Source organism: Eucyclogobius newberryi, unplaced genomic scaffold, assembly GCF_026437365.1.
Source record: "Eucyclogobius newberryi isolate DKJ021-1_F unplaced genomic scaffold, fEucNew1.0.hap1 SCAF_3, whole genome shotgun sequence".
NCBI lineage: Eukaryota > Metazoa > Chordata > Actinopteri > Gobiiformes > Gobiidae > Eucyclogobius > Eucyclogobius newberryi.
Window position 1 is genome coordinate 14,599,146 of NW_027315945.1, and position 62,967 is coordinate 14,662,112.

Genomic DNA, 62,967 nt, shown 5'->3' on the forward strand with positions numbered 1-62,967 from the left:
GTTTGGCTTATTGCTAACATCTAATAGTGTTGAAATAATCACTCAAAGAGCTATATTCAACTTCATATCCTTCATATCATTAAAACAGCATTTTCTAGATTAATACTGTGTTCAAAATGATACCATTACCTTAAATAATGCACAGTCGATGTACAAGTCAGTGTCAAAGTAAAAAGCTTTAAAAAGCTATTTGGTATAAAGTACAACTGGATTCTTGTTTGAATGTAAAGTCACAAATATGTGTTGATGTAATCAGACTAAACATATAATACATTAACAAAAAAACACAATTTGAGGTACAATTACAAATATTTTTGAATCTTGTCTACAATGCCTAGAATTAAATGTAGAGTCAACATAGAAATCAAGCCTTTCGTTCATAAACTGAAAAAATTCTACTGGCCCAGCACAACAAACTGTGGGAAATACACACTGCCACACTGTCCTTATAATGGTAGATTTAAAATTTTACAGTTTTAAAGCAATCAATCAGAAAACCACATAACACAAAGTGCTTCACAGTTCATTAAAAACAATCCCACACGCCCATATCCCACCCAACCTCCCCACAAGGTGAAATGTGAATACACTGCATGTGCAAAATGATTTGTCCTAATTTGAGATTCTTACCTTTATTTACCTTTGCCTGTGCCCTTGTGCACTTGTTTTTTTGTTTTTCTCTTGGCAAGAATTGAATTGCATTATATGGGCATATCTGCATTGAAAATGGACAGTTAGACCTCACTGAAATGATACAACACTACTTTGACACACTCACCCAAAGGAACCTGCAGGTGCACAGAATCCCCTTGAATGTCCATGTACAAAGAGGCCACAGGACATAGACCATTGTGGACAAAGCACAATAACCTTACATTATTGTGTAGAGGAGAACTGAAAACAGATATGAACTGCATGTATGTAAACCAGTAAACAATAAATATGTGTAGATTTAGTACATACATTTGAACACTACGACACTGACCTTTGTAATTAGACTGACTGGTATGAAAATGATGTCATCCTCAAACGCAACTGTCCATATTTGCTCAATGGGCTTCAGTCCCTTGTGAATGTCCACCACCAGCCGACCTGTTGCCACGCACCAGAGGCAGTGCGCGCATAGTGCTGCTGACGACTGCTGGCTAGCTAAATCTGGCTAGTCTAATCTTCTTAGTTCAACATGTTAAACAGTGCACTTGCATCCAGTCTGCTTAATTTGGTTTGTTGAGCCCCACTAGAAGTAAAGAAGGGATTATCAACAACATTTCCTCTAATTGTTTTGTCATTAACAAGAACTTTTATCAAGGACAGCTCACTTGTAGGTGATAGGGCTGGGCAACAAGACAAATAATAAATACACAAATAATAACAATAATAATAATGATAATTTATCTTCTTAAAATTTCAACTATCAATATGAATTTCTTGAATGTACAGCAGTTGTGAGTTTGATCTCTGAGAACTTGCTGAATGTCCTTCCCTCTCTCATCCTCACTTCACGCTACACTGTCCTGTGAATGACCTGCCCATTTTAATGACAAGCATAATATCTTATATATTTAAGTGTAGTTCTCCATAAAGATTACATTAAAATTTTTTTAGAAACACTTGTCTTATTTTTTTGACTATAAAGAAAGACCTTGAAATGTTCTCTTATCCCATTCGTAAGTCTAAGTCAGAGGATTGAAACTATGAATGTGAATTTGTTTTTCTTTTCAAGACTCTCCCAATCTCCCCAACAGGCAAGTATGGCAAGGTAAAAAAAAAAAAACCTTTTAATTCAAAACTCTACGACTATCATAAGAAAAAGGAGGAGGGTTTACCTTGTCTGAAATTACTTCAGCTCAAAAGTACTGGTGTGATCCAGAGTATGAGGCTCAATGGGAAAATATTCTGTGTAATGGGAGGTTCCTGTACAGGTCTTACTGGCAGAAGTCAAACAGTCATATGGAGGAAGTTTAGAATCCTTGGGTAAAATCTGTGCTTACGACATGGAAAGAGCTAATCAAAACATACAAACTAAACAAAGATGTGAACTGGTTGGCCTATGATCAAAGTTTTACAGCAGCACTAATCTGAGATTTAAGGTCTGGATAACAAAAAGTATAAACTTTTTTCACCAGATTGCAAAAGAAAAAGCTTTGATTGTCTTATTCTGCAAGAATGCTGCTCCTTGTGTTTGTGTCTCTCCTTTGCCTCCCCCTCCCCTTGTCTGTCTGTGTGTTCCTCCTACATGGGCGGAGCATTTGCAGTCCTCACAACTGGCTGCAATCCTCATCAAGTCCCAAGTATAAGAAGAGCAGCTCCACTGGAACTCCATGCCTGTTTGTTGAACTACAGTCATTATCCAGTCTGCCTGCCTGCCTGCCTACATTGTTCAAATAAACTATTAAAAAAACTATACTTCTGCTCTTTGGTCCAATTTAGAACCAACCATGACAGTGTGGTGGCTGGATCAATGCCCGTTTGGGGCGTAGGGTGTAGACAAAGGATTCACGCTGACAAAGCTCTGCAAACTTTTCAAGGTAGTTTATTTACAGAGAAAGCAGTGTCAAATACAGGGCAGCAGAAAACAGCGCCCTGGGTCCGCTTTGATCAGGAAGACGAACCTCGTCTCTGGGCGTATCTCGCCTTTATATACTGAAAACGCACAAAGACCGATAAACAATATCTGACAGGTATGACCCTATCCATGTACCAACGGATTAGCCAATGAGAGAGCAAGATGTAAAGGTATCCTTATTTGGGTAGCACCAGGGGAGAAGTTACAGAAATGAGATCATGCGCTTACACAGATGTACACAAGGCATCTCAAGGCCTCGCAGCCAATGGAGACATCTCCCATTCGGTAGTTAATCAGATGTGGGCCCCTTACATTCCGTGGAATAGACATTTTGGTAGAAACACACATATTCCTAAAAGCCAGTCTCAGAATGAGGCCTAACTTTGCATGGACCTAGTTTTAATACACTTCATATTCCTCCCTTCTGAGTGATTAAGCTCAGATCAATTAATTAATTAGACACGATCAGCGACAAGCGAGAGCAAAAACCTGCTTGTCGATGCTTACTTTTGTTTAGCAGGAAAAATTCTCTCACGGCACCAACCGTCAGTTGTTCTGACCGATCTTGGCTACCACCCCTTCTGGCTGTCCTTGATCGTGTTATCTAACGACCTAAACAGCCTCACTTCTTTGATTATCATTAAATTTAAGAGAAAATTTGTCTTCGATCTTAAGTTATTATCCAATTTAAGCAATCCTTAATCGCTACTGTGTGAGGATATTCGTGTCGCCGCACAACCTAAACATCAGCACTGGATTATCAACAACACCTCAACACATCAACACATGAGTATAATTTATTATCAACCCTTTACTTATTTAACCAAATAATTTATTCAAACCTTTTAACATTCTATTATAACTCTTTTCACCACTCCTCTCAGCGATGATTATGTTGTCTTCAAAGGTGTTGGTATGGTGTGACGTTTGGCTCCAGCGTTCTCCTCTGATATTCTCAATGTCCACTCCAGTTATTGTTATTGTCCATGTCCATTGTCCTTTTAACAGCATTTCAGCATCGTCCTGGGAACAAAAATAACTGAACAGTATCTTGTAGCTTGCGATCTTTTCATGTAAAAACATCCTCTAAAAAGTATTTTTTTATTTTTTATGTGAACAGAATATAGATATATATATATATATATATATATAAGTGTGATAATATAATGGTTAACCAAATTTAATAAGTAAAACAATCCATGGAATGTATACAACAAAAACAATAGAAAAATATAGCCGCAAGCGGCAATGATCGGCCCTCGCCACGCCGCCGCCACACCGCCGCCACGCGCAAGAGGAGGGGGCGCTAACGCGCCCCAATTGTCCTTTTATTACGCCTACTGCTGAATCCGTGACGCTGTCACATCTTCTCCCCTTTGTTTTACCATCAAAAAGCTATTTTATTTTGAATTCTTGGCAAAATGTGCGGCTTTGCCGCACAGACACCGTGACTCTTTGAATGAAAATGTGGATGACTTTTGATGGTCCTGAAGATGAGTCTCACCAAATTTCAGGTTAATAGGGCTGACGCCCTGGGAGGAGTTTGTGAAAGTCTAAAGTGTAAACATGTTCTGGCGATTTCCCCATTGGAATAACATGAACGGTTTCGGTCATCGTTACGGCAACGCCATAACAATTATGACATGGGTCTCATTGACTTTTTTTATGGGGATGCTAAAATTGAGTTGTGTGTCAAATTTCATATAATTTCGCAAAACTAAACATTTAACCTCCATATAAAATCTGTAGGGGGCGCTGTGGCGCCAAATTAATTTATTTCACTTCAAGTAGGTTTAGGGCAAAGAGTTTAACAACTGATTCTAATTTGACGCAATTCAGACTTTATCTGCGCAAACGGCAGAAATTTTAAATATGGGAGATTTCTGAAATTCTAGCTACAGTTTGCGGCTTTGCCGCTCAGAGACCGTGACAGGTATCAATGTAATTTGGATAACTTTTGATGTCCCACTCCTCAGTAGCATTTTCACCAAATTTCAGTTTTTTAGGGCCAACGCCCTGGGAGGAGTTCGTAAAAGTACGACGTTTGGAAAAACTCCGAAGTCATGTTTAGCCATTTTTGAAGCAATATGGCCGACATTTGGTTGGGCGGACGGCGTTGCCGTAATAATATTTTTTACTTCTCTTGTCACCATCTACCTCTGCGCCAAATTTCATGATTCTACGATCAGATTTTTTTTGGGTCATTTCCCATCTCTCAATGCATTTTTGGTACATTTGGGGGCGCTGACGCACCAATTTTTTTTATTTTAGAAAAGGGAAATAGCCAGAATGTAGAGAGGCACGATTTTTAGAGGTGTGAACATTTTTGTGACTTTTCGTCAATGTTCACTGGGTGAAAAATAGGCGGGTTGGTCCCGAGAAGAAAAAGAAGAAGAAGAAAGAAAGAATAATATTCCGATGCGAAAACAATGTTTCCCATTTTTCAAATATCATAAACTATACATTTTCGGAAAGCGCTCGCACTTTCCTACCTCATGGTGTGGGTCCCTGGTCACTGACGGGTACTTTCGTTAATTTTGAGTGGGCTCCGCCCACTTTGTGTTTTTGGCCCTCTATACAGTAATAATGTTCAATTTTTGCATTACATGCTTATATGCACGGAACATGCAAGAGATGGGGAACGTATTTGTGAGCTACTTAGCGCAAATGAGTGCTTTATATGGGGATGACGACCGCTTCGCGGTCGTCATCTCAATGTAAAGTGCTCGTTTAGTGCGCACTTTTGCACGGGCTTCGCCCGTTTACAACGGTAATGTTCCATTTTCCTACTACTAATTAGTATGCACGGGGCGTGCATGAGTGAAGGAGTGCGTTAGTGAGTGTTTGGAAGTGGGCGAGCGCTTCGCGCTCGATTTCGTGCGCACTACGTGCGCACTTTCGCAGCCGTGCTTCGCACGGCCTTACGAGATTAATAGGCCTCTCGCCAGCTTGTGGCGCTCGGGCCTAATAAATGTAAAAATGTATGTAATGTAACGTAATGTACTGTAATGTACTCCTCCCTTAAACCAGAACACTCCTTCTATGTGAGTGATAGGCTAACCATCATTCATGATCATGTGCATGCATCTCCTTTAAGGAACCATCACCATGAATGATAACTCCCGTTGAGTTAATCTAATTTACTATTAACTAATTCTAAACCCCATTTCCATTTTAGCTGTTGATGTAATAGTCAATGTTCTTGCTGTTTTAACAGACAACTTCTTTGCTGTTGTCCTAGTTAATGTTGATGTCAACGTTGACTTTCACTCACAGAGTCATCTTGTACTTAATCATTAATGTAATCATTAATGCAAATATTTCTAAACAGCACCAATCTATAATTTTGTCTTCCCCTATAACTTTCTTATGCAAAACGCCGTTCCTAATTTCTTCTAATCTAAATATTTCTCCCATTATTATAAAGAATATATCTTCTCTGATTATTTCCTCTTCCGCATTTTCCCTTAATTCAAGATTTCCCCTTTTTAGTCACTACTAAATTTAGCTTCCTATTTGGTTTTGAACCCAGTTATCAAATCAACTTCGTCAGTGGAAGTTGCTTAAACCCTTAGTTTAGAGATTTATTTCTGTTCCAATTGTCACCACTGTTTTCCCCCATTTCAGACCGATTTGTCTGCAATGTCTGTAGAAAATTTCTCATCAAATGTTCCCTCATATCTTAACATCTGTTTGCATCTTGTTCTCTAATAGCTTTAAACTATGGTTCTTACCACTAGTGCAAACGCTGTGTTGACATATGTGCACCCGTCACCACTCATGTGGTTTCATTTGAAATTGTAACTCACTTGAATGTTGTCAGTGTCAGTGGAAGCTCTTCTCCCAGTTTAAACCTCTATTTTGCTAGATTATTTTCCAAAAGTCCATTTCTAATTTGTTTCCTACATTAATCTAGTCTTTAATCTAGTTTAATCCCCTTAAATCCTATTGAACCCCAATTTGATCTAATTTTATTAAATTTCCAGACTTATTCAGTTTTTTATTATTCACAAATTCTGTCTTTCACCAGAAAGATTCTGTTTGACAGGCTCCACCTCCTTATGATTGTCTACACAAAACTTCACTACACACAAACTTGGCAACAGATTATGCATCTCTTCTGTTCAAGTTTTGAAAGTAGTTCAAAGTAAATATTGTCTCTGGTTGGTGTCTAATTGTCTCTTAACCTCCTCCTTGCACCATGCGCTAAGCCATGTGCTTCAAGAATAATTAGAACCAACAGTCTAACATCAAATCTTTAAAATCTTTAAAATCCAAATCATAATCATCTTTAATTTAATATTTTCTTTCAAATTCACCTAATATGTGACTTAAAGAACTTCTCCTCACTGCATTTTCACCGGTCACAAGGTTTGCAGCTTCTTCGGCTGTTCTGTTTACTTTGTGAGACTTTTAACTCTTAATTTATGTAGTACATTTAGCTATTGCTATTTATTTATTTATTATTATTATATTTTCCAATTCTTCTTGCAGTATAGTAACTTCTTCTGAGACTTTGTCTCCCTTTTTCCCAATAGTTTCTGTAACACTTGATAGAGTCTTTATGGCACATTTCTTGATTCTGTGAATAATTATCATGTCATCCATGTCTTTGAATAATCGTCCTTTTCAGATTCTTGTTCAATTTCAGCCAAATTTTCTTCAAAAATTTCAGACTCTGTTTTAGTCCCATGGGAAGTCTTTCCTCAATTGTAATCTTCATGAATCCTTGATCTTCCTCTCGGATCTTCAGGGCATCTGTTAAACCCCAAACCCCAGGCCCCTGTAAGGGTTTACCGGGCCTCTCTGTGGCTGGGCCGTTGAATCTTCCTACGAACCCGCTTCTGAAACCTCCTCTGCATTCTCCTCTGAAGCTTCCTCTTTCTTTCCTGCACTCACGGGCGTAATGACCAAGCCGTCCGCAATTGTAACATTCTGCTGAAGATCTCTTCGGGTTTTCTTTATTGAAATTACCTCTGTTGTAGTTTTCTCTGCCTCTATCTCCCCAGGTTTGTTGCTGGTTAAAGGCTGGTTTGGTGAAGACAGTCTGTGGTCCCCATGACCCTGTCTGTGGTCCCCATGACCCTGTCTGTGGTCCCCATGACCCTGTCTGTGGTGGAAGATTCTGAACCTGGTTTGGTTGTGTTTGAGGCAATGGCTGGTTCACTTGAGGATGATTTTGTATCACCATCGCTTGTCTCTTTTCTTTCTTCTTAGTGTCAACCAAATGCACTTGATCTAGCTTTTCCATCACCTCTTGGTCTTGTAACTTTTTCCGATATAGCTCCACGTGATGAGCTATGTGGTCTGAATAAACACTAATTGTCATGCTTCCAAGGCCAACCACTTTTTCCAATTTCCTTCTTACTGGTGCCGGCAAGCCTTTCTGAATTTTAGCTCGCAGAATTGATTTCTCCATTTGATTCAACTCTGGATTGTTGCCAGTGACATTTCTCCACACTTGATAAGCTTTTGATACGTATACTCTCGGATTCTCCTCCTGTCCAAGTGGTTGAATAATGATATTATCTGGATGAACGTTTGTTGGAAACATCTCACTTAATGTTCTCCATATTGTCCCTTTTCGAGCGACGAACAGCTCTGCGTCGTACACTGCTGTCTTCGCATATTGGTTCAGTCCTGCTTTTGTCAAGACTTCTTGCATCCCTGCCATGCCAAGAATAGTTGCTAGTAGTCTCTTCATATCTCCCATTGCAGCTTGTGTCCCCACTAACATCTCCTCCAGTTTAGCTATCCAGGGGTGTGCACCATCTTGGAGTATGGGCAACTTTTCCATCAAATCCGACATATCGACATTTTGCCATGGTTTGTATTCCAAACGTTGTCCTTTTATTATTATTGGGCACATCTTCTGGTTTATTCCCTTTGTCACCGTTCTGTCACGCAGTTCATAATGCGAAAGCTCTGAGAATGAAAATCGATGTTTACTAGATGCTTTCGGTCTGTTCTCCGCATTTCTCCAGGATGTTGAATCAGAATCATCACTCTGATCTTGAGTCTCTTCATTTGAATCCGATCCATCTTCTGACTCTTCATCGCTGTCCTCTGTTTCAGTGTCATTGTTCTCCTTTTGTGTTTTGCATGTCACCTTTAATGACTTCTTTCCTTTCTTCTCCGCGGCAGCCAAAACTCTCTTCACAGCTGGATCGTATCCATTCGCTGCTCCTTCTTCTTCATCACTTTTGTCATTTTTGGTGGACAATTTTCTGAGTTTTTGTTCCACGGTTTTTGAGCTTGACTTCTTCTTCTTCTTGTTTTTGAGTTTTTGATACATTGTTACAGTTGTTGTAGCTTTACCAGTCTCTATTACTTGTTCATTTTCATCTTCAATTTTGTATCTTCCATCTTGAGTCATCACTGGGAGCTGTGGATATTCTTTTGCAATATCCTGTAATTTCTCGTAAGGTGGAGGCATCTTCACTGTTGCCTGCGTATTTGAGGATGATCTATTGATCTTTACCCTCACCTTTTCCACTTTTGGCTTATCCTTCTCCATTTCCATCTTTGTTTTCTCCTGTTTCTCTTTGTTTTCGAGCCACTTGATCCCTTCGTTTTCGAACAACTGCATCACTTCCAATTCAATTCTTCTCTTCTCTTTGCGTTTCCGTCCAATTCTTCCTCTCTTTTGGTTGGCTTTGTATGTTTCGATCAACACCTGTAGTATTTTAATTACGTCCTTCACAAGATGATTGTTTATCTGCACCAAATCCACTGTAGTAATCAGTCTTGATGTCGCCATCATGCTATATTTTCTTTCTTTAGATTTATTTTATTTTATTTTGTTAAATTAATTTACCTCAACGTAGTGTTTTCTCTAACACTTCTCAAGTTATTTAGTCCGTTTGATAAAAACTTCAAAGATCGTTTGCCAACCTCAGCAGATGTGAAAGAAATTGGTGTTCAATGTCAATCAAAAATCTGAATTATAACTAAAGAGTAAAAATAAATCCAATGTCTATCAAAAACCAAAGTTATTTTTATCTAACTAAAGAGTAACAATAAACAAATTCAAAATTATACCTTATCCAATTAACCTTAAGATATGAGAAAATCAAAGCTATATTTTTATTCAATAGAAGTTAAATTTCAGCAAAATCTCAGGATACGCAGTGGACCAACTAAAAATGTAAAATTCTTAATTGTAGTACTATGTCACTGGTTATTCAAACTAGGATATAATAGAACCAACTAAATTTTTATCCGATTAAGTAGCATAAAAACAATTCTCTTAACTCACAATGGACCACACCAATGCAACAGTTCTCGATTGTAAAGATACGCCTTATCTTATGTAATTATGTGTAACCCCCAAAATCAGTCATTGCCAAGTTTTTGTATAACAGAAGTATGTGATTATAAATGTGTAATTACACAGTCTTTTTTAATGCAAGAGTTTGTGAATAGAAACAAACTGGCCTTTTCCAAGGTCTTCTCCTCCAGTTGACTGCTTTGTTTCGTCAAACTGTTCCACTCCGTTTCCTGTCTCCTTCTGTCACTCCGATCTCGTATGTTGTCGCAATAACAGAAAAGAAAAAACAGTGATTAGTTCACGTTAATCCTTTGCCAATTCAGGTTATTTCAAACAATTATCATAACATAATTTTCATCATGAATAATTTTCTTAATCATCCAATAAAGTATCTTATTTTTGTAATACCATCATTCGTCCTTCACTTATCTATTTATTTATTTATTAATTCATTCATTTCTTTCTATTTTCTCCTTGATTAACCTCTTTTTATCTCCAACTTCCTCCCTTTTATTATTAATCTTAAAATAATAAATCGAGTACAGCCTGTGATAAACACAAACGGTCGAGATTGCCTCTTAGTCAGATGTATCTAACAATCTGCTTTTTTCTCTCTCTCTTTTCCTGCTACTTCTTCGCACCCTGCTCTGCCTCACACACACGTAGGAGGAGCCAATAGCTCCGCCCCCAATAGCGTTAACCTGCTCAGTCTTTCTTCCTGTCCTCTGTCTGGGCACTTCCGCCGTGCCTTCACTCTTTCTCTGTCTTTCTTCACACCCTGTAGGAGGAGCTAAACTCCGCCCCCGACTTCTAAAAACTATCTCAAACGCGGTCCAGTTGTCCCCCTTGAAACATCTCTTAACAGACTCCACAGAGCGAAGAAATTAATATAAAAATGACCGACAAAAACGACTCCACACTCCGGATCAGCACTCACACAAAGACAACATCCGCTGCTCAACTTAAAGTAAATTTCTTTTTACTTAAAGTTAAACTTCACGTTTCTTCAAACTTAGAAAGACTATCTGTGTCCTCTCTCAGACCGCACCCTAAAAACACAATTTTACTCTGCAAACAACTAAAAAACGCACAAAGACAAAATAACCTTCGAGTTCCAGCCTCAAAGATAACTAACCAAAAAAACAAAATCCCACATAAAAACCAACAAACAAACAACAAACTCGAGTAACGTAAAACTTATTGCATGCTTTTTAATCTCAACTTCAAACTGTAACAGCGCTAAAAACTAAATCTTCTCTCTTCAGTTTAGCAATTTGCTCCCTTCCCCTTTCTCCTTCTCTCTCTCAGACGCTCACTGACACCAAAACGCAGCAGCAGAAAGGAAAACGAAAAAGGTGGGGACTTAGCGCCTGGAGCTCTCTTTAACCTTTAAACTTCAACAGTAACGTTACTTCTCAAAACACAAAGACCCATTCTGAGGGTCAAACTGTCCCCGGGGCACTACTTTATTATCTTCTTTTTCTTTCGACTTAAAACTTCGGCGTTTCTTCGAACTTGAAGAAACTATTCCCAGGTACTTTTATTCTCTTTTCAACACAACCACCTTAGGAACCATAATACATTTATTTTTTTTCTCTCTCCTGGCCAGGTTAACATCTACTACCGTACCGACTTTACGTCACGTCTTCCTCTCTCTCTTCCCCTCTCTTCTCTCCTTCTCTCTCTGCTCGGCGCACACAGACACACAGAACTGCAGGCCGCACACACGGAGCAGAAACGAGAAATGAGCAAAGGTGGGGGCTAGATCTCACCTCTCTGCCGTTTTATTTCTGACAGGTTCTTTCCGTTATCCGTCTATATTTTCAGTTTTGGTTCAAAATACATTTTTGGACACGTATATCATCACTTAGATACTAGTCTGACTCTTCACCGAGGCCTACGGTAAATGATGCTAAATCTAGGGTCTTTGATCACTACGTCTCCTCAGTATTTAGACAAAAACAATTTATCTTTCCAAATTCAACTAACACATTTTTAGACGTGTCCCCCTTTCCCACACACGTGCCTCACCGAGCATCACCCGCACCAGTGTTTTTTACGGAAACAGGCATAGGACAACAGCACTCACACAGCATCAAACCAAAGGTCGAAAGGTAAAACTCACCTAGGCCAATGATTTTCTGCTGTTTAGAGGCTTCGATCCAGTCTGCAATCCGTCCCGATTTCGTGGCGCCATTTTGTGGTGTCTGGATCAATGCTCGTTTGGGGCGTAGGGTGTAGACAAAGGATTCACGCTGACAAAGCTCTGCAAACTTTTCAAGGTAGTTTATTTACAGAGAAAGCAGTGTCAAATACAGGGCAGCAGAAAACAGCGCCCTGGGTCCGCTTTGATCAGGAAGACGAACCTCGTCTCTGGGCGTATCTCGCCTTTATATACTGAAAACGCACAAAGACCGATAAACAATATCTGACAGGTATGACCCTATCCATGTACCAACGGATTAGCCAATGAGAGAGCAAGATGTAAAGGTATCCTTATTTGGGTAGCACCAGGGGAGAAGTTACAGAAATGAGATCATGCGCTTACACAGATGTACACAAGGCATCTCAAGGCCTCGCAGCCAATGGAGACATCTCCCATTCGGTAGTTAATCAGATGTGGGCCCCTTACATTCCGTGGAATAGACATTTTGGTAGAAACACACATATTCCTAAAAGCCAGTCTCAGAATGAGGCCTAACTTTGCATGGACCTAGTTTTAATACACTTCAACAGTACAAACTGGCCATCATGAACCCAGTGGAAGGAGAACAAAACCGACTTGTCACAGCCGTAACTAATAAGGGTGCTGTATTTGTTCAGCATGAGAAGCGTCTTTGTGGTTTAATGGCCAGTCAGCAGGCAGCTTCAAACCAAACTGCTCAACTCAATTCCATGCTGTTAACCAGCCTCCACCTTCAAGTGATCCCCCTAGAGAATCCCATGTACCAGAATCAGAACACTTAGCAGTTGATATCGGGAAGTGTAAGGGATTTCTACTCCAATGTCCACTAGTTTTTTAGTCAGAAACCCCTCCAAAATTACCTTCAGGAAGAGCTTTAGACTGGGCCTGGCAAAATAATGTTAATATTCGTAACGATTATGACACATTTGAAAGGTCTTTGGACCATCCAGTACTTGGGAAGGAAGTTTCAAAAAGGCTCCTCTCCATCCAACAAGGGACCCTCACTGTTTTTTAATATTCTGTGGAACTCAGAACTCTTGCAGCTGAAGTGGGGTGGATGACAATGCCCTTCAAAATGTTTTTGTAAATGGTCTCTCAGAACAGTTTGCTCCCAAAGACAATTCTAATTACCTTGATTTTCTGGTTTCCACCAATTCTCAACGCTGTAGAGAACGAACCAGCCATCATGTTTCCTCATCTAGTCCTCACAGTGCAACACTTCCCAACCCAATCATGAGCCCTGCCCTTGCCCCAGGTCAGGTCAGTTTAGTAGTTTGACATCTGACGAAGAACCAGTGAAACTAGGATGAGCTAAGCTAACACCAACAGAGCGACTGCACAGAATTAAAGTTGGTGGGTGCCTCTATTGTGGGAAACTTCGACACTTCCTGACCGAAATTCCAGGCTCACCAGTGAACATGGAGGCGCTGGACCACTTCCCCTCCAATCCCCAGATCAAAAATGCAACTTTCTGCCACCCTTTTAATGAAACCCCCCTGCTATTGACTGCCCTCACAGCTAATGCTTTAAGTTTAGATGGAAGACTTATCTCTAAGCTAAGACATTGTACAAAGTGATTAAAGCTATTGATGTCTGATAACCACCTAGAAAGAATTATATCCTCACTACACTTACCTTTAATCCTTGGACATTTGCCACCAAAGCAAATTCCTATTTAGTTAATTTTGTTCAATGACCATGGCAATAAACACTATTCTGATTCTTGGTTATCTTTGGCTGAGAAGACAATCCTCATTTTGATTGAGAAAATGCAAAATTGTCACCCCCACCTGAGGCTCCAATGTGACAATGCTCTGTCTCTGCTTCCCCACAGGCCATACGACTTGCTCTATATATCTACTCCTCGGTGCTCTGTTGTCCTCCAGCCGGCTGTACAACTTGTCTTCACCTGAATATGAGGCCATGGAAAAATATATCAATGATTTATTGGTGCAGTTATTATCCACCCTTCATCTTCTCGTGTTGGTGATGGCTTTTTCTTTGTGGGGAAGAAAGATCCTGCATTGACTATAGAGGCCTTAACAACATCACCATAAAGAACAACTATCCACTCCCACTCATAGCCTTCCAAGCCCTGCATGACGCCTTTTCAAAGATAGACATAAGAAACAAGACAAGGATGATTGGAAACTCCTTTCAAGAAACCTTTCGGGCATTTCAAATATCTATTTGTGCCATTCGGGCTCGCTAATGCACCTGCTGTTTTTCACGCCGTGGTCAATGATGTAATTCAAGACTTATTTATTATTTTGTATATCTATTTGGATTACATCCTGTTTTTTACCTCTTTCCAGAAAGTGGTTCATGTCTGCCAGGTCTTTCAAAGGTTATTTGAGAACAACCTCTATGTCAAGGCTGAAATTGTGGATTCCCTGTCCAATCAGAGAGCTTTTTGAGAGAGATGCTACATCATCGGCAGCAGGCAGATGGAGCCAGACCCATCCAAAATCCAGGCAGTGACAGATTGGCCAAGACCAGGAAACCGTAAGCAACTACAAAGATTCCTTGCACATTTCTACCGCTGTTTCACTCGAAACTATTGTCAAGTGGCTGCACCTTTTTTTTTACTCACCCAAGCTGAATTTTGTTTGGGGTCCAGATTCTGAACAGGCATTTTACCTCTGCTCCAGTCCTTGTACATCCAGACCCATCACTTCAGTTTATAGAGGAAGTGAATGCCTCTGACAGCGGGGTGTCAGCCATGTTGTCGAAACAATCCCCTTCAGACCAAAAGTTGCACCCTTGTGGATTTTTCTCGCGAGAGTTGTTGTCAGCAGAGCAAAATTACACCATTTAGTATCGTGAATTGTTGGCAGTTAAGTTGGCACTGGAAGAATAGCGTCACTACCATATTTTCCGGACTATAAGTCGCAACGGAGTATAAGTCGCACCAGCCAAAAAATGCAAAATAGAGAAGAAAAAAACATATATGTCACACTGGAGTATGAAATGCAGTTGCAAGTGTGAAAATAACAAATCATATCACATATAAGTCGCTCCTGAGTGTAAGTATAAGTATATAAGTATAAATATAAGTACAAGTCACACCCCGGCCAAAACTATGAACAAAGACTTATAGTTCGGAAAATACGGTATTTGGAGTGTGCCAAACTTCCTTTCATTCATTCAGCAGGCACGATGCGCATGGGCCTGGCTCTAGGAACACTAAACCCAATGCTCTTTCTCGACAGTTTTCCCCCATAGACTTGCCTGATGCTGTTGAGAGTATTTTTCCTTCAGCACGCGTCATTGCCTCAATCACCAGGGAAAGAAAGTCCAACGTTTGAGAGGTACAAGTGGCAGATCTAGATAATGGACCTCCTGATTGTATGCATGACCCTCATTATGTATGTTCACAGGTCCTGTCGTATGCTAGTCTTGCTATGTTCAAGCCTGCAGACAACGAATGAGAAAATATGTATACATTCCCATGGAGGACCGTAAAATCACTTGTTTGTCCCGTTTTGTCATAGCAGCAGGTCAAAGTGCTCACTTTGCACAGGGAGGTACTGGCTGTTGGAGGAACTGTGGTTGCCAAGTGGCCCGTCATTAACATGTGCTTTGGGATTGTCCAGGTGCTCAGTAATATTGTAGAGGGATTAACAAATTACTCCAGGCTGTTTTAATGCCATCATCCAATTCAATTTTAGAATTTATCTGGGCCTCAAAACGGGGAAGAAGGCCATTGCAAAGAAATGGCTTACAAACTGAACCAACCATCAAGGAATCGACTGTAATTACCACTGATATTATTTTAAAATTGACCTTTTTTGACAAACTTTGGACAAGATGGATTTCTTACTTTGATTTGAATGTGTTGTGATGTTATTCATTTAGATGCTCTGTGCTATTTGTGTTCTATAAGCTAAAGTAGTAAAAGTAAAAAAAAAAATTTGCTAGATTTAAATTAACAATTCACAAATAAATAAAACACTTAAGCCTATAGACACATTTTTGCTGTCACTTTTTGCTTTTTTTTAAACACCTTTCACAATAGTGTTTGCATTAGTTTTACTGAGACCACATCTACTTTTTTTTTTTTTACATTTTCTGAATCAATTGTATGGCATTTTTCTCCCTGTTGATCACACAGTGTTAGTGGCTTTGGGTTTCAGTGGACGCTGGGAATTCAGGTGAAACATGAGCCTTCAGGGAATATGGTTCAGAGCGGGTTGTGAGTGAATGCCTCATAAAGCTGCATGTGATCAGCTCCTGTGCCCGCTGTAAAAATGTCCGTCAATAGAACGTCAGCAGCTTATGTCATCCACTCAAAGAATCATGGTGGTTTATGGACTTTTCAGAAATTAGCTGCTCATTTCAAGTTTAGTCATGGTTGCGTGCAAATATATAAAGTTATTTTTTGTGTAGTTTGTTATTGTGAAACAATAGGAGCAAAACTGTAATTTCTAATTAACCTTGTAGTTTAAAATTGAAAAAAAAATAAGTGTAAACAGTGCAGTTGGGGTTTGTAACTGTACCATTATGATTATAATCCAACTAAAGAGGTTTATTTTAGGATACCTTTAAAATAGTCTTTGCCACAGAGAGATAAATGTTTTAATGTGCAAAGCTTATACCACTGAACTATGAGATGTCTGGTTCAAGTAAAACTGAGGGTCATATTTATAAAGAGCAAACAAAAATGTTATGTGAGAGGTTATGTTTTGTCTTTAATTTTGTACAGTTTACACTATTTTCTGTTTCACCAAAAACTTAAAGAGAACCAACATGTCATTATATTTAGAAATCTTGATATCTGGCCAACCAAAATTCTTCCCTTCCAGATTCACAATAAAAAACAGACAGCTTATCTCACCTGAATTGTGCAATGCCTTTCGTGTGGTGCCCGAGAATTCTACTTTTCTTTAGGCCACAAAGAGGTAATTGTAGTGTGTGGGGGCTTTATAGCTGGTGGAGAGAGGGCTCTGATTTCACATTGTGTTGAACAGAAACCAAGAGGTTCCCTATACAATCAGTGCAGTAGGAAATTAAATCTCACCTGCACACTCAGACAGAAAAAGAAAACACTTAATCCACCTAGTTATTTTTTGTTAATCTTTAATCCCAGGGAAGGGACATTTTGTGAGCCTTAGAACAAATTTAACACTGAAATGAAATGTAACATGATATACATTTGCAGCTCATATCAGATTGTATGAGAAATGTTGTTTATAATTGTTTAAATCCAAACATAATCATCACTATTATGAAACTAATACCATCATTTTCCCTGCAATTATTAAGACATCAAATTCCAAGTATCTATAGACACGCCCAGCAACCAACTCCTCCTACCTGGATGGTTCATACAGTGGAGCAGGTGAGAGTTTCCACTTATTACAAGTCTAGGGCAGTCAGCAGGAAGTGAAGGCAGGGAGGCGACACGACGCGGGCTTACCACAGAGGTAACCACACAGAAAGGGCTTATTCACTTCATCTGCAGCTGACACTGAGCGGCCAGGGAGCGTGACAGGTGAGTCCACTGGTCGACAAGACGTTTAATTTGTACTTTTTGTGACTCCAATTTGTCGATGTGCGTGGTGTTTTGTTCCGTGCAATCAGCATCAGGACCATTGTGCTATCAAGAAAGTAAGCAAACTTTTGTGATGGAATTTAAATAGTCTGCACAAAAGTAATTGCATCAGTTATTTAAAGTACTTTTTCGTTCTACTTCAAAGAGTAACATTGCTAAGTCTTACAGCATAATTGTCCAACATGTAAACAATCATCATTTGTAGCCTCTGGATCATTTTATTCTTTTGAAAGATCAATTTGGCCCAGTGTCGTGAGTTCAATTCCTCACTCCGACTATTTACTATGTGTCCTCCCTTCTCTCTCATCCCACATTTCACACTACTTTCCTGTCAATAAAGTATACTATAGGCGCAAAATCTCAACAAAAAAAAAAAAGAAGAAAAAGAAAAAGAAAGATGATGATTTAATATGCTTTTTTGGCATCTGTACTGTAGAGCAAGTATGAAAATAACATAACAATTTATTTGGTACCAGCTTGCTCCAGTGCACATTTTATGTATGTTTACTGTAAATTCAGAAATATGTTGTTTATGATCTTATTTTACTTCATGGCATTTAGGTATTTATTACATTCATTAAATTATTAATGTTTAAAATTGACCATCGTAAACCAAAGCCCATTTTAGGGATGTCAAAATGGCCACTGTTGCCACCGCTGTTTCCACGGCGTGCAGGCCACAAGAGGCTGAGCTGGGATCCAAGGGAAAGAGAAAAAAACAAGTCATGCCGTTCAGCAGATTTCCCAAGGCACCCGATCAGAGGAACAAACACGTTTTAATTGTGAGCGCTAATAAACCCTAGCACATATTACATATCTGCATGGCGTCACTGTGGGCCGGGAATGACCTTTGCCAGAATAAAATGTAGACTTTAATGTAAAACTTCTAAATAATACTATAGATAACCACTGCTTTAAAATGAGCATTGCCTTATTGGCACGTGTAAGCAAACATACAAGTGTGAAATCAGTTTCCTTAGTACTGTAAAAAGGGGGAAACCACAGATTAAAAGGACAGCTCTAGGAGAGTCGATTTAATGAGCGCAGTTGTAACACACACACACACACATACACACACACACACACACACACACACTCACACACACACATACACATACACGTAATACACGTACACAAACACGTACACGTACACGTACACATACAAGCACACAAACACATACACACACACACACACACAGACATACACAAACACATAGACACACAGACATACACATACACGTACACATACACACACACAAACACATACACACACATGCACACACACACACACATGCACACACATACACACACACACACACACACACACACATACACGCACACAAACACACACACACACACAAACAAACATACACACACACACACACACACACATACACATACACATACACACATACACACACATACACATATACACACACACACATACACACATACACATACACACACATACACATATACACACACATACACATATACACACACATACACATATACACACATACACACATACACACTGTAATTGGTGTCATGTTTTTTAATAGGGTGGACCAAAAGCTGCCGAAGGTTTCACAATGGCTTCCTCAGATTTAAAAGGTAATTATCTGTATTATGCTCTCTGAAATTGTATCTTAGTTTTCCAGTGGTGGAATGTAACAATGTGCAAAAGTAAAAGTGAGATTATAAGGTATTACTTTACCTAAATATATTTTACAGTTTACATTTTTACTTCACTACATTTGAAAGAAGGTATCTGTACTTTCTACTCCACTACATTTTGAAAAGTAAAACTTTTTGTATAATTTGTGGAGTTATATTTTAATGCATTCATGGAGACATTTTGTCTAAAGGTTTTGAGTTCAAGTCCTGACTTTGAGCGAATACAAATAAACAGAAAAGAAACATTGTGAAATAAAAAACTAAAAAAATCTAAGACTAAAATATCTAAGCAATTCATTATCAAGATCACCACATTTCACACTTTAATAGTTATTCCAAGATACCCAAAGCTCTTTACAGTGCCGTAATCATTCACTTATAATTCGGTGGTGGTAAGCTATTATTGTAGCCACAGGTGGCCTGAGGCTGACTGATGGACATGAGGCTGCCAATCTGCACTTCAGTCCTGCTTAGCTTCTGAGATCAGGCACTCCCCACGTGCTATAAGAAATACTGTAAGCAAATGATGAAAAAAATATTTATGCAAATCATCTTGGTGCAATATTCTCTGTCCATATAACAGCTGTAAATAAGAGTGTTACTATTGTTATTATTATCATTTTATAAGAGTATAAGAGTTTTTTATAAGAGTTTTATAAGAGAGGTTTTTTTTTATAAGTTATCTGTTTTTTATTATTTACTTCTGTACCTACTTTGTGTTGCAACATTAGAATTGCCCCATTGTGGGACAAAAAAAGGCTTATCTTACTACAGTAATAACCTTAATCATCAATGTGTTTCTTCTATTTTCTCATAGGGAACTGGCAACTGTTCCTTTTAGGATTACTTCTGTCCATATCACCCGCTTTGGGCGCCACATCTACAGCCATAACAACCATGTCTTCAACCACTACTGGTGTCAACTCTACCACAGCACCGCCATCTACCACAGCACCGCCATCTACCACAGCACCGCCATCTACCACAGCACCGCCATCTACCACAGCACCGCCATCTACCACAGCACCGCCATCTACCACAGCACCGCCATCTACCACAGCACCGCCATCTACCACAACAACATCTCCCACAACAACATCTCCCACAACTGTACCTGTTGGCCCTTCCACTGCCACGACAGGACCCACCAGTCAGCCCATTTCTACAGCCACTGGAGGTTTGTGTTGCCGTGATAACACATGATCAGTTGGTACCTATATAGACCAAGATTAAACACTTACAGTAAGTCTTTTTAACCTTTTGGATTATGACCGTAATGATTGCATTAAAGCCTTGTCTGAAAGTTTTAGAAAAGTTTCAGAAAGTTTCCCAAACGTTTCCCACAAAATCGTTGTAAATATTGTGTGGTATAGCTTCAGGATGAATCGCAATTGGATCATAAGGGTCATTGCGAAAACTGCAATCACTGAAGTATTATATTGATATATGCTAGTAGTATAGAACTAGCCATCTCTTTAGTTTGGAGCCCAGCATTGAATCAAAGTAATTAACTTTTTTTTTTAAAGCCAACCAATACAAGGCGAGTTATTGTTTCAGTATTCATATTTAATACTTCTAAGCCATCCAAGACAGAAATGAGTATGCAGGTTTGAAATAAAATATATAACTATATTTTGATGTGCTCTTTATTAAAAACAAAATGCTCATTTTTTACATGAACAGTTTCTACATCCAGTGCTTCGTCTGTCACGTCAAGCTCTGGGATGAACTCCACTATGTCCACTATGGACTCTACCACAATGGGAACTACCACTGGTGAGCTCTTTTGCTAATTATGACCTTAAGCTAAGTAGGAAAAAGGTAAAAAGTTCAACCAAATCTCATCGCAGGCAGTCCGGAAAATGGAACTACTGGAATGAGTAATTATTCAATGAGCAATGTAAGAACCTTTTCAATTAGTACTGTGTCGTAATTATTTGTCATGACCATATTCCTCTTTTTGATGTAGATCTTTTGCCGTTCATTCATGTGTAATTACACAGACTGCTACTCTATGTACATGAGTCAAAATGCCACCATGTGTCCTGCTGGTTATAGCTATTGTGAGGTAAAAAGAGAGTTGTAGTGTTTTAACATAACCTAAAAATATGTTTCACAAGTATGAATCCTAACTTTGCCTTTTTGCTATGTTTTAGTTGATTAGACAAATGGGCGTTTGCTACACTGTTAGCTGCAGCGCCTCCTGTTCCATGAGCTGTGGAAACGCCTCTCAAAGTAACTGCTCAGTCGACTGCTGCAATTCCACTGACTGTCTCAATGGCACTTTTGCTTCCATGATGATGATGACTACCACAACACCAGGTATATAGTATTTCTCCAGCTGCACTGTTCCTTTTATAATTAAACAGGAAGCATACAGTAGGCCCACTCTGTCTTTAGAGCCATAGTTTAAACAGACGCAGACACATTAGGGGTACAGCTAGAAGCGGTTTGGACTCAACATGTTTATTCTATGATCTATCACAAGGAGCAAAATGGTCTTTAGATGATAAAATGTGGCCTTATATTCAACTAGAAACAGTGAAAAAGAGCAAATGAAACAAGAACTGCAAGGCCTCCTCCACCGCTGCACGTGCGAAGCCAAAGTGGCTTAAAAACGTCTTTAAAATGTCTAAATCATGTTTTTATAAATGCAACAGAAAGCATCAAATGTAGTGTTCTGTTGAGATTCGTCTGTTCTGCAGAAGAAGGGCGCAGGGACATTTAGGGACTTTATTATATATATATATATATATATATATATATATATATATATATATATATACATACATACACACACATACAAAGAATAACTATTCTGATAAGACAGTTGTGCTTGTACCTGTGAGTACATTTGAAGGCATTTGACTTTACTTTTAGGCAAGGCAAGGCAAGTTTATTTGTAGAGCACATTTCATACACAAGGCAATTCAAAGTGCTTCACACAGCAGGAAAAATGCATTCAAATCACAAAGAAATTACAGAAATACAATAAAATTAACTAAATTAAAAATTATCAATCCAACTGATTTTCTAAACTAATAAAATCACAAACAAAAGAGAAAAGTGCAACGATAAAAATTAACTACAATAAAATTAACTAAATTAAAAATTATCAATCCAACTGATTTTCTAAACTAATAAAATCACAAACAAAAGAGAAGAGTGCAAAGAAAAAAATGTTTCAGTCATATGCACAGCTAAACAAAACTGTTTTTAGCTTAGATTTGAACATTGTCAGAGTAGAAGCCTGTCTCACATCTTCAGGAAGACTGTTCCAGGTTTTAGCTGCATAAAACTGAAACGCAGATTCCCCATGTTTAGTCCTGACTCTGGGCACCAGCAGGAGGCCGGTCCCTGAGGTCCTCAGAGTCCGAGATGGTTCATATGGCACTAACACATCCAAGATGTACTTTGGTGCTAGGCCATGGAGAGACTTGTACACAAGCAGAGCTGCTTTAAAGTCTATTCTCTGAGCCACAGGAGCCAGTGCAGAGACCTGAGAACAGGACTAATGTGATGGTACTTCCTGGTTCTAGTCAGGACCCGAGCAGCAGCGTTCTGGATGTACTGTAGCTGTTTTACAGCTCGTTTGGAGAGGCCAGTGAGCAGGCCGTTACAGTAGTCTAATCTACTGGAGACAAACGCATGGATAAGTCTCTCTAAATCTGGTTTTGACACTATATTTTTGATTTTGGCAATGTTTTTTAGATGGTAAAAAGCTGCTGATGTTATTGATTTGACGTGGCTATTAAAGTTCAAGTCTGAGTCCATTATTACCCCCAGATTTCTAATTTGGTTTGTAGGTTTTAGAGCGAGACTCTGGAGGTGACCGCCAACACTTTCTCTTTGTTTCTGTGGGCCAAAAACGATTATTTCAGTCTTGTCTGAGTTCAGCTGGAGAAAGTTGTTTTGCATCCACAAACTGATCTGTTGGATGCAGTGACAGAGTGAATCCACTGGTCCATATTCACCTACCGTCAGTGAAACATAGATCTGAGTGTCGTCTGCATAATTGTGATAGGACACATTTTCACTGCGTATCAACTGACCCAACGGCAGCATGTAGAGGTTGAACAGAAGGGGACCCAGGACTGACCCTTGGGGCACTCCACAGGTCAGGGTCATGTGGTCTGAGACACAGCTACCAATTTCAACAAAGTACTTCCTGTCTTCCAGATAGGACCTTAACCAGTTTAGGGCAGTGCCAGTGATGCCCACCCAGTCCTCTAGTCTCTGTAAGAGGATCCCATGATCGACGGTGTCGAAAGCAGCACTCAGATCTAACAGAATTAAGACTGAGGCTTTGCCCGTGTCAGTGTTCAGGCGGATGTCATTTGTCACCTTGACAAGAGCAGTCTCAGTGCTGTGATGAGGTCTAAAACCTGACTGAAAAACATCAAATGAGTTGTTTATTAAGAGGAAATCTGTGAGCTGTTGGTAAACAACCTTTAAGGACTTTGCCCCAAAATGGCAGATTAGAGATGGGCCGGTAATGACTCAGTACTGCGGCATCAAGACTGCTCTTCTTTAGGAGAGGCTTTATGACCACAGTTTTCAAAGACATTGGGAATGTTCCAGATTGAACCGCCATGTTAACTATGTGAGTGAATGGTGCTAACAAACTGTTCAGCACAGACTTTAGAAATCTGGTGGGTAACACATCAAGGCAGCATGTAGATGAACTCAGACTGGTGATGATCTCATGGACAGTTTTGTCAGTTACTGGTGCAAAGTGAGTTAGCTCTAAGTGTCTTGGTGGTTTTAGGGTAATTTTTTGCATTGTGGGATTTATAGCATTTTTAATGCCCTGAACTTTGTCATTAAAGAATAATGCAAACTCATTACACTTGGATGTGGAAATGAGTTCTAACGGCAGCTGAGCTGGAGGGTTTGTCAATCTGTTTACTGTGGCAAACAGGACACGCGAGTTGTTACTGCAGCTTCCAATTATTTCAGAAAAATATCTTTCCCTAGTTCTACATAAGATTAGGTTGTAAACATTTTCAGTACTCATTGAGTAGAAGTACTGTTAAGTAATGCAAATGCATGAATTGAAATTAATAGAAACGTCATTAATAAAACCCTAAATACTAACCCCAATATTACTATATGAGTTGATTTTCCACAGAGCTAAAAATGTTAAATGGTACTTTTGTTAACCGTTTCATTTTTCAACATAAAATGAAATGTTTGGAACGCTCATTCATGCTGTTCAGCTGCACGCATGCTTGAGTGGCATTGGGTTTTAAACTAAGATATTACGTGAACATTAATCCAATATTTATAATTTTATAAAAATAATAATTTATGTTTTCATCAGCTCATTCCTATACGCACTGGCCCCTGTCTCATATCACACTTGAGTTCTTTCTTTTTATTATTCTTTTAGCAATGACCACAACAAGCACAGCAAAAACATCATCGACCATTTCCACTGTCCCAACCACACAAGGAGTAAGGCATAACATAACATAATATAGTTGACCCCTAACATAATGATTCACATAACATAATGATTCACATGCCTTTTTGCAGGGGAATAAATGTAACTCTGGAAAATGTAATGGCACAGACTGCTACTCAAATTTTAATACACACCAGGTTTGCTCTTCATCACAGCCACACTGTCAGGTAAGATGTCTTTGCATTAGGCTGTTTATCTGCCCTGCTTATATTTTGTGTTTTAACTTTGTCCTCTTTGTATCAGTTGAAAAAGGAGACAGTTGGGACCAGTATGCAGTGGACAGCGGGATGCATCACCAACTGTTCAGGACAGACTTCATGTAAAGCCTCTGCTCAACCTCCATGCCACCTCGAGTGCTGCAATGCCACTGTGGCCTCCTGCTTGTGGCTCAACGGCACGCTGAACGTCCCCTCGTTCGCCACAAGAGGGCCCCAGCTGCACTCACAATTGATTACTTCAGTTCTGGTTGTTTTTGCTATTAGTTTGATGCTGTAAGTGAGGGTGTACTGGGATTGTGTTATGTCAACCCACTGGAGTCTTTATGTTACCATTTTATTTGTAAATAGATGTGGGATTTTATTGCATTTATGTTGGCTGTTTGGTTAGTTTTCTATTCCCAATATTTTCCCAATAAGTTCAAGGCCAATTTAAAGGAGGTTTGAGCATTATTTTTAGTTCAAATGAATCAGGAATTATTCATGTCAACTCACAGCACTCAGCAGTGATTCCATAAAGATAAGCTGGGCCGCATCTAGTTTGGAATGCTGCTAAAAATCTCAATGCATTTCCATCAGGCTCTTGAACAAGGTCCGCTGCAGTTTTCTTGCATACCCTGGTGCCTTAACTGAAAGAAGAAAGCACTTATATGAAATAATAATAATAATGGTCTACTTTTACTGGCTACTATTGCCTGCTATTGAAGCCATTGTGAGAATAACTCAGAAGACTTTGAATGCACTTTATAAGAAACAGGTTAAGGTGTTGTGAAGGTATATCATTTTGTAGATATTAGTCTATTGAAATGTGCAACATTTGTTCAATTATGTGTACATTTTATGTTAAATTATGACTATGTTTGGCAGTAAATCATATTAGGCTATCATTTCTAAAACAACGCGTTATAAACAGAACCACACATGTAATCTGTAATAAAAATGTAATAAACTATATTCCTGATCAAATTGCTGTCTTGTCATTTCTTATTGTCAGTGATTTTGGCAATTAAACACTATAGATACAGGAGCAAAAATGTACTCAGGCAAAAGTCAAAGTATTGTGTAGTATTGAAGTACATGTATAATTTTTTTTTAACTTTTAGAGGCAAAAGTAACAGTATCCAGCGCTTATTTTTGATAACTATTAAAATGTAAAATGTATTCTTCATAAGTATTTCTTTAGTCAATATGTTTATATACTTTTTATTTGTATATTTGTATATGCTCAAACCCTTTTGGCAAGCAGAATGTCAATCATCATGAATAGGCAAAAAATAAAGAATAACCCTTCAAAACATACAGAAAGTACTTTTTACTTTTCAGTAAAAATGCAGTAATGGGGAATCTGTGTCTCAGTTTTATGCAGCTAAATTCTGGAAAATTCTTCCTGAAGATGTTCAAATCTCAGCTAAAAACAGTTTTGTTTAGCTGCGAAAGGATTTTTCTTTGTACTCTTCTCTTTTATGTCTTAAATTATTTACACGTTACCCTTTTTAATTTTTTTATTTTATTTATTATTTATTTATTTTTGACATTTGAAATACTAAAAGATGTATCTGGTACTATTTTGAGGTAGTACCCTACACCTTTAAATTTTAGCTTCAAAAATAGCACCTTTTAAATGTATTCAAATTAAAAGGTCTTTCTTTAGAGAAATTCTCTACAATTCTAAAACTACTATTTCGATACGATTGCATTTGAACATGTAAATTGTTATGGGAAGGAGTGTCTGGAATGCCTGCCAATGTGGTCCGATACATTTGGATTTGGCTAGGTGTTTTTTATTTTTTATTTAGTTAATTTTATTGTATTTCTGTTTCTGTAATTTCTTTGTGATTTTGGTGCATTTTTCCTGCTGTGTGAAGCACTTTGAATTGCCTTGTGTATGAAATGTGCTCCACAAATAAACTTGCCTTTCCTTGCCTAGAGAACAGATACCTGCCCTCAAATGTAGTAAAGTCAAAGTAAGTAAAGACCCACATTTTGTTTACTTTAATTCTAATTTACTAGGTTACTACTACTACTACTTCCCACTACTGTCTATTCACTGTTAAATTCATTTTATTCAAGGGCTGCTGCTCCTTTGAATTCATGGTTTCCTTTCATTTCAAATAAAGCCAACAAAGGCCTAAACATCAGGATCTAGTTCAAGGCATAAAGGCCTAATCTCCTGACACTGAATCTGTTCGGTTCTAAGTTTGCCAGTGAGTCATGGTTCAAAAATCACTGCATTGTTTTATTTGGTTTGCTTGTAGAGCCGATTCGTGCGTTTATTTGGCAGATCCGATCGTGTTTGGAGACGGTCCCATCCGCGCTGTGAGTCTTGTCTAATCCTCTGACAGCTCAGGCCGTGACGTCAGGCGTGCGTGGCAGCTCGGCTCGGGACGGGACGGGACGGGCTGGGTCAGCGCCGCGGGAGAAGCTCCAGAGGAAAACGTTCAGAAACACTCGTGGATCGAGACGGGGACTGTGTGGCATTACCATGGGCATCACGCCTGGCACCGCGCTTTACGCACGTGGCGGTCACTTTGCCATGGGACAGTAGGAGACACCGCTGCCCCGCGCGGGACAAGAGCTGTCAAAGGGTCTCCTCACCATGGATCAATCTGTCGCGATTCAGGAAACTTTGCAAAGGGTCGAAAACTGCCGTGTGGTATCCTTTGTTTGATTTGTGTCGACGAGCCGCAGTTTGAAGCTTTACGCAGACAACTCTGTAAACGGTGTCAAACTTATTCGATCTTTGTGTTTTATAGTAGAAAAAGCTTCAGTTGTAGTTTTATAGTAGAAAAAACTTCAGTTCTACTATGGAACACGCCTGGACGAATGAGGGATTACACCGACGTCTTTGTGTTTTACAATTTTCCACGTATTATTTTATTTGCCCACGTGAAAATGCGTTGTATTTTCCACCGTGCACTCTTTAGCTCGGCTATAGACGTGTCTTTTGTCCAAATCCTGTAGTAACGTTTCTGAGCCGCAAGATGACGTGTTTGTGACAGCGTTTCCCCGGCCAAGTATCTGTAATATCTGTGTATTATCTGTGTATTATTTATTTATTTGGGATGTGGCAGTAGGCCTACCCTTTTTATGTAAGGGTTTTAATGTATATTTTCTGTTCACTATAGGCCTGCACAAAAGTATCTTGAATAGATAGCCTTGTTGTGTGTTATTTTATCCAGTAGGCTACGTGTTATATTTTCCATAAGTGTGAAATCTACTGTTCCTGTTAATGTCCTGACTCTTAACATGCTGTCCAATGTGATGTCCTCTGTGACCATGTGACCGAGAGCAGACTGCTGGGGCTGGTGGAATCCCAAAAGGAATACGCGTGAGTGGCCTATAATAGGGTTTTATTTGATAGCTGATGTTAATACTACATTGATAAAGATGAATCCAAGTAGTTATTGACTTTTATTCCTGTTTTTTTTGCAGTATTTTTCTGTACAGACATAGGAGAATGGCCATTACCGCCGACGACGTTGCTCTAGAGGACATCATTCCCATCTCTACTGATTTTGCAGTTGTAGAAGGCAAGTTGTTTTTTACTCAAAGTGAAGTGGAGAGAGTAATTACGTAATCCAGCCTGTTGTGTGTTTTAAAGTGTCTTCCCCTGAGGAACTTGCTGTTGTTGGTACGTTACGACAAAACTGTACCTCGGTGTCATTTTGCTGCGTAATACAGCCTCCTCTATTTGACAGGTGCTGACACAAGAATAAGAATAAGCTTTCTTGAATATGAAGTGGAGCTCCGACTTCCTTTTGGGTCCCAGACACGCCTCTTCCTCAGTGAGGTCAACAGGGCCTGGAGTGGTATGTAGCCGACTCTGCGTTTAGAAAAATAGAAATCAAAAATTGAATCATTACACCACTAATCTTAGGATGGTTCATCTTCAAAATGGTTTAATAACAATGTCAACGTCTTTCATTGCTACTGTATATAGAATATGGAAAGCACCTGGTGACAAAGAAGAACAAACTATCTGCTTTAGCATCACAAACCGGTGGAGCAAGTCAAGCAATGCCTCAAGGTTGCATAATAATCTTAATTTCCTGAATATGTCAAACCAAAAGTATAGTCACAATTGTTATGGAAACTTTATTTGCACAAAGTATGAGCTAAGATAGCCTAGTATTGATATTGCCTCAGTTTGACACGACTGAATGATCTAAAGACAACACATCGGTGACACGGTGACACAGAGAGGAGGAGTTATACCTGTGTGTGAAGGCTTGAGTGTCTTTGCTAACGTTTGCTTAAAGGAAACCAGAGAAACACTTTCAGAAATATGTCTCTTAAGACCTTTGGATTTCATCACTATTTTGTATTTATTTTATAGAATTGATACATTTTGATGTATTAGGAAGGTGCTACAATCTAAGGAGGTCTTGTTTAGGATTCTTTACGAAAATATGGATACAAACTAAAATGTTGTTCCATGATGGACAACAAAACGTCCTGGAGAACTAGGCTTTCTGAAGGATGGAACTGTCAAGTAAGCTAGCATCTGTTGTCAAAAACAAGAGTGTAAAAAAGAAACAAGGTAGGCATCTTCTGTCAATTTAATCTGATTGCATATGTTTTGCGTTGAACTGCTGTTGACCATATTGTCTTTAGAATGGACAATATTTATTAGATATCCTCAGCTATGTGTTTACAGTTTTGCGAGCATATATTACTTTACTAAACCAAAATGTGACTCCAAAATAGCAGCCTTTGAAAGATAAAGCTGACGTGTGGCATTCTCAGGAAATTCCTCTTACCCTGCAGGAATTTTGAATGGTGTATGTGCCCCTGATTGCTTTGTTTTAGGCCTTTTTATTATGTTTAAATTTGGAGGGTGTGGGCGGCCACGCTATGTTGACATTACGAGGTCTTTCCATGAGTGAGTGAGTGAGTGAGTGAGTGAGTTATTTATTGGTGCTGGAAGATGCGGTTGGTTCAGCATGGCAGCCGTATCTGTCAATTGGCCTCAGGGCAGTTGTGTAGACGTGTACCACCACTTGGGAGCGAATGGAAATGCGTCTTTGAGTGTCCTACGAAGTGTAAGCGCTGTAAATTAAATTAGGGGTTACTATTAATTTGTATTTGGTATTTCTATCTTCTTCCAACAGATGTGTGCAAAGCTTCTTCCCAGGCGCCCAAGTTTGAGTGGCTTGATAAATACCAAAAAAACACTAAAGGGACAGGAAGCGTCACTCAGGCTTTTGCTCCCATTGGCTCAAAGATTACAAGACTCAGTCTAAGGAGGAAATCTGGTGAGTTTACTGACATCATTATAGTATTGAATGTTATTATAGGCTGAGCTAGCAGGAACTCCATAGAATTAGCTTTAACATCCAACAATATAGATGGATGAATATTTACTGTGAGTACTTTTTACCTTACTTTATATTTTCTTTGCACTGAGACAATGTAGTCTGTTTTGTTTTTAACTATAAAGAATCGTTGCTTATTTGAACAGAAATATCCATGTTCTTTATTGAACTGATAAGGAACATAGTTTTTTCTTTATTTTGAAGTTTCGATTAAGTTAAAGATTGTTTTACTTTGGCAGATGACAATAACAACAATTTATCATGAGCTCTTGCTGTACGTCAGTACAACTCTCAAATGTTGATTTATAATCCAGATTTATCAGAGCCTTGGAAGCTGGCCATGAATGGCCAGTTAACGTCTTAACATAGCTAACGTTTTCTTAAAATGAACTAAGAATTTACCAAGGCCACTTTACCTGTAAGTTCCTTACATGCTGCTGTCGGTAACTACATTAATATAAGACATTTTGGTTTCCTCATATAATGCATCAAACTGCACAAATAGGTTGGCCTTTTTCACAATAATTACTATATCGACTTATCTTTCAATATATGAACTACGGTACATTTTCTTTGGACTTGTTGAGAATTTGGACTGTGTTTGTCAAATACTTCATTAACTCAATATTATCCTTTATTGTTATATTTAATAGCAATATATCAAATTTCAAAAATAATTTTCGTGATGGTCCATTAACATTTACGGTACTTGGGGAAGAGTATGAGACATGCTTTTTGGTGCCAGTGTTGTACCCTCTGCCTGATCCTGATTTTGTTTTCCCAGTGTTAGCAATTCTACAGACGACTCATTCCCCCTCTATTAAAGGCTTGCAAAATCAATTGAAAAACCACATGCAAAAACAGAACAGGTTGGGCTATATAAAGTGAATTACACAAACAACCCACATACCCTACATAAGAGCCACACAATTAGTAAGTGGTTGCTATTACAGATTCCATATTGCAGGCTGCAGTACTGTTTGCCCAGAGCCTTTGCAGTACTGTTTGCCCTGAACCTTTGCAGTACTGTTTGCCCTGAAACTTTGCAGTACTGTTTGCCCTGAGCCTTTGCAGTACTGTTTGCCCTGAACCCTTGCAGTACTGTTTGCCCTGAACCCTTGCAGTACTCTTGCAGTACTGTTTGCCCTGAGCCCTAAGTACTGTTTGCCCTGAGCCCTAAGTACTGTTTGTCCTGAGCCCTTGCAGTACTGTTTGTCCTGAGCCCTCGCAGTACTCTTGCAGTACTATTTGCCCTGAGCCCTCACAGTACTCTTGCAGTACTGTTTGCCCTGAACCCTTGCAGTACTCTTGCAGTACTGTTTTCCCTGAGCCGTAAGTACTGTTTGCCCTGAGCCCTAAGTACTGTTTGTCCTGAGCCCTTGCAGTGCTGTTTGTCCTGAGCCCTCGCAGTACTCTTGCAGTACTGTTTGCCCTGAGCCCTTGTAGTACTCTTGTAGTACTGTTTGCTCTGAGCCCTTGCAGTACTCTTGCAGTACTGTTTGCCCTGAGCCCTTGCAGTACTCTTGCAGTACTCTTGCAGTACTCTTGCAGTACTGTTTGCCCTGAGCCCTTGCAGTACTCTTGCAGTACTCTTGCAGTACTGTTTGCCCTGAGCCCTTGCAGTACTCTTGCAGTACTCTTGCAGTACTGTTTGCCCTGAGCCCTTGCAGTACTCTTGCAGTACTCTTGCAGTACTCTTGCAGTACTGTTTGCCCTGAGCCCTTGCAGTACTCTTGCAGTACTCTTGCAGTACTCTTGCAGTACGCAGTACTCTTGCAGTACTGTTTTCCCTGAGCCCTTGCAGTACTCTTGCAGTACTCTTGCACTACTCTTGCAGTACTCTTGCAGTACTCTTGCAGTACTCTTGCAGTACGCAGTACTCTTGCAGTACTGTTTTCCCTGAGCCCTTGCAGTACTCTTGCAGTACTCTTGCAGTACTCTTGCAGTACTCTTGCAGTACTCTTGCAGTACTGTTTGCCCTGAGCCCTTGCAGTACTCTTGCAGTACTCTTGCAGTACTCTTGCAGTATGCAGTACTCTTGCAGTACTGTTTTCCTTGAGCCCTTGCAGTACTCTTGCAGTACTCTTGCAGTACTGTTTTCCCTGAGCCCTTGCAGTACTCTTGCAGTACTCTTGCAGTACTCTTGCAGTACTGTTTTCCCTGAGTCCTTGCAGTACTCTTGCAGTACTCTTGCAGTACTCTTGCAGTACTCTTGCAGTACTGTTTGCCCTGAGCCCTTGCAGTACTCTTGCAGTACTCTTGCAGTACTCTTGCAGTACGCAGTACTCTTGCAGTACTGTTTTCCCTGAGCCCTTGCAGTACTCTTGCAGTACTCTTGCAGTACTGTTTTCCCTGAGCCCTTGCAGTACTCTTGCAGTACTCTTGCAGTACTCTTGCAGTACTCTTGCAGTACTGTTTGCCCTGAGCCCTTGCAGTACTCTTGCAGTACTCTTGCAGTACTCTTGCAGTACTGTTTTCCCTGAGCCCTTGCAGTACTCTTGCAGTACTCTTGCAGTACTGTTTGCCCTGAGCCCTTGCAGTACTCTTGCAGTACGCAGTACTCTTGCAGTACTGTTTTCCCTGAGCCCTTGCAGTACTCTTGCAGTACTCTTGCAGTACTGTTTTCCCTGAGCCCTTGCAGTACTCTTGCAGTACTCTTGCAGTACTGTTTGCCCTGAGCCCTTGCAGTACTCTTGCAGTACGCAGTACTCTTGCAGTACTGTTTTCCCTGAGCCTTTGCAGTACTCTTGCAGTACTCTTGCAGTACTGTTTTCCCTGAGCCCTTGCAGTACTCTTGCAGTACTCTTGCAGTACTGTTTGCCCTGAGCCCTTGCAGTACTCTTGCAGTACTGTTTTCCCTGAGCCCTTGCAGTACTCTTGCAGTACTCTTGCAGTACTCTTGCAGTACTCTTGCAGTACTGTTTGCCCTGAGCCTTACTGTGGTCCCTGACCTTATGCATTTCTGCCACAGAGGGGCACGCGCTCAGACTCCGCCCATCATTAGCATGGGCAGGTCTCATACAAAGTGGACATTGCACTTGCACATACAATGATCGGGAGCGGTGCGGGGAGATGTCTAGGGCGGTGAAAGACACTGGTACGAATTACATTCTTATATTATGAGATGATTTGCAGAAATGTATTCTTGAGCCTGTCCAAGATTTGACGCGGATTGGACATTGTACCACTTTAGCCGCGGTCGGCTAATGCTAACGAAGCTATTTGGCTCGAGAGGAGTAACCAAATAATAATAATAATAGCAATGATGATTGCCAGGAAGGAAAAGAAAGAGAGTTCAGATGTTGTTCCACGTCTCCGAGCTAATATCAACGCTCGTAATCATCTGTATGTTTGCTAGAATTGAACACTGGCTTTAGGTCGATTTATGTGGCTTATTGCTAGCAATTTCGTAGCAAGTGTACTCTAAACTGATGATTTCTAGGAAGCTCATATAAAACTAGTAACAAACCTGTTGTAGTAAATAGGATCTGTTTATTTTATGCAGAGATACACTGAAACAATTTGCAATGCTTGTAACGAGAAGCTAAATGTAATCTCTTATTCTCCTTTATCTAAGTGCTGCATGTAGCCATTGGTACTGATGAAATTCATCTAAAATGTACATGTTGTACTATATAGTTTGTTTTAGTTATTTTTAGTTTATGTTTTGAAGTACCATGTTTTTCTCCTATTTGAAGCCATTCAATTTTGTTTCTGTATCTGTTCAAATCCAAAATTCACATCTTACTTTGTGCTTTTTACTAATGAATTTAAATTGGATGGACCTTGTGCAACTTTGTGTGTAAGAAACGGTTGTAGTTTTCATCATGCGGAAGATTCTCACTCTACACTCCACTGACGCATGTGATCATTTTATGGTAAACCACAGATGGACCCTAGATAAATAGCGTATTGTGTGTTGATTCTGTACGTCCTCACAGGCTTTGTCTTAAGCTCATTATTTGGGTAGGAATGTGTATTATGCTTTAAAGGACATAAGATACTTTCCTATTGTATCTTTTTATGATTCATTTCAAATATTTGCTTGTGAAATTTGGAGCACAAGTGATAACATCTTTTCTTCGAGGGAGTGATTCTAATTTGACCATTTCAAAACATTTCACAGTTTGCTCTTACTTCTCTACTTCCTTACTGTCAAATTTATGACAAACTAGGGCTGTGCAATTAATACAATTTTTAAAATGGTGATTTCAGTTATTATTCTACTCGGTTCCTTTCTGTTGAAAATTGTATGCAGCTTCAAAAAACTACTTTTCTAATCTGCATAGACTTATAAACAAAAGTGTCATAAAACATTACCAATAAAGCATATCTTGTCTACATTTTCTTTATAGGATAGTTTTGACAGTATAGAAATAATTGTGATTTAAATGATCAGCAAAATCATGATGAATACCGTATATGTTTTTTGCCATAGTCAAGCAGCCCTATGTCAAACTCCTTAATTTATCGGAGCAACTTAAATCCTTAAATCCTGCAATATTCACTATCTAAGGACGTTTTTGTTGTCAATATCATTTATTCAAAACTTATCTCTTTACGTATCTCAACAGTGTATTCACCACCAAGCTGCAAGAAACGGTGTCCATGCTGTCTCATACTTCACACTTGGCTACAAACTCTGCTACTTAGAATGCACAAACTGTAGCCTACCGCAAAGAGTGTCCATTAGCAGTCAAATGACCAGACAACTGGGTCCCTGACTTTGCAGATTACTTTTTTGATTTCACTTACATTTGAAAATGGTTACAGAACTGGTGCATGAAGACCACACGTGCTCTGCATTCACACTGCATATTATCGCGCATAACATCTTTGCGTCATCAGAAAGATAAACTGTCAACATAAAGAAGCTGACCTGGTGGACCGATGTTGTATGTACAATGCATGGGTTCCATTGTCAGTTAGTTAAAGTTTTCAATGCATCATTCTGGCTGCACTTTATAACCGCTCATTACTAAACGGCACTAGATTCAAATGGCTTAAATGGCTTTGCAAGATAAGTCAAAGCCATATGGTTAGATGAGTCATTCTCCTCCGTGTTGTGGTTAATGTGTGTGTTGTTTTTATAGCTTGACATTCAGCTTGGTTTAATGTACCTACTCTTTGAGATGTATTCTTCTCTTATTGAATTTGCTATGGCTGTACATCTTTTTAAATAATCAATACGTTTAGACATGCATTGTTAATGGAGCTCTGCAGCAGAAGTAAAGTAAGAAATAAATGTTTGAGTTCACATAGCTATCCTCTATCAAGCTTTCAAACTTTTACTAGAAATATGTCTGTTGAGCTCCATTAGGGATGTGTCAAGATATCAAACGCCAACATAAGACGCAATAACATTTTTACTACTTTGAGTCAAATCTGCATGTTAAATTATTGTTTTTTATGCACTCTTAAGCAGTGTAATGCACTGTAACCTATTGAGGGCAAATAAAAACAAAAACAATCCTGTTATTGATTTCAATCTTAGGACATTGATCATTTTTGTCTTTTTTCAGCAGGAAAAACATCAGACCAAAAGGGAGCTGTTGAAAAAGACATTGCTTCCAGTTCTAACGGTGATCTGCAGAAGTCCAAAACTCCTTCAAGCCAAGAGAGGTAACAGAAGTGTTCTAAAGTTCACCCAGAAGCTTAATATCACAGAAGATGCCCTGTATAACGTAAATAAAGTAGTCAGAGTTGGTGTTTAGTTGCATCGTATTCCTGGAAGATTTCTGAGTGAATGGTCTTAGATTTCTTCTCCCCTTCTGCCCTCTATTCTATATTGACAAAACAGAAATATCTCTCTTCTGCATAGCCCTATGGCACTGCTGGACATTTGAGTGTTTAGCTGGACCAACTGTCATGGCTCTCCAAAGCTCCATCTTTTGTTGTTTACTTACATTTCGCTAATGGAGCTCTATTTCTGTTTGGGAAAGGAAAAGCACTCAATGTTTTTTTTTTAAATCCGGTTCTGTCTGTGACCATGCCTGAGTGTTTTTTTCTCTTTTGTGATGTGCAGTCAGAACATCTCAAGTCGGGAGGACCGGGATGACCTGGTTCGCTCCTCCAGCCACACAGCGTCTAACAAAGCACAGATACTGGCCATGCCTCAGTTCGGCCTGCGGGACAATCTCATCCGCTGCGAGCTGCTGAAGAATGAAGAGCTTTACACTTACCGGGAGGACTTCAGGTACCATTGCTTCATAGAGTTCTGTAGAACACCAGAGGATGTTTTTATCTGTTTGTTTTAGCATCAGAAGGATCTGATAAAAAGCATAAATACTTCATAAAGTTTGCTAATGCATTTTAGACGTTTTGCTGCACTCCAGACTTTATCACTTTTTTATTTTTTATATATATATATATATATATATATATATATATATATACTATACACCTTTTTAATATTCTTTTTAAAAGATTAGAACCTACACAGAACATGACCAGAGAGAAACAAATAAATACAAATACAAATAATCTAGACAACTAAAACACAACATGGCACAATCAAATAAAAATTAAAATCCCATTTTGTCCAAAGTTAGTCAAATTTGTCCATATCCAAATTGAAAAATTGAGAATGTAATTTCCCCCCATTTTTCTGATGTCTGTTACAATGTCAGACATGTCCTTGATCGTTGGTGAGGTTTGTATCATCCATTTTTTAGTGATGGCCGCCAAAAATACGTGCCAACGGTATCCATTTAATGTTAAAATTGAAGGATGGCAATATTAAAAAACTATCTGCAGTGCATTATTAATTTCTGTCCAATATTTCCTATTTCCCACTTTCTTAACACATTGCTATCATCCTAATTGTTCACCGCAATGATCTTTATAACCGCTTTTCACATCTTTCAGAGATGATGAATGAATTTTAAAAAAGGTAATTTCCTGAAATAGCTTTCCAGTTTTGTATAAATATTGCTTCTACGATTACGTGGATGTTTTTTTAAATGGCGATTATACAGCCAGCGTAGTAATAATAGACACTAAAGCTGACCTTATTTGCCTCTCACAACTGAAAAGTTTCTGGATAGACCGTAAGTGTCCAAATGTACTGTACTTACACATTTTTAATCCAACAATTGTTATGCAATAGAATGAGTCAACATCTGTGGGTTTGCTTCTCTGTAGCTGTGCTAAATTCATCCACCCCATCTCAGTGCAGTCTTTTGAGAAGCGCAGTCCCTCAGAATTAGCCCTGTCCATAAATGCACAAACTATTGGTTCATGATCCTTTGAAACCGAACTACCCCAGATGTTTTCCGGAAGGGAGTGTCTACAGAGCCGCGGCGCGGGGCCGAAACTGCCATGTTATTTTGTGCTGCGGCTCCTGAAACTGCTGCGCTATTTGACCGCGCCGTTTTAGACCGCGCCGGGTTAAGGTTAGTGTTATGGTTAAGGTTAGTGTTAGGGTTAAGGTTAGTGTTAGGGTTAGGGTTAGGGTTAGGGTTAGTGTTAGTGTTAGTGTTAGGGTTAAGGTTAGTGTTAGGGTTAAGGTTAGTGTTAGGGTTAAGGTTAGTGTTAGGGTTAAGGTTAGTGTTAGGGTTAAGGTTAGGGTTAGGGTTAGGGTTAGGGTTAGTGTTAGGGTTAGTGTTAGTGTTAGGGTTAGGGTTAGCCATGAGGCTATATGGCAGTGCCGCGGTTCCTGAAACTGCTGGGCCATTTGACCGTGCCTCGGCTCTGCAGCCACGGCCTTCGGGGAAAGGTCTACACTGCCCCCTGCTGGTGTCAGTGATCTCAATGTATGCACTGTTACAACATACTTCATTGTATTTACATTTTTCCATCTTATATTATGTTGATATAAACAATAACTTTTTTCATTAGTGGTAATTGTAAACATAGGCTTATGTTTTTGCGTTCACCCTGTGATTCCTTCTCTCCTCTTGAGGCTCAAAGCAACGGTAAATTGGAGCGTGAGCGTGCGTGCGAGCGTGCGTGCGAGCGTGCGTGCGTGCGAGCGTGCGTGCGTGTGTGTACATCTGATTGGTGTTTCCTGTGTTTTGCTGCTATGCATGCTGGGTAATGACTTGTCCTTAGCTGACCTAATTTCAAGGAATAAATGGTTTCCACAGTGAGGTACACACATCTCACAAGAACCACTCTGTGGTGCTGCTCTCACAATACCCTTGTAAACTGCTGTTTTTACATTTAATTTAGTTTTGTTTATCTTCCAATTGATTTGTTTTCTTTGCTTCCTCCTCCAGCTTTTTCCTTGGCACATACAATGTGAATGGACAAACACCCAAAGAAAGTCTCGGTCCGTGGCTCAGCTCTACCGTCGACCCGCCAGACATTTATTGTGTCGGGTAAATGACACAAAACAGTAGAATTATTACATACTTTAATTGACAAATCAGCAATTCTAATCCGCCGTAACAAAGCTATCATTGACCAAAAACACTTTTTTGAAACCAAATGGTACACATTCAATATTCTAAAGCACAAGAAACCTTTTATTCCTTCTTCTGTAACAGTTTCCAAGAGCTGGACCTCAGCAAAGAGGCTTTCTTCTTCAGTGACACCCCAAAAGAGCTGGAGTGGACAAAGGCAGTGGGCGAGGGGCTGCATCCAGAGGCCAAGTATGCTTTAGTAAGAGAGCCCCTTTTCATTCAGAGTTTGGACCAGTTGCCTGTTTAGTGAATTACATTAGATTAAATCAAATGAAGACAAATTAGGGATAGGTCCTCTTTTTTTGTTTTGCATATTACCGTTTTAAAAAATGCAAAGTCAGTGTTTATTACTTCCTACTTTGCTCTCTCATTTTGCAACGTAAAATAGGTCAGTAAAAATGTCATGTTATAATACATTTTAGAGAGAATACTTAAAAGATTGAATGTCTTTAATCAGCTTAAAAATCTTTGTCTTGATTTATGTCTTTAGATTTATATCTGTTTTTAACCTTTGTCAGGTAAAGCTGGTGCGTTTGGTGGGCATTATGCTCCTCTTCTACATAAAGAAAGAACATGCAGAGTTTATCTCTGATATCGAGGCTGAAACAGTGGGCACCGGCATCATGGGAAGAATGGTAAAGATGATAATTGCTTTGTCCTCTAAATCGATTCAATAGAAAAATGTTTGTTTAGATGTTTTTAGTGATGTGATCTGATCAATACAATGACAACAGATGGATTACATTGTTTAACTTGATTTGCTCTTTCTTGACAGGGGAACAAGGGCGCTGTAGCAATCCGATTTCACTTTCACAACTCTGATATCTGTGTGGTCAACTGTCACCTGGCTGCCCATACAGAGGAATACGAGCGACGTAATCAGGACTTCAAAGACATTTGCAGTCGCCTTCAGTTTCGACAGCTGGACCCGAACCAGCCTCCTTTAACAATTATGAAGCACGAGTATGACCCCATCACTCTATTTCTTCTATAAACCTTTTCCTTTGTTTCCAATAATTGATATTCTTATTGACTTTTTTGCAGTGTGATTATGTGGATTGGAGATTTGAACTACAGAATAAGTGAAGTTGATGCTGATTATGTAAAAGACCTCATCAGCAAGAAGGATTTTGAGACACTGCATAACTTAGACCAGGTGTTTTAAATATTTGGCAAGTTTTATACTATTATTCATATCATCAGTATTTTCAAAAATGATACTGATGCAGGTTTTATTCCATCATAGCTCAAGGTGCAAATCGATGAAAAGGCTGTATTTGTTGGCTTCAAGGAGGGAGAGATCAATTTTCAGCCCACCTACAAATATGACACTGGCTCTGACTTGTGGGATACCAGGTAATACTTCATAACGGATTACCCACTGACACTCGGTGCCCTTTGGTGAGTCCTCAACTCATTGGAATAATAAGAATTATAATTTCTTGTATTCAGTGAAAAGTGCCGTGTGCCTGCCTGGTGTGACCGAATCTTGTGGAAAGGGAAGAACATTAAACAAAAACATTACAAAAGTCACATGGCACTAAAAACCAGCGACCACAAACCAGTCAGCTCCTTGCTTGTAATCGGGGTAAAACACTTATTTAAGTGTTTATTTCTTTTAGTATGAGGCAACATCCTGCATCTGAAAAGGATAATGAAAAAAATCTGATTGTGTCCCGCAGATTAAACGAGTAAACGCAGAGGCCTATAAGAAAACATTTGAAGAGATCGTTCGAAACATAGATAAAATGGAGAATGAATGTATTCCATCTGTGACACTGTCAAAGCGTGAGGTAAAGTCTGGCTTCTTTTAAAAATATTTTCATTTCCATTTTTATTCATACTTTTATCCCTTGTTAATGCTATGTTTTATTTCAGTTCCACTTCAAAGATGTGAAGTTCATGCAGCACCAGGCTGAAACACTGAGTCTCTTCAATGATGGGCAGGTCCCATGTCAGTTCGAGTTCATTCAAAAGCCAAATGAAACCACGTACTGCAAGCCATGGCTCACTGCTAATCCGCCGAAAGGTTTCATCGCTCAAGGTAAAATCAAATACTGCTCGAACAGGAGAAAAAGTGTGTATGTTTACTCTGCTTTATATTCTTCAACATTTAGGTGGCTCTGTGGAAATTGACCTTGAAGTTTTTGTAAACCGCACAACAGCTCCCGAACTGAACTCTGGCAAGGAGCAGATCGAGGACATTTTAGTGCTTCATCTGGAGAGGGGCAAGGACTTTTTCATTTCTGTGACCGGAAACTATATGCCCAGTTGCTACGGCACCTCCATAAGATCACTCTGCCAAATAAGGGAACCCATTCAAGACATGCCTCAGGATGCTCTCTATAATATGGTTCGTTGGAACACTCCCAAAATATCGACGTCAATATTAATCTGTAATAATATGTAGTATGTAAGTGACAAATATTTTTACATATTTAAAACAGTTAACTATGCCAGAAACTGACACTTGTGGGGAAAAAATTCTTGACATCCCTAAAGAGTTGTGGATGATGGTTGATCATTTGTTCCGTAATGCAATTAAACAGGTAATGGGAATATGATATATGTAAACATGTATAAATGGGAAAAAAAAGATGAACTAATGACTTTTTAAAAACATATTCTCTCAGGAAGATATTTTCCAACAGCCTGGTCTTCGGAGTGAATTTTCAGATATAAGGGACTGCCTTGACACAGGAATGCCAGATTCGCTGCGTATCCTTTCAACACCGTTTGAATCTACTAAAAACTACTGCTTGTTTTGCATCAGTTGTTACATAGTTGTTTTACATAGAAACTTCTGGATTGTTGCATGTTTATTGAACAATCTTTATTGTGGTTCATTGCGTTCCTTAACAAGTGTCTATCAGCTGGAAGCAACCACTCAGTAGCAGAGGCATTGCTTCTCTTCTTGGATGCCCTGCCAGAGCCGGTTGTCCCCTACTCGTTTTACCAGCAGTGCCTAGAATGCTGCACCAGTGCCAGTCTGTGTGTGAAGGTGTGCATCACTTCATGTAATTTTCTTATCTGAACAAGCTTGTTTAGCTAAAAAATATGTTTTCTTTTTAGGTTATTTCCATGCTACCTCAGTGCCATCAGAATGTGTTCAACTATATAGCTGCCTTTCTCCGAGAATTGTTGAAGAATTCAGCTCAAAATCGATTAGAAGTCAATATATTGAGTAAGAATTGCCTAACAAATGTCAATAATGTCATTTCGCAATGCAAAGAAATAATAATTTTATTCTGTATCTATAGCTACGATATTTGCATCTTTAATTCTACGGTCACCAACGAAGCAAGATCTTACAGAAAAGCGCAAGACTCAGGAGTTCTTCCATCACTTCTTGGTCCATGGCTCGTCCGATAGAGAGGCTGTGCCCTCTTGAATTATGCTGAAGTTGAACACTAAAGTCGAGTATTTTATATAAAATATAGTTGTTGTCATGTTTATTTGATAGCTCTTTAATTATAAATGGAACTGTAACTTATGATATATTTGAACCTCACTTATACTCAGATTTATTGTAAATCACTGAAAATTACATTACACAAAATATTTTTATTGTATGTTTATTTAAACAGATCATGTGTATTTTAATGTTTCACATTTCAGCATAATGTTTTATATAAACGAATACAAACAGTTGGTGTTTTGACTGTCATTATCATTATTATTAATAATAACATCATTAGTATTATTAAAAATGTAGCGTCGATGACACACATTCCCATAATCCATCTGGACAGGCTTCGTGCTCGTGACGTGCGCAGGGAGGAGACAGGAGGAAAGTGCTCAACATCCACAACAGCGGACGAGGCTTCGCTTCCACACAGATAAACAAGACTGTCAGCGGCTCTGGGATGTGAAAGGTGGCGCTTTTAACTGTTTATTCTGGACTTCAAATACAAAACGCCTGCTCGGTTTTAACAGTAAACTCGAATGTCGCCTGTAGACTAGCCAGAGAGCCAGAGGTATTAGCTTCTCATTGCTAACTGCAGCTAGGCTCGAGCTAGCAGCGGTATGCATGTATACAAAACTGACAAATATATAAGTGTTTATATTCTCTTACTCTAGCCTCATTTAACTTATGGAATGGCTTTAGCTCTCCACTACTCAAAGTTTGGCATACAGGCTTTGACGACAGAATACATTTACTCCTCGGATGCCTCACAGTTTAAGCCCTGGGACAAATCAGGCGGACTGCTGTTTGACATCTGAAGCTAGCGTTATAGTGTCTCTTTTTGGCAAGTGGCTCAACAGCTATCGGTGAAAAGGCGATTGAAAAGTAACGTTTGACTCACGTTAAAAACATATGTATGGAGTTGTTTTGTGTGTGTACGACAGACGTCTCCTACTATTACGAGTCGTGTTGTATTCTTGATCATGCATTCCTTCATAGCACGACAGAAGTAGCGTTGTATCGACTCTTCTATATTAGTCAGTGTGATGTTTATCAACTGTTTCTGCCCGAGCTGAGCTTCACACAATAATATGACAATCAAGAAAATGTGTTATTTGTCATTGGCTTGAGTTTTATTTACATGGGTGATTATGCAATTCACCCAGAATGTTCTGGAGAATGGGACTGAGTCAAGAAACTCGACTCTTTTGAATTTGAAAAACTTAAAGCAGCTATTCCGATTCATCTTTAGACACACACAGACACACATCCACAAGACAGTAGTTCCAAAAATACAATCCTTAATAAGTAGATAGTAACAACAAATAATAATAACCATGAACTGTTTTATTGTTACTTTCATTGTTTCATAATTTGTTTATATTTGTTTAAAAAATTGAAACTGTTCTGAGTTTTATAGTCCGTGAGAGACCCACTTTCAGCCACTGTCGCTGTGTGAACCCGAGCAAGGGGAACTGTTTGGTTCCTCTGACTAAATAGGGACTGTGGGATTATAATGATATAGTTCTTCTGTGCGAGTGCCTTATTAGTGCTCTCTAATGACAATACACTTTCAGTCTTAAAAAAAGGGTTGTAAACGACATTTTTCTGATCATCTACCGGTATCCCCCTTTAGGATTGTAAGCTCTTTCTGTGTGAGTGTGCAGTCCTGCTGGGAGAACGGAGTGCACGAGAGACCATGAGTGAGAATGGCCCTCATACGGAGGCGTCCATGTACTTTGAGGTGGAGGTGGGTTCTCTGGAACATGAAGATGAGGAAGAGGAAGACAAGATCCACTTTGACAAAGAAGATGACCTGATCGTAGAGCCTTGCTCTTCCTCTAGCCGTGTGTATGACCGCACTACAGTGCTCATCGAGCGCGACCCCATTCGGCTAGACGAGGAGGGCGAGGAAGAGGGCCACTGTGGAGCTGATGACGATGGCATAGCCTTCCTCACTGAAGGAGACGAGGAGGATGGGACCTTGACCTTTATGGTGGACTCTGATGCCATTTCACAGGGTTATGTGCACCACACCATCTCTGCAGACCAGATCCAGTTTACCATTAACCCCGGCTCCACTCCCATGCCACGCAACATCGAGGGGGCCACACTGACGCTGCACTCGGAGTGTCCAGAGACAAAGCTCAGAGAGGTGAGAAGCATCATCAGCTTATTTTTCTTTTTACTTAATATGGGTATTGAATAGAACTCACCTAAGCTAAACTTTAGATCTGATGCTGAACTTTACATTGTATTCCAACACAATAAAGGCCTAAGTAGCAGTGGGAAATATATCCACAAACGGATAATATCACAATTGTTGTTTTGGAGAATTATGCAAAATTAGAATATCGAGTGTATCGTCTAATTAAAACAATTAAAAATTGGTATATAGTCATGTTTCTGCACGTTTGTGGTTCATTTTATGGTCCATTCATGTTTTGTGCAACACATTTTAGAACTTTACTGTTGCATTGTTTAAATATGATCATTAAATAATAAGAAAAAACTAAATTGAGATATCAATTTGTGTCAGTATTGCCCACTCCTCGGCTTCAGGTGTCACAAAAATGACACATTTTTGTCATTTAATTCAGAACTTACCAAAGTGCATGTAGTTTATTAGACATTGCTGACCAGCTCAAACTCCATTTGTAAAAAAATGTAATGGGATATTTTTTGCTTCTATCTCAATGTCCACCATGAGTAATAGTGAAAGAATACAGGCCTTTCGCTTTCATTTCATATGGAAGAAGCAGAAAAGGTAGGACTTATTCACCCATGTTACAAATTATCCTGGAGTGTTTATTAGAGTGTTAGAGAGTTTACACTTTCCCTCTGAAGATGGTGTGGTCAGCAGTTCACAGAAATAACATTTGCAGAGAATAGCAGTTCTCCACCACGAGCTTCCTCTTTGTCGCTCTGTGTGTGTGATACGAGGTAGTGGTGTGTACAAAGAAAGAGGATTGTATGTGCACATTACCTCAGGGCTGTGTGCCTCATCAGACAAAACAGAGTGCCTCATGCAGTGGACACTGGTAATACTCTCTTTGTACTGGTGCATTTTTACTAATGCTGTGCAGAATATTCTGCCTTTTGAGTTGATATCTTGACATGACAGTACACGGTAATATGCTGAAGGACTGTTAAAATAAAGGTGTTGAATGGGTTCTTCTATTAATCCACTCTATTTACTGTAAAAGGAGTGAGTCACTGTTGGTCTCATCTGGCTCAGGCAGTCACTGCAGCAGATTTTAGCACTTGTTATTTAGTGTTTGGTTTCTTTCTCTTTGATAAATGCAGAGCAAGGCACATTTATTTGAAGAGCATAATTCATACACTAAGTGCTTTACTGAACATTAAAATCACAATACAAACAAATAAAATAATTATAGATAAGAATAGTGCAGATAAAATCCTTTCAGCCTTATGCACAGCTAAACAGAACTGTTTAGAGCCTAGATGTGTAGAGGCCTATGCCGTAAGTCTGATACGCTGTCTGCAGGTGAAGAGGTACCAGTGCATGTTTGAGGGCTGTACTCGGACCTACAGCACAGCCGGAAACCTGCGGACGCACCAGAAGACCCACAGAGGAGAGTACACATTTGTGTGTAACCAGCAGGGCTGTGGAAAGGCCTTCCTCACCTCGTACAGTCTGAAGATCCATGTGCGTGTGCACACCAAAGAGAAGCCCTTTGAGTGTGACGTGCAGGGCTGTGAGAAGGCCTTCAACACTCTCTACAGGTACACACTGGTGCTTCCTCCTTTTAACCAGATTTGAAATATGAGAAAGCTGCGCTATGAAAGGCCCTCAAACCCAGAGGGGGCGGTACTTACAAGTGGATTAACCAATCAGACATAAATAGATAAATAAAACAAAAACATGGCACATTATGGGTATGCCAATGTTAGAAAGCAACACTAAAATAAAAAATATTAATCTTTTAACACCATTCTGTCATTGCTCATAATTATTGAATATCATTTGAGACAAAATGTTTACAGCATGTGAATGACACAGAATAATAATGTCTGTCCTAATTGCTAAGTAATATAAAATAAGTAAAATGCATTACTATTTGTTTTCATGGAAGTCTTTCTCTTCTACACCATGAAAGTGAACTCAAGTATAGGTTTGGGCTGGGGTGAAAGCAGGCCTTGGTTTGGACTAAAGAAATTGCAAACGGACTTTAGGTGTTTTCTTGAAAGGATGTCAGATTATGAGATTTAATTATGATTAAGATTATGAGGTTAATAAATATCATGATTTTCCAGGTCACAATATTGCTTATTAATTTGTAAGAACCAAAAAATAATATGGTAATTGAGACAATTTGAGAAGCAAAATAATTAATTTTTTGTTCAAAACCGGTTTATAGATCTTAATGTAAATAACTTTTTTTAATTTAACTATTTTGTTACAGAAAGTAACATTTTGTAAATCTGGTCACAAACTTGAATGTTTTCACAGTCTCAATAATCATGAATAATAAATAAAATAATTATAAAACTTAACATCCCTATGCGCTTGCAATGTGAATGCTTTGATTTGACTTGGACTTTTTGATTCAAACAAGCTTCCATAGTGCGCTGAGCTTGAACAAAATGGGGCTCGTATAGTAATAAACTGAGGCTAATCCTCATGGATTAATTCTAGTATAATGGCCATATACAGTCATGTTTTACTTTTATCTGTGTCTTTATATCCAGACAGCAGAGATAGAAATGTCATAACACTAATATAAAATTATGCAGCCGTCAACTCTCTCAAGCTCCAATGCAGCCCAATGACTCTGTGTGGAGCGCATATAAGTCCAACATGTTCATAAAATTCAAATTAGATTCAGACATTGGTAAAGTCTATGGCAAAAGTGACAGATCAGGTAAGAACCTTTCTCTGACTGAATGATCCTAGATTCTTATAATTCTGAAACCCATGTATTGACATGGGTTTCAGAATTATAAGAATCTAGGATCATTGCCATAGCAATTTACAATCTTAATCTTTTGAATGGGGAAAAAGTCCTCTAAATGTTGCATAAACAGGAAGCTGAAACCCATGAAAAAGGGGGACACAGCCTCTATCCTAGTTTGTTGTTGTTTACTGCACTTTTTTCTACCTATTTGCAATGCACTGCCACCACAGACGAGGTTCAGTTGGTTTGACCCCCAAGAGTGGTGAGAACGTGATCCGATTCTAATAAAACTGTAACAAAGTTTCAACTTTTAGTCCACACCAATTAACTGGACTAACAAGTGTGCAGTCTCCCTTGAACACTAAAAATGATAAAATGATAAAATAATGCTGTTTGCAGTTTGCTCTCATCTTACTGTACTCATAGTGATGGAAACATGTTGTATCTTCTCCAGCGTGATCCTCCCACCCCCACTCTCCATTGTTTCCAGCTCACATGGGATCTTGTATTTGCATTTTATTGTCCCTACTTTTTTGTTTATCCAAAAGCCTTTGTAATAATGGGCCACAGCAATGTTGTGAGTGTTGTTTTGAAGATAACTGTAAATACTTTTATAATAAAATGCTTAACTTAACGGTAACTTAACTTATATAGTTATATAGTTATATATATATATATATATATATATATATATATATATATATATATATATATATATATATATATATATATATATTTACTTACTTACTTACTTACTTACTTACTTACTTACTTACTTACTTACTTAACATAACTTATACAGGAAGTCGGTTCCCGCCGTAGTCATGGGTAACGTGAGGTCCCTTCAAAATAAAATGATGGAAATAGCGAGCCTCATGCGGTCCCAGAGGATGTATAGGGACAGCAGTGTCTTGATTTTCACAGAGACCTGGTTAACAGCAGAAATGCCAGACTCTATTGTAGGTTTGGACAATTTTCATCTGCTGCGGGCGGACAGAACGAGAGAATCCGGGAAGAAAAGAGGTGGAGGTCTGGCGGTGTATGTGAACACGTGCTGGTCCAAACCCGAACACTGCACAGTGAGGGAGCAGCTATGTAACAAGGATATTGAACTATTGGCTATTGGCATGAGGCCATATTATCTGCCCCAGGAGTTCTCACATGTGATTTTGATCGCAGTCTATGTGGCCCCGTCTGCCAATGCTGAAAATGCTTGTGAAGCACTGCTCTCCTGCACTTGTAGGCTGCAAACACAGCATTCACAGGCTCTCTTCCTCATCTCTGGTGACTTTAACCACGCTTCTCCCTCTTCTGTTCTACCAACATACACCCAGTATGTTACCTGCCCCACCAGGAACAATAGAACATTGGACTTGTTTTTTTCCAACACCAAGGAGGCTTATTCCTCTTCCCCCCTCCCTCCCCTGGGCAGCTCGGACCACGACCTTGTACATCTGAGGCCTGTGTATGAACCCATCGTGTGCAGGCAGCCTGTGGTGTCCCGTGAGGTGAGGATGTGGTCTGCTGAGAGCGAGGAGGCTCTGAGGGACTGCTTCAGCACCACTGTCTGGACTGAGCTTTATGACCCACATGGGGAGGACATCAACACCATCACAGAGTGCATCACGGACTACATCAACTTCTGTTTTGAGAAAATTTTTCCCTCCAGGACGGTGCGGTGTTTTCCAAACAACAAGCCATGGATTAACCGTGAACTGAAGGCTCTGCTGAAGGAGAAGAAGAGAGCCTTCAGGTCAGGGAACAAGGAGGAGCTGAGGACTGTGCAGAAGGAGCTGAGGAGGAAGATCAGGCAGGCTGAGGCCGGCTACAAGAGGAGGATGGAGGAGCAGCTGCAGCAAAAGAACATTCAGGGAGTGTGGAGGAGCCTGAAAACCATCTCGGGCTTCAAAATCCCCCCTGCCCAGACAGAGGGGGATCTACAGTGGGTGGATGATTTAAATGCTCACTTCTTGAGGTTTGATCGGTCACCCGCTCCTCCCCCTGCACAGCTGCATGCTCCCTCTTCCACGGCTGGACAATGCCCTGCATCTGTTCCTCTTCGCTTATCTGCCCCGGACCATCAGCTCCCCACTTCGCCTGGACTCACCCATCCCCCCAGCACACGGTCCCCCTGCCAACCACTGACTGTCACAGCAGCACAGGTGAGGAGTGAGCTGAAGAGGATTAAAGTGAGGAAGGCAGCAGGACCTGATGGCATCAGCCCCAGGCTCCTTAAGTCCTGCGCAGATGAACTGTGTGGAGTTATGGAGCATGTCTTCAACATGAGCCTGAAGCTGAGGGTGGTACCACAGGTCTGGAAGACCTCCTGTCTGGTACCTGTGCCTAAGACACCGCGCCCCAAAGACCTCAACAGCTTCAGGCCAGTGGCTCTCACGTCCCACCTGATGAAGACACTGGAGCGGCTAGTCCTGGACCACCTCCGCTCCACCGTGAGCTCAGCCATGGACCCGCTGCAGTTTGCATATCGGTCTGGCATCGGAGTGGAGGACGCCGTCATCTCCCTGCTGCACCGCTCTCTCTCTCACCTGGAAAAGCCTGGCAGCTCTGTGAGGATTCTGTTCTTCGATCTTTCCAGCGCCTTCAACACCATCCAGCCGCTGCTCCTGAGGGACAAGCTGGAGACGGCTGGTGTGGAGTATGACCTGGCAGAGTGGATCCTGGACTACCTCACAGACCGACCCCAGTTTGTGAGAGCCCGGAACTGTGTGTCTGACACTCGGACCTGCAGTGTGGGGGCGCCCCAGGGCACTGTCCTCACGCCCTTTCTCTTCACCCTTTACACTGCAGACTTCAGACATGACACGGACAGCTGTGTCCTGCAGAAGTTCTCTGACGACTCTGCCATCATCGGACTCATCACGGACGACGATGACGCGGAGTACAGAGGACTGGCGCAGGACTTTGTGGACTGGTGTCAGCGGAACCACCTCCTCATCAACGCGGGGAAGACCAAGGAGATGGTGGTGGATTTCCGCAGACGCCACCCCACTGCCCCCTCACCAGTGAACATCCAGGGACGGGACATTGAGAGAGTGGACTCATACAAGTACCTGGGTGTTCATCTGAACCACAAACTGGACTGGACTCATAACACAGACGCACTGTACAGGAAGAGCCAGAGTCGGCTCTACCTCCTGAGGAGACTCAGGTCTTTTGGAGTGACAGGGCCAATCCTGAAGACCTTCTACGACTCTGTGGTGGCATCAGCTCCTGTAGGTGTGGCCTGCTGGAGCAGCAGCATCACAGAAAGGGAGAGGAAGAGGCTGGACAGAGTCATCAAGAAGTCCAGCTCTGTCCTGGGCTGTGCTCTGGACTCGGTGCAGGAGGTGGGGGACAGGAGGGTCCTGGCTAGATTCACATCTATGCTGGACCATGAGTGTCACCCCCTGCAGGACACTCTCTCCGCTCTGGAGAGCAGCTTTAGTGAGAGACTGATCCACCCTCGCTGTGTGAGGGAAAGGTTCCGTAGGTCTTTCCTTCCTGCTGCTGTCAGACTTTATAACAAAAACTGTTAGTACTGAACACTCGCAATACTGACCTAACCTAATACTGATGTGCAATTCTGTCATATGTGCAATTGCTGTTGGAATTCATGTGCAATCTATGTGCTGTCGTGACACATATTCATGTGCAATTACTGTCGTGATCACATGCAATGGTATTTATTTATTTATTTATTTGTCTATGGGAGTTTTTATTTATTTATAGGAGATCTTCTACTGAAAGTGTTTTTCAGACTTCCTATAAGTGATCTGTTCTTTTCTTCTGTATCTACCTCTGTATCTACCTGCGTTGCACCAATGAAATTTCCCCATGTGGGACAATAAAGGAATATCTTATCTTATCTTATATTTGAATACAAGTTTTAACACATCTGTTGAATTGACACAATGTTGTCTGAAAACACTGTATTAGAATGTTTATTTGTGTCAATATTGCTGGCGTTAACCACACTGTAATGTTTCTGCAGACTAAAAGCACATCAGAGACTTCACACAGGCAAGACATTCAACTGTGAATCGGAGGGATGCACAAAGTACTTTACCACACTCAGTGACTTGAGAAAGCACATTCGCACGCACACGGGGGAGAAGCCTTTCCGGTGAGCATTCACATGGACTCTATTAGAACCTGTGACACTTGTACTTTGATAAGAAACATACTGTGCTCTTGACCTCAGGTGTGATCATGACGGCTGTGGGAAAGCGTTTGCAGCGAGTCACCATCTAAAAACACATGTACGGACACACACAGGTATGTAAATGCTTTTTAATACTTGTTTATTGCTCTTGAAGTAGTAATAATACTATTTATTTCACATAATTATAGGTGAAAAACCTTTCAACTGCCCCAGCGACGGTTGTGTAAAAACGTTCAGCAGTCAGTACAGTTTGAAAAGTCACATCCGCGGTCATGACAAAGGACAGACATTCAGTGCAACCCTCATCCATCCACACTCTGAAGTGAGCTTCTTTGGACCCCCTCATTTACAGTTACAAAGATTACATGGGTAGTGGGCCCAAATATGTGTATTTTACAACATATTCTGAGTTTATTTTATTTTTTTCAATTGCAGGATGCAAATCATTCACTTTGCCTCAGTGACTTAAGCCTCATCTCGACAGACTCGGAGCTACGAGAGAACATAAATAATGTATGCATTTGTCCTGCTTTGGTTACGAATATTTTACAACTAATGAAAAGTAACATTGAGTTTGTATTTTCATAACAGGAACTCAACAATGTGACTCCAATAAAAATCTTTGAGCTTATGTTCCAAAGCCCAGAGAACAGCGTCTGTCATGAAGATGCTCATCCCTGTGGTAAGGCTCTCATAATGCCTAGTGCTCCTGCTACCCCGGTCGGCATTGTAAATGAGAATATTTGTGCTCCTACAGAGGCCATAACGGAGCCGCTGGGCACAGACACTTCTGCCCCGCCCGGCGTCAGTGAGGTGTCGCCTGTTTCTTTCCCTGTCGCCTCTGCCTCCTCTTCATCCTGTTGTGCCACTACAGTGTGCACACCTGCCCCTGCACCTGCCACTGTTTGTTCTGCACAGACAAACTCCTACATCCAAATCAAACCACAAATTTCAGATGTGCCTGTTCAGACTTCTGCCCCAAATCTGGCCACTCCACAGCAGTTTGTGACACTGCAGCCCACATTCCTGCAGCCTGAGAGCACGAGCCCGGCCCCTCCGCCTGCCCCTGCACTCCCAACCACAGCATCGAGTGCAACAGTGGCCCAACCTGCGCCTTTGGCAACCGCCACCAACCCCGCCCCCATCTCTGCTCCTCCTGCACCTTCCTCTCAGGGGGCCATCACTATAGCCCCCACGCAGAACCTGCTGCAGCCCAGTCTCGTCATGTCAGACCAAAACCTTCAGTGGATCCTCAGCAGTGCGGCCAACTCTCAGCAGAACCCTGAGCAAGCAGTGAGTCTTCAAACTCTTTTATACGACCAGATTCATCACACTTAATAAGTATGACTTTTGCAATTAATCGCATTTAAAGTCAATAAACATAAAACCTTTTACTTTTAATTAGTTTAAAAAAAAATTGGTTTAAGTGTTTCATAAATCTAAAAAATAATTTCCATTTGGGCTTTTAAATACTATAAAGTCCAGACATTGTATTTGATAGTTAATCTGTGTGGCCACATGTTTCAGGTACATGATCAAACCGGTTTCCACTCTTATGGTGAGAGATGTAATGGTTGGCCATTGGTCTGAAGTAGTTTGGTGAAATATTTGGCCCATTTTGCTTGGGTTAGCCATGTGATATCAGCGTTGCTCCTGAGCACTGCCCTTCACCCGTCCAGAAAGCCTCAAGACCAACTTGCGTGTTGGGTCAAAACAGGCCGACAGTTAATTTATGTTAATTCATGATCTGTGTTGGAAAGAATACTTTTACATCCAGTTGCATCATGTTTTAGTGTATTACACTAAAAGAATTACATAAGATTAAAAACAGCTGTTTTTATGCACTAATGGTCATATTTATATTGCACCTTTCTACCTTAAAGGCACTCGAAGCGTTAGTTTGTTCTGCATTTATTTATCAATTATTAGAAAAGGGTGAAAAAAGCATATTCTCTTTTTCTTACAAATTCCATGCCGTTTGAACCCAATTTTTTTTAAAGTATTCTGAATATAACCTAATTAAATGGCACTTCTTACTAATAAATACAGTTATTGTTTTGGTACATGTATTTAGTTCCTTCCTTATACTGTTATCTCTGACAGCCAAAGGAGCAAGATGCAGAACAGAAGCTTTTAATAGATCATTAGTCTTGTCTGCTATACGTTTAACAACAGCTGTGCCTGAACTGAAATTAACCTGAGCTCTTTGTTACTTTCGTAAATTTACTTATTCTACTAAACATTGCCCATTCTTACAGCAACATCAAGGAGGTCCAAAAGTGGAGAAAGTATTCTTCACTACTGCAATACCAGTGGGCGGTAATGCTGGTAAGTCAAGAGGGCTGCTTTAGAAAGGCAACAACATTTATAGATTACCAAATAGTTAAAGTCATCTTAAATTCAACGTTTAATGTGACCCATGCTCCCGGTCTGATTGTTTGGGCTTTTCTCTTCTTTTTTCTCCAGGAAGCTCAGTTCAGCAGATTGGCCTTAGTCTACCAGTTATCATCATCAAACAGGAAGAGTCGTGCCAGTGTCAGTGTGCCTGTCGAGACTCTGTTAAGGACAAAAGTGTAAAGACTGTCTCCCCCGCGTCAGCTCCAGCTCAGCCGCCGCCCGCTGAGCCCCCTCCTGCAGAGCCTCCAAAGGCCGCCCCCTCGACGTCCTGCTGCCAGCCTGAACCAGCCTCAGACTCTGCTGCAGTGAGGCCCACAGCCTCCTCTTCTTCCTCCGTGCCCACTCAAGTGAGCACCAGTGCAACCAGCGCTGCATCCTCTGACAGCTTAGTAAACATGGATGTGTCCGACTACATTTCTCTGCACAGCCCGGAGACGGCGGCTAACCTGGAGGCCTTGCTGCTGGTGGCTCATGACTTGAACATGGCGGCTGATGCTAATCCTTAAGCAGCTCCATGTGTTCTTGTGCTCCCACTCATCTGCAGGCTTCCATTACACCCACATCCCAGTCATATTCCTCTGTGCTGCGCGCACACCTCTCTGCTGTGTGTTCTCCACAGCCGTGTCAAAGTAATATTCATGCAAAATGAATAATCTTTTTGCCTCACTGCAGTAAACTTGGTTTTGCTTTGAGATTTTTGCGGTGCTCAATAATGCAGAGGGAAACGGAAACATTTTTGAAAGAGTTTATACAGAAAGTGTACATAATACATTTTTATTTTAAATATAATTAGCGTGTTGCCTAAGCACTGATTAGGAACAACATTTTCCTGAAAAGGTAATGTATTATGATGTATCTTCGTACTGTACCGCGGGTTCTAGCAATTTTCTTCTGCTGGTATGCAACTGGCCAGAATGCACTGTATATTCTACAAAGTACATCTCCCAACATTCAGAGGGTTTGGAAACTTTAGCCCTTCGAGATTTGATCTTGGACCAGAAAATGTGACGTATACTTGTAAACTGTGTTAGGTGAAATACTCATCCGAAGAGAACCTGTGATTACAGTTGCCTGTCTTTAAAGTGAAATTAATCTGATATGTACCTTAACCGCCTAACTGAATGCTAATTTAAAGTTGTATGTTAATTTATTTGAATGATTAATTCTTTCATTTATACTAGCAATAGTGTTATTTTTAAACCGCAGAAGATCTATTAATTTATTTCGAATCATGTTTATTGTTTGTTTGATACTGATTTATTTTTTTGTATTTACTGTTTTGAGTTGCTGAAAGCAGGTTTCTCAAAGAGACGCCTATAGTAGACTGCACAGACTGGGAGTACCATCCACATGGAAACATTCTCCTGTTGTTCGGGGCCATGGCCCTCTCAGGGATGCATTGGTCATCACTAGTACTGTTCCCCACATTAGTTTCTTCACCACACGCCTACACCTGCAGTAGCCCTACATTTTGCTGCACTCTTCCCTGTCTATTGCACACTAACATGCGAGGAAAGCGACCTGAGAGCTTGTTAGCATGCATGCAGCACCACTACAGACTGCTGTATACAAACAATTTAAATGGTGTCCTGGTGACCGTGTAAATAGAGAACATTTTAGTGTATACTTATGTGAGGAACTTGTAGATTACTGTAGAGTATGTATTTTTGTATAGACTTTTGAATTTGAGGGTGAGAAATTGTGCTCCCAATCTCTGCATAGCAATGCCTAATACAACGCAAAATTACTTTCACATTGGGAACCTCTTGCTCTTGGTTGTTTTGAGTTTTCTGTGGATACAACACACTGAATGGAAAAGAGCCCCTTACTCTAGATACAAGGCCTTATGACAGAACTGTTCTTTGAGCCGTTTTGCCTTTGACAGTCTCTGCTCCTGACTTGCCACTGCACTAGTCTCGGACCATTCCTTTTAACGACTCATAACAAAGCCGAATTGAAATAATGTATTCACTCTTACTCGAAATGCATGAACGTTTCACTTTTTACTGACATTTGGATTTACTGCCATATATTACCTTACACATGCTTTCATTCAAAAACTATGCAATTTACGAGTGGCATTCAGAGTGTTAACTGCCATTTAGAACATTTCCTTATTCAATGCTTATGATTTTATGCACAAGTGGCAGCCATTGCCTTTTCCAGTGCGTTTACAATTTGATTTTCCACTTCAATGATTTCATCCAGTGTGGTTTATTGTTTTTTTTCCATCAAGTACTGTTCCCATGAATGTTTCACATGTTTTTTTTGCCTCCAACATTTAGAAAATACATCCTACTAATTTGAAGGAGTTTTTTTTTGGTAATTGAATGATTCTGTTTTAAGAATTGTATTGGGTAAATAAGCTTTGTTTAAAGACTATACCAGTCATCTCAAACTTACACTGGTTGTAAAATTACTGCAAGTCACAGCTGTTGTATTATTTTTAAAGAGTTTGGAAATTGCAGCCTGCGAATGCTTCTCTAGAATTTACCCTATCTGGTTATTCCTGCCAGTAAGCTGACATTTATTTGAAAGTAAACGGTTTGAACAAAGCTTTCAAACAAATGTCCTACACCCAAAGAGTGAGGAATTGAACTGTTATGATCTGTATTTTTTAAAGAATGTATAATATGAAGATGTTTGCTTATGCTTGTTTTGTATAAAGTTATATACTAAACAACTTTCTGAATGGAGAGCAATATAGTAATAATAAAACCTTATCACTGATATGATTGACATTTTTATTCAGAATTTTTTTAAAGCATTAATTCTCAAGTTGCTTCTGTAACGGCAAGGTCACATTCTGAAGAGATTTCCTCTGAAAAACATGGACATTGTTAGTTCAAAGTTTAGATTTAATTAATTCAGGTAAAGGAAAAACAAACTCGCCTCTAACATCTCATTTAAATCCTTAAGGTCATCCATGATTTTGGTGCAAAGGTTCAAACGATCAGAAACAGTCTCAAGTTGACTCTCAACATCTTTAAGAGTCTAAAAAGGGATATTCCATTTTAAGTAATTCCTTTAGACAGATTGGCTAAATGTGCACTGTTTATAGACCTGTTCTTGTGAATGAAAAATGTCTTCATTGTTTACTGGGACTTCTTTAGAATCTTTACCTGTCACACAAAAGTATTGGGACAATTGAAATAAATAACAAGTCACACAACATTTATTTAGTGAAATCACATTGTGTTACCTGCTTCAGAGGACATTTTCAGACTTGCTTCAACTGTTTGTTCTGCCTTTTTGAACAGGTGAAATTGATTACCCTAATAAACAAACTTTACAAAATGTTCTTCACTTTCCTATCTTAATAAATATTACTATACTATCGCTATTCTTTAAAATAGCTCAGAAACTATCATTAACATTAGTTTAATAGGCCAATTCTACATTAAAACACCTTATTTGACCTCAAAATATGTAAAAGTATATCGCTGGTTGTGGTCTTTATTTGTGGACTGTCCCTTTAAGATCGGTGACGCCTTTGTTTGTGGGCGTAACCCGGAAAACGGGGTATTTCGTCAGATTCCCATTCAAACACGAGATGAAATGACATGTTTGTCCCATGTTTTTTCAGCACAGCTCAGAGTTTACAGAGCAGTCTTTGATTATTTCACGTTTCGAGGCGTTAAGAGTTTAGGTGTAACTCACCGACACGAAACAGACATGTGTAAAGAGCTCAAGACCAAAGTGTTGCGTTTGTTACCGCAGACTCTCAACGGGCCGAGCATTCAGCCGCACGACAGCCGCACAGGTCAGCTCTGTCACCGGTGATCACATGGATCTATTATAGTTCCAATGGAACTGTTCCATTAATCATACATTTGCCTTACAAGTTTTTAGCTTTGTGCATCTTAGAATGCGCATTCCCAACTAGAGGTGGGAAATGTATCGACATTTAGAACATACGAATATTGTTTTGAAACTATGCAACATTTTATATATGTAAAAAATAATATTAATATTGATAATAATACAAAAATACCAGTACATAATCAACAAAAAATGCTATTAAAGGTGTAAAGTGAGGTTTTTTTTTTATTTTGTCTTATTATTAAACTTCAATACATTTAATGTTTTAACACATTTCTGTTGGATTGGCATAATATCGGGATACTCCAAATAATAGAGATTTTTTTTCGCCTTGATATTTGATGATTATGAAGTATGAATCTAAAAATATCTGTGTAAAAATAGGTTCCATATTTTTTGTTATTTTTGTTTTTCCAACCATGTGAGGTTATGACTTCTTGCAATAATGTGTGTTTGAACTGCAGATGGTGCTGATGTCCTGAGACAGACGGTGAAGGCTCTGCAGGAGGGCCATGTGGTTGCCCTGCCCACTGACACCATCTATGGCCTGGCCTGTCTGGCGCAAAACTCTAAGGCAGTCTGCCAAATCTATGACATCAAAGGACGGGATGAGCAGAAACCTTTAGCAATATGTGTGGGTGAAGTCCAGGATATTAAAAAGTGAGTTGTCGATGGTTCTATGCAAATCAAATGATCAATAATTTCAGATTACTAGTATAAAATCGTTTAGGCAGATAAGACTATAAACTGCGGGTGTCCAAACGTTTTTCATTGATGGCCGCAACCTTAAATCTGTTTCGGTACCATGGTATCCGGTCAGTCTCACACCAAAATGTATTAAGGTTGTAACTAGGCAATATTGGCAAAAATGATTATGTCACAATTTCTTATCGTGGTCTCAGCAATATTCTGACATTTTCACAATGCATTCAATTATTGCACTAAACGTGAATTATGTCGAATTAACAACAAAAGAGCAGATATTTTAATTCTGCAGATCTCGAAAGCAATAATTGCTTTATTTGTATCCAGAGTACTCAGAATAATGTTGGCCATTTCAGCCTGCGCTTCCAGGCCATTGTTTGGACACCCCTGTATAACAATTTGTCTGCCAAAAATGATGTTGTAAGACAGTTAGCAGAAGATCATGACTGTGTGTATATTTGACTAGATACTGTAAAGTTAAAGTTAAAGAAGAGCTGTTGGGAGACCTGCTCCCTGGTCCAGTCACTTTGGTGTTTGAAAGAACTGACTTGCTCAACAGAGATCTGAACCCATTCACCTCAGTAAGTTTACAACCAAGCATTTTTATTTGAAACAAAGCTTTGACAAATGACGCTGGTGCATTATTTTGTGTCATAAGCTCGTAGGTGTGCGTATCCCAGACCACCCCTTCATGAGGCTCCTGTGTCAGATGTGTGGGGAGCCACTCGCACTCACCAGCGCCAACGTCAGCACCAAAACTAGTACTGTAGCGACAAACGTGAGTCGTTTTTCAAAGGTGAAGTCACGGGAGACGAAGTGTACGTCACTCTAACAAATGGCGCGTTTGTTTTCAGGAGTTCAAGGAGCTCTGGCCAAAGCTTGCAGTTGTAGTGGACGGCGGGCTAATAGGTGACCGGAGCCGCCTCGGGTCAACTGTAGTCGACCTCTCTGTCCTCGGGAAATATCGAATAATCAGACCTGGCTGGTAAGGACATTTGCAATATCTTTCTGCCTTTTTCTGTTTAAGTCATTTGATTACATATACCCAGCCCATTTTTTTAATTAATGCTTTTCTACAGTCACAACATGGTTCTATTTTCCTTGTATGCTCCATGAAATTGAGTAGTTAAAGGTGCTGTCAAGTATTTGTAGCAGTCCACGTCATTTATTGAATGCATTCCTAATGTATTCCGTGCATCCTAATTATTCACTGCAAGGAGTTTATAAAAAAAGTCAACATTTTCTAGCATTGGTAAAGCTAACTTCAGCTAGCATGCTAACAACACACTTCCTGCTTTGCGGCAAATAGAGCAATATAAAATTGGATGCATACGGAACATAGCGGCCTTTTTTCACCCGTATTGCTGCGTTTACAATATATCTGTACCGGGGGAAAAACAGGTTTTACTCTATTACATGAAAAAAAATAATTGGATACAGCTCCTTTAATTGAAGACCGTTTTCATTTTATTCCTACATAATAGGTCCTCTATGTAACTTTTCTGGTCCGCCTCCTGCCTGTCTCCATGGAGATGTTATTGTTTTGCCTGGATTGTTCCACAGAAAGGCAAAGCATTAACATCTCCACGGAGACAAGCATTTGGCCCACTACCAGAAAGAAAACATTTTGAATAATTATTTCAATGTAGATGCATTTTTTTAAATGGTGTGGTGTTGTCAAAGGATTTCAGACATGTTTGTCCAGACTAGAAGATTGCAGATAAAATGCATATTGGAGGTGGAGCAATGCATCTGTTTATTGCGGAGCCTGTGCTCAAATGGCTTTCAACACTAAACCCCCGTATGGTGTTTTTATATCGTGTTTATATTCTGCTGTGTCACATCTTTACCTCCCACGCTTTGACAGTAAAATCCTATTTCTATGCAGACTGACCATAATTGTGATTACAGTGCTCTTTCCTCAACACTTGATGTGCTGCAACACAAATATGGACTGTCAGAAGAGGCGATAGGAGAATGACTTTTGACCTTGAACCTTGAACCTCTGGCTGAGACGCACAACGAGCTCCATTCTTGAGCTTCATCGCTCAGTTGACAATGATGGTAGGTTCACCGTGAGGGTCTTAAATCACAGCTGGACTCTTCATACATTATCTTTTAGTATATTTTAAAATGGGAAACATATTTTGTCTGCCTGCCTTTCTACTTCTTTTGGTGTCTTGTTTTACTGTTTGTTCTCATTTAATTAAAAAGCTCAAGAGTTTAAGCTCAAGTCTTTTATTCTTCTTATTTGGTAAAAATGTATACAGGTATATTGTATATGGCAAGCTAATGTACATTGAAATGTACTCTTGTTGATTTAAATCAATCATTGTATCTAATGAAGATCTCTTCATCTAATCACATGGACATTATTAGGTGTGTAGACCTGCATGACAAATCTGCTGAAGTTTAAACCAAGCAAGATTTAGAAGAAAGGAATCAAAGGTAATTGAGTTATATTAACTTGCAGTGTCACTTAAGGGTGCAAAAAGCCAGCATTTTGAAGGCTGGGTAAAAGTATTCTTAGTCAGAGATGAATTATTTAAAGAGTCACCATGATAAAGGTAGTTTGCATCAGAAATTACTCTCAAACCTATGCATCTCTCTCTCAACTCACTGTGTCAAAAATAATATATACAATAGATTTCCGCTTACAGAAAGTTGTTACATTTCTTACATTGAAAACTACTAGTTATATTATTTCATGAAGACACCCCTGAGTGTATTATCAAATAAATAATCCTATACTGCTCTAGTTATGTTGTGGCTTTCCTTCATCGAAAAGTTTATAGAGCAGGTGCTGCCCAGTGGTGGAGTGGTTAAAGGGGCTCCATGTGCTGCCGGCCGCAGTGACAGTTTACTGCATGTCGTCCTCTCATCTCCATTCCATCCCTATGCTGTCCTGTCTAAGAAAGACTAAGGGTTAAAAAAAAATCCTTATATGTAAATTAAAAAAAACACTTATTTTTATGTTTTGATTATTATATATAAATCAAAATGGTTATTATTTGGCAAAAAAAGCCTGCTCTCTTCACAAACAAAGACACTTGAGGAACTTTATTTAGAAAATGTTGTCTGAAAATAAGTTTTTAATGTAAAACGGTGACAAAAACATATCCAGTGAATTTACTCTCGTGCACAGACTTGAATACTTTTCTATTTAATATGAAATTGAAAATATACATATCCTATTAAAGGAATGTTACTACATAATTTAGGACTGAAAAATGTTGTACTTAACTGTGAGGGATTGTCTGTGTTAAGAATATCCAGTGAACTTGCATCTGACTTGGCCAGTGTATGTAGCACTGCCATTTTACATGCTATTCATACATAACAATCAACATACTCTATTCATAACAGCTGAATAGGCAATCACCCAGTACTAATTAAATGTTAATACCGGTACATGTTTGATTTGTTGTCTGTTGTTGTTGACTGTCTGCACAATGTGGGAGGAATAAAAAGCTCTAAACTTAGATTTTTCTGCAACCTGTAAAAAAATGAATCACAAAAGTCCTCTCTTTAGACCACACTGCGTTTGTCCATTTTTAGTTACACTCCACAAATAGAGCAGAGACAGAGCCGGCAGAGGACTCAAATTTGACTTTACATTAAGCAGAGAATGCAGAATTCATCCTGCATTTATACCGATCACTTAAAGATCTCAGCTGGATTGGAGATATTACCAGCAGTCATTGGCAATGTGCAGCTGCAAGACTGATACCAACTGCAAAATTCTTTGTTTCTAAGTAAGTTTTATAAGGTTATTCATGGTCATTGTGATGTCATTAATCTGCAGAAAACCTGGAAGAATGTACTTCTTTATACGTACACTATAGGGCAACCTCTCAGAGTAATTACTTGCAACTAAACAAATACCCACCAGCTGAGGATCAATGCTACTACTGTATGTATTTGTTTTAAGCCTCACATGAGCCACTGCGCCTTCTCTTTGTTGAACTGTTCTGCCCAGTTGCGTGTGAGCTCCAGGAAGTGCTCTGGTCCGTGGGGCTGATAGTCCAAGTACACCCTGTTCCCGGTCTTCTTTGGGACCGCCCTCTCGATCTGCGTCCCTTCATGCCATTCATTAAAGGATGTTATAGTTACCATGTCTGGCCGTACATTTAACGCCGCTTGCAGTGCAGTTTCATAGTACCTCCCGTTCACTCTGTTTCTTGAGTTGTGATTGTTCCAAGGCCTTATGCTGGTGTCTATGTACCCTGGCCCAACACTAGGAATGAACAGTAGGTTATTGGCATCACAAAACGCCTTGATTCCTTTCCAGTTGTGGTGAGACGATCCAAAGGAAAAGCCATTGGAGGCGAAGTAGGTGTACATGCCGTCAAAGCCTGCCGCTAAGATGTCGTGCTTGTGGCGCTCCTCCACAATCAAGGCAATGAAGAGTGAGTCGTAGGCCGAGTCGCGGAGGCTGTGGGAGCCCGTTAGAGACAGCAGTTCCGACCACGACTCGGGGGAGGTGAGGTAAGAGTCGTAGATGTAGAACAAAGGCATGCTCTTCCCATTGCTGGTGGTGAACTTGTAGAAAGCACCATGGTCCCCATATCTGTGAAATGAGGATATGGCACTTCAGTACTAACTTCTCATCAATTGAAATCTCTCTATAGTCCTAGTATATTGACTAGGGAGGAGAAAGACTAATGTAAATACACACACACACACACAAATCCTGTACTTGCTTGGTATAAGAAGTACTTCACCAAAGTTTATTAAGTCAATTTCACGAGAATGATTTGGATCATTTAACCAGTCAAATCTCACTGTCCACTCAACCAAATTCAAAGTTGTCCTGTAATGACTTAAAACAGTGTCACTCTTAAGTGCGCCAGCAGCTGAGGCAAACTGTCCGCAGCAGTGGGCGCCACAGTGCAGTCCATC

General features: G+C 39.9%; 5 protein-coding genes and 3 long non-coding RNA genes across 14 annotated transcripts in view; 6 read left to right on the plus strand and 2 right to left on the minus strand.

The window, feature by feature from the left end:
* Nucleotides 1-1,110, minus strand: part of LOC140373982 (uncharacterized) — a 3,914-nt gene extending 2,804 nt beyond the window's left edge. For both annotated transcript variants that reach the window (XM_072460744.1, XM_072460743.1), the window contains exons 1-3: nucleotides 986-1,110; nucleotides 779-894; nucleotides 631-715 (exon numbers count right to left, since the gene is read on the minus strand). In XM_072460744.1, the coding sequence (XP_072316845.1) occupies nucleotides 631-715; nucleotides 779-850 (157 nt within the window). In that variant the 5' untranslated portion in view covers nucleotides 851-894; nucleotides 986-1,110. The remainder of the gene's footprint in view (nucleotides 1-630; nucleotides 716-778; nucleotides 895-985) is intronic.
* A 16,223-nt stretch (nucleotides 1,111-17,333) lies between these two features.
* On the plus strand, nucleotides 17,334-20,130 carry LOC140374520 (uncharacterized). The gene is made up of 3 exons (XR_011929097.1): nucleotides 17,334-17,515; nucleotides 19,138-19,189; nucleotides 20,070-20,130. It is a non-coding gene; the product is annotated as an uncharacterized lncRNA (long non-coding RNA).
* A 964-nt stretch (nucleotides 20,131-21,094) lies between these two features.
* On the plus strand, nucleotides 21,095-24,659 carry LOC140373954 (uncharacterized). Its single transcript, XR_011929055.1, has 4 exons — nucleotides 21,095-21,152; nucleotides 21,222-21,320; nucleotides 21,409-21,574; nucleotides 24,645-24,659. It is a non-coding gene; the product is annotated as an uncharacterized lncRNA (long non-coding RNA).
* LOC140373955 (uncharacterized) lies at nucleotides 24,656-25,827 on the plus strand. Its single transcript, XR_011929056.1, has 3 exons — nucleotides 24,656-24,709; nucleotides 24,791-24,886; nucleotides 24,963-25,827. It is a non-coding gene; the product is annotated as an uncharacterized lncRNA (long non-coding RNA).
* Nucleotides 25,828-28,132: 2,305 nt separating this feature from the next.
* inpp5b (inositol polyphosphate-5-phosphatase B) lies at nucleotides 28,133-42,305 on the plus strand. Of its 5 annotated transcripts, none has more exons than XM_072459926.1 (22): nucleotides 28,133-28,262; nucleotides 28,367-28,464; nucleotides 28,536-28,565; nucleotides 28,633-28,743; nucleotides 30,046-30,189; nucleotides 35,775-35,871; nucleotides 36,290-36,445; nucleotides 38,469-38,570; nucleotides 38,739-38,853; nucleotides 39,173-39,289; nucleotides 39,430-39,617; nucleotides 39,699-39,810; nucleotides 39,901-40,010; nucleotides 40,107-40,242; nucleotides 40,337-40,447; nucleotides 40,533-40,698; nucleotides 40,772-41,007; nucleotides 41,102-41,203; nucleotides 41,288-41,372; nucleotides 41,528-41,655; nucleotides 41,727-41,838; nucleotides 41,915-42,305. In XM_072459926.1, exons 2-22 carry the CDS (start codon nucleotides 28,392-28,394, stop codon nucleotides 42,043-42,045), a joined length of 2,562 nt encoding a protein of 853 aa, XP_072316027.1. In that variant the 5' UTR covers nucleotides 28,133-28,262; nucleotides 28,367-28,391; the 3' UTR covers nucleotides 42,046-42,305. The 5 variants fall into 5 exon arrangements, with proteins under 5 accessions (XP_072316027.1, XP_072316026.1, XP_072316029.1 ...); XM_072459925.1 differs by having other exon boundaries at nucleotides 28,134-28,262; nucleotides 36,275-36,445; XM_072459928.1 differs by lacking the exons at nucleotides 28,133-28,262; nucleotides 28,367-28,464; nucleotides 28,536-28,565; nucleotides 28,633-28,743 and adding an exon at nucleotides 29,339-29,474 and having other exon boundaries at nucleotides 36,275-36,445.
* A 1,370-nt stretch (nucleotides 42,306-43,675) lies between these two features.
* mtf1 (metal-regulatory transcription factor 1) lies at nucleotides 43,676-56,268 on the plus strand. Of its 2 annotated transcripts, none has more exons than XM_072459972.1 (10): nucleotides 43,676-44,215; nucleotides 45,569-45,807; nucleotides 50,971-51,102; nucleotides 51,181-51,254; nucleotides 51,330-51,463; nucleotides 51,577-51,654; nucleotides 51,733-51,844; nucleotides 51,899-52,434; nucleotides 53,400-53,469; nucleotides 53,608-56,268. In XM_072459972.1, the coding sequence occupies exons 1-10, from the start codon at nucleotides 43,760-43,762 to the stop codon at nucleotides 54,042-54,044; spliced, it is 2,268 nt and encodes a 755-aa protein (XP_072316073.1). In that variant the 5' UTR covers nucleotides 43,676-43,759; the 3' UTR covers nucleotides 54,045-56,268. The 2 variants fall into 2 exon arrangements, with proteins under 2 accessions (XP_072316073.1, XP_072316074.1); XM_072459973.1 differs by having other exon boundaries at nucleotides 51,733-51,823.
* Nucleotides 56,269-57,081: 813 nt separating this feature from the next.
* Nucleotides 57,082-60,292, plus strand: yrdc (yrdC N(6)-threonylcarbamoyltransferase domain containing). Its single transcript, XM_072459974.1, has 6 exons — nucleotides 57,082-57,301; nucleotides 57,825-58,020; nucleotides 58,532-58,646; nucleotides 58,724-58,843; nucleotides 58,920-59,050; nucleotides 59,977-60,292. The coding sequence occupies exons 1-6, from the start codon at nucleotides 57,097-57,099 to the stop codon at nucleotides 60,044-60,046; spliced, it is 837 nt and encodes a 278-aa protein (XP_072316075.1). The 5' UTR covers nucleotides 57,082-57,096; the 3' UTR covers nucleotides 60,047-60,292.
* Nucleotides 60,293-61,844: 1,552 nt separating this feature from the next.
* LOC140373610 (glycoprotein endo-alpha-1,2-mannosidase-like protein) overlaps nucleotides 61,845-62,967 on the minus strand; it is a 12,654-nt gene continuing 11,531 nt past the window's right edge. The window contains exon 4 of the mRNA XM_072460199.1: nucleotides 61,845-62,635. Within this exon, the coding sequence (XP_072316300.1) occupies nucleotides 61,999-62,635 (637 nt within the window). The 3' untranslated portion in view covers nucleotides 61,845-61,998. The remainder of the gene's footprint in view (nucleotides 62,636-62,967) is intronic.

Bases quoted from the DNA above. Each gene is read 5' to 3' on its own strand.
- mtf1 (XM_072459972.1), top strand. From the start codon at position 43,760: ATGAGTGAGAATGGCCCTCATACGGAGGCGTCCATGTACTTTGAGGTG. The intron at 51,255-51,329 runs GTATGTAAATGC...ACATAATTATAG, and splicing joins ACATGTACGGACACACACAG to GTGAAAAACCTTTCAACTGC. The intron at 52,435-53,399 runs GTGAGTCTTCAA...CCATTCTTACAG, and splicing joins AGCAGAACCCTGAGCAAGCA to CAACATCAAGGAGGTCCAAA.
- inpp5b (XM_072459925.1), top strand. From the start codon at position 28,392: ATGGCCATTACCGCCGACGACGTTGCTCTAGAGGACATCATTCCCATC. The intron at 30,190-35,774 runs GTGAGTTTACTG...TTTTTTCAGCAG, and splicing joins CAGTCTAAGGAGGAAATCTG to GAAAAACATCAGACCAAAAG. The intron at 38,854-39,172 runs GTAAGAGAGCCC...AACCTTTGTCAG, and splicing joins CAGAGGCCAAGTATGCTTTA to GTAAAGCTGGTGCGTTTGGT.
- yrdc (XM_072459974.1), top strand. From the start codon at position 57,097: ATGACATGTTTGTCCCATGTTTTTTCAGCACAGCTCAGAGTTTACAGA. The intron at 57,302-57,824 runs GTCAGCTCTGTC...TTTGAACTGCAG, and splicing joins GCCGCACGACAGCCGCACAG to ATGGTGCTGATGTCCTGAGA. The intron at 59,051-59,976 runs GTAAGGACATTT...TTGTGATTACAG, and splicing joins CGAATAATCAGACCTGGCTG to TGCTCTTTCCTCAACACTTG.